General features: G+C 46.6%; 1 protein-coding gene across 2 annotated transcripts; it reads left to right on the forward strand.

Moving 5' to 3' along the window:
• The first annotated feature begins 31,677 nt into the window (after positions 1 to 31,677).
• On the forward strand, positions 31,678 to 54,443 carry SLC50A1 (solute carrier family 50 member 1). Of its 2 annotated transcripts, none has more exons than XM_068252525.1 (6): positions 31,678 to 31,696; positions 37,625 to 37,702; positions 45,394 to 45,517; positions 45,607 to 45,768; positions 48,384 to 48,503; positions 52,603 to 54,443. In XM_068252525.1, the coding sequence occupies exons 2-6, from the start codon at positions 37,641 to 37,643 to the stop codon at positions 52,699 to 52,701; spliced, it is 567 nt and encodes a 188-aa protein (XP_068108626.1). In that variant the 5' UTR covers positions 31,678 to 31,696; positions 37,625 to 37,640; the 3' UTR covers positions 52,702 to 54,443. The 2 variants fall into 2 exon arrangements, with proteins under 2 accessions (XP_068108626.1, XP_068108625.1); XM_068252524.1 differs by lacking the exon at positions 31,678 to 31,696 and adding an exon at positions 31,789 to 31,967.
• Positions 54,444 to 64,814: the final 10,371 nt, after the last annotated feature.

The following is a 64,814-nucleotide window of genomic DNA, read 5'->3' on the forward strand; positions in this document are numbered from 1 at the left end:
GAAGAGATGGACTAGTCCAAAACCTGTCACTTCTGTCAGATTTCTACTACCTACTGTAAGTGACAGCAACATAGGAGAAAAGTAATTTATGGCTCATTTTACTCTGGACAAAATGTACTTCCGATCTGTATATGTTTGCACAGATTTTAAATTTTACAATTTTTCGCCATAGTGCCCCTTTAAGTTGGGTCTTAAACATCTTAACTACACCTCCTCCCATATAACAAACGCCACCTGTAGTTTATGTAATATTCGCTTGCACACTATTTTGGCAGTTGTATTCAGAAACTGCCATTTAGTAAGTACTTCTGAAAATACAGGAAACCTGAGAAACCCTCACAGAACTATCCTTTTGCTGACAACCTGGAATTACTAAGGAAAAACAATTCTTACCATCAGTGTGGTGGTTTTTTAGTTACACGCCTATTTGTTTGCACCAGGGTTGATGGACGGATTTTTTAAGTCATTGCGCAAAACTACTGAAATATACACTCACCTAAAGGATTATTAGAAACACCATACTAATATGGTGTTTGTCCCCCTTTCGCCTTCAGACCAGCCTTAATTCTACATGGCATTGACTCAACAAGGTGCTGAAAGCATTCTTTAGAAATGTTGGCCCATATTAATAGGATAGCATCTTGCAGTTGATGGAGATTTGTGGGATGCACATCCAGGGCATGAAGCTTCCGTTCCATCACATCCCAAAGATGCTCTATTGGGTTGAGATCTGGTGACTGTGGGGGCCATTTTAGTACAGTAAACTCATTGTCATGTTCAAGAAACTAATTTTAAATGATTCAAGCTTTGTGACGGTGCATTATTATGCATGGTGGTCATGAAAGGATGGACATGGTCAGAAACAATTCTCAGGTAGCCTGTGGCATTTAAACGATGCCCAATTGGCACTAAGGGGCCTCTAAAGTGTGCCAAGAAAACATCCCTCACACCATTACACCACCAGCCTGCACAGTGGTAACAAGGCATGATGGATCCATGTTCTCATTCTGTTTACACCAAATTCTGACTCTATGGAGACTCCTCAGACCAGGCAACATTTTTCCAGCCTTCAACTGTCCAATTTTGTTGAGCATGTGCAAATTGTAGCCTCTTTTTCCTATTTGTAGTGGAGATGAGTGGTACCCGGTGGGGTCTTCTGCTGTTGTAGCCTATGCGCCTCAAGGTTGTGCGTGTTGTGGCTTCACAAATGCTTTGCTGCATACCTTGGTTGTAACAAGTGGTTATTTCAGTCAGCGTTGCTCTTCTATCAGCTTGAATCAGTCGGCCTATTCTCCTCTGACCTCTAGCATCAACAATGCATTTTCGCCCACAGGACTGCCACATACTGGATATTTTTCCCTTTTCACACCATTCTTTGTAAACCCTAGAAATGGTTGTGCGTGAAAATCCCACTAACTGAGCAGATTGTGAAATACTCAGACCGGCCCATCTGGCACCAACAACCATGCCATGCTCAAAATTGCTTAAATCACCTTTCATTCCCATTCTGACATTCAGCTTAAGGGTTCCATACATTTGCCGACCAACCAACCAATCGACCATCCAATTTGATTATTATAATCGAACTGGATGAAAATTGGTGCTGCCAAGTGCATGCCCGACCAAAAAAAAGCGACCAATTTTCGGGACAGAAATTGGTCACACGGTCGATCGCGCATGCTGGAAAATTTCAGGCCGAGGTTGGTTGGGTGCGCAGCAGTACGGCGGCCGAATTGCGAACGAGCGACGAGACGAAACCCCCGCAATGTATAAATGTATGTAGTGTGTGTGCATTTATACATTACCTGTATGGTGTTGGCCTCCACACTGTTTCCATCCATCTCGCCGAGTTCCGCATACATGCCGGCGGCGCTCTGACGTCACGAAGGCACATAGCAGCTGACGTCAGACACTATGTGCCGCTAGCGTATATGTGGCTTACCCGGCGAGATGGACGGATGGACCCGGCGAGCTGCTACAGGACAGGTAATGTATAAATGCACTACACAACATACATTTATACATTTTGGGGGCAGTGGCCAGGTGGACACGGCGGCTCAGCCGATTCCCTGATGATTTCATGCAGAAATTTCGGACGGGAATCGGCCTGTAGTGTATGGGCAAATTCGATTAGAGACAAATTTATCTCTAATCAGATTCGATTAGAGATAAATTTGTTTCTTGGTCGAATCTGCCCATAATCGTTCTAAAGTATGGGCGCCTTTAGAGTTCAGGAGATTGTCTTGACAAGGACCACACCCCTAAATGCATTGCAGCAACTGCCATGTGATTGGTTGATTAGATAATTGCTTTAATGAGAATTTAAACAGGTGTTCCTAATAATCTTTTAGGTGAGTGTATTTCCTTTCAAATTTCATGGTAAGGCTGATAAAAACTGATTGTTGTGTATAAAGCTGCAGTGATGTGACGGATATTAGACTACATTCCTGCTTATATCTTATCCACCACTGCACGGGGGTATACGAGGTAAACTCTTTTGTAGGACATCCAAGGTAAAGAGTCTATACTGTATGCAGCTTTACTTACCTGAAGTTTCTCCCAGCCCCTAGAAGTCTGTGTCCCTCGCTGCAGTCCAGTAGTGAATCGGGTCGGTGGCTTCTGTGCATGTTCGGGCACACACCGTTTACGATCCCGCTGCCAGGAACGTCCTGCGCATGTGCAGTGCTACTACCTACCCACGAGGGGGATATGTAGCCGAACTCTGTCGCCCAAGGGATCGTAGACCGATCCTTGCAGGGCAAAAGCGCAGCCACTAAGCTGTACCTACATGTCATTAGCCTCTGGCTGACTAGCATCTGTTGCTCTGCAGGGAGGCAGAGGTAGGAAGTGAAGCGAGCAATGGAGTGGCCCATAATCCCAGTGAAGAGATGCCAACTTGTACCTTTAATGACTGACACATATGAATTATTCAGGGCTTGTGGGAGATGGTGGCGGTAGATGCAGATTAGGCACTGGTTATGTGTTAGTAGTCCCAGAACTTGCAAAATTTAGATGTGTTGTCAGAGGGACGGCACCGCCGGGCCCATAGTCCCAGTGGTCTGAGGGACAACACCGCCGGGCCCATAATTCCAGTGGGCTGAGGGATGGCACCGCCGGGCCCATAATCCCAGTGGCCTGAGGGACAACACCGCCGGGCCCATAATCCCAGTGGGCTAAGGGATGGCACCCCCAGGCCCATAATCCCAGTGGGCTGAGGGATGGCACCGCCAGGCCCATAGTCCCAGTGGTCTAAGGGACAACACCGCCAGCCCATAGCCTCAGTGGTCTGAGGGACAGCACCGCCAGGCACATAATCCCAGTGGTCTGAGGGACGGCACTGCCGGGCCCACAATACCAGTGGTCTGAGGGAGGCACCGCCGGGCCCATAATCCCAGTGGTCTGAGGGCACCGCTGGGCCCACAATACCAGTGGTCTGAGGTACGGCACCGCCAGGCCCATAGTCCCAGTGTTCTGAGGGATAGCACCTCCAACAACAACAACAACAAATAACATTTGTAAAGCGCTTTTCTCCCATGGGACTCAAAGCGCATAAGCATGGCTCCGACCATCAGGGTACAGAGGAAGAATTTTATAAGTCTGGAAATGCCAGGCTAAACAGGTGGCTTTTTAGTCTGGATTTGAATAGCTCCAGGGATGGTGCTGTCTTTACTGGGTGTGGCAGGGAGTTCCAAAGAGTAGGGGCAGCATGACAGAAGGCTCTATCTCCAGATTTTTTGAGGTGCACTCTGGGAGTGACCAAGTTTATGGAACTTGCTGATCTGAGGTTGTGAGAGGTGTGGTGCAGCTTCAGCAGGTCCTTCATGTATCCAGGGCCCAGATTGTGCAGGGATTTGAATGTCAGCAGTCCAATCTTGAAGAGTATTCTCCATTCTACTGGTAGCCAGTGCAGTGAGCGAAGGATCGGTGTAATGTGACAGTGGCGAGGCTGGTTTGTTAGCAATCTGGCAGCAGCATTCTGCACTAATTGCAGGCGACGCAGGTCCTTTTTGGGGAGGCCAGCATAAAGGGCATTGCAGTAGTCCAGCCGTGATGTGATGAAGGCGTGGACTAGGGTTGGAAGATCCTCTGGGGGAATCAGATGTTTAATCTTTGCAATGTCAGATGAAAGAAGGAAGATTTAACTACAGATGAAATTTGGTTTCTGAAACTCAATTCCCCATCGATTAGTACGCCAAGGCTGCGCACAAGGTTGGAGCTGTTTATGTCTGAATTCCCAATTCTGATTGGTGTTGCTTTAGGATAGAGCTGTTTTGATGGCGAGTGCTGGCTTTGGACAAACAGGACCTCAGTTTTGGCAGCATTCAGTTTCAACCAGTTATCATTCATCCATGCCTGTAGCTCAGCTAAGCAAGAGTTTATTTTTGGGGTAGGGTCTGTTCCACCAGGTTTGAAGGACAGGTATAGCTGTGTGTCATCGGCGTAGCAGTGGTACGTCAGGCCATGACGTAGGATAAGTGTACCGAGTGGCAATCCCAACCTCCAGGCCATAATGCCAATGATCTGAGGGACGGCATCGCCGGGCCCATAATCCCAGTGGTCAGAGGGACAGCACCGACGGGTTTATAATCCCAGTGGTCTGAGGGACGGCATCGCCGGGCCTATAATCCCAGTGGTCTGAGGGATGGCACCGCCGGGCCCATAATCCCAGTGGTCAGAGGGACAGCACCGACGGGTTTATAATCCCAGTGGTCTGAGGGATGGCACCGCCGGGCCCATAATCCCAGTGGCCTGAGGGATGGCACCGCCGGGCCCATAATCCCAGTGGCTCGAGGGATGGCACCGCCGGGCTCATAATCCCAATGGTCAGAGGGATAGCACCGCCGGCTTTATAATCCCAGTGGTCTGAGGGATGGCACCGCCGGGCCCATAATCCCAGTGGCCTGAGGGACGGCACCAGCGGGCCTATTATCCCAGTGGTCTGAAGAACGGCACCGCCGAGCCCACAATCCCAGATGCTATACTCGTCTGTTGTGGGAAATTTCAGAATTTTATCAGCACAGGGTACATCTGCGTTATCCGAGGGGCCGCGTCCTGCTGGCAGATATTTGCACAACAGCTTACTCCGGGCAAACGTCACCACAATGCGAAGTATTTCAAGGCCTCTCCGGCTGTGAGAACTTCTACAAACACTGGAGCCGGCTCAGGCCAGGTGCGATAACTTCACACAGCACGTATGTGAGAATGTACTGAGCTCCTCACAAGGGGGCTTCTGTGGTGACTAAAAGAATAAAGATCCATCCTGCAGAAATACTCAGGAGTTCCGCAAAGTATGATCACTGACTGGTCAGAAGCAGTATATGCTGCTTTTCATTCTAATGAGAAACAACTATCTATAATGAATTTATAATCTCATATGCTATAGATTAGAACAAAGCAGGAGAGAAATTTGCCTTCTTAAAACAGAAGGTATTTGTGATTATTCAGAATGGAGTGAGCATATAGGTGCGTACACACGCACTACTGTAACGAACGTCAGACCCTCCCGCTGGGCGAGCGTTCTGCCGACAGTAGAGCATGTGTCGGTCTGTCGGCAGACTGATAAGGCCGACAGACTGTACACACGCTCTACTATCGCTGGAACGCCCGCCCAGCGGGAGGGTCTGACGGACCCGTCGTTCGTTACAGTAGTGTGTGTGTATGCACCTTAACATGTCTCCCACAATGTCCTCAAATCTTGTAGGGTTAACAAACAAATTACCTCATGTAGGGTAATTTACCTCATGAGGTAATGACATTTAGCAATTCTGGTAGGTTTGAGTCATGCTTTACCTTATGAGGTAAATTATGAGGTAATTCACGAGGTCATTTACAGAAAATAGCTATTCTCACAGAAATTAGGGGGCATGTTAGCACATAATTTACAGATCAGTTTAAGACCTGCCTGTACCTGGAGGTAAAGTCAATTTGTATGCATTTTGCAGTTTTTAGTGGAGTTCCTATTGCTGTTTTAGTGGAGTTCCTATTCAGGCTGTGTAATAGAAAAGAATAGTAGAAATAAAACTCCAAATATTTAAAGGGATACTGTAGGGGGTCGGGGGAAAATGAGCTGAACTTACCCGGGGCTTCTAATGGTCCCCCGCAGACATCCTGTGTTGGCGCAGCCACTCACCGATGCTCCGGCCCCGCCTCCAGTTCACTTCTGGAATTTCTGACTTTAAAGTCTGAAAACCACTGCGCCTGCGTTGCCGTGTCCTCGCTCCCGCTGATGTCACCAGGAGTGTACTGCGCAGACACACACCATACTGGGCCTGCACTGTGCGCTCTTGATGACATCAGCGGGATCGAGGATACGGCAACGCAGGCGCAGTGGTTTTCAGACTTTAAAGTCTGAAATTCCAGAAGTGAACCGGAGGCGGGGCCGAAACATCGGTGAGTGGCTGCACGGGCACAGGATGTCTGCGGGGGACCATTAGAAGCCCCGGGTAAGTTCAACTCATTTTCCCCCGACCCCGCCTACAGTATCCCTTTAATGGATTTTTTTTTATAAGGGATGTCTATAAATATACTTTTTATAGGTTGCCTCATAATCAAATACACCATCCCCCCCAAAAAAAAAAATCTTCCAAAGACTATCCTAACTTATGGAAGACAATTAAAGACTACTACTATTTATTTACTGCTTGATTACTACTGACACTGAAATACCTCATGTTTTACCTCACTTTATGCATTTACCTTGTTTTACCTCATGTTCGGAAATGGAGAAAAAAAAAAAACTTTCAGAATTGCTAAAATAAATAAATAAATAAAACAGGAGGAAAATAGCTCATGAGGTATTTTGCCTACAAAAAAAATATTTACCTTACATAGCTACCAGAATTGAGGCCAATGCATCACTGCTGCGAGGTGTTCCACAGTGCATCACTTTCTGTTTTGTGTAACATTTTAGTAAGGGGGCTTTTTGGACCATTGTAGCCCCTCACACACTCCTAGGTGTTCTGGTTCACCATGAGCTTGCTGGGTAATCTGTAAAAGAACCAAGGCAGGAGCCAATCTGGTACAGTATGTACGATATCTGGATAATTAAATGCGAGATGATGTTTTTAGATGCAAAATTCGCAGTTTGCCCCCGCATGCGATTCGGGCAGGAAAACGCAGCCTATTGAAATCGATAGGCTGCCCTAGCCACGGCCATATGGATCGGGGATCTCCACTGAAGAATGATCGTTTCCCGATGCATCTAGCCAAACCTGCAAGCTTCGTTGACTACCGCAGAAACAAACAATTGTGTAAACGATTGTTTACACGATCGTGGCAAATTACAATGAAATTCAATGGGAATCGGAACGATTCTCTGCAATATGATTCAACATGGCAGTAGTTTTTTTTAAAAAAGGATGATCGCCGTGGGTGGCCTGTGTTGTGAACAATGTCTAATGAATTTTCGCTTAACGGTGTTACGCGAAAAAATGTTTAGCGCATAAAAAAAAAAAAAAAAAAAACCCCGCCCAAAAAATAGTGCTGTGGGTATGGACATTTTTTCAACCAATCTTGCACCAAGTGACCTTTTCTTGTTCCCAGAATTTAAAAATGTCATTCTTGAAGTGAAAGAGGGGTTTAAGGCACAATCTGCAGAATTGTACAGTACGGTATTCGGAGACTCAAGAAACGCTGGTAAAAAATGTGTAAATCTGGAAGGTGTACAGCGGAGAGAAATGGCGGCACATCCTAAACCAGGCCACATCTGATTGACTACCAACTAAGGTGTGCAGAGCCTCTTATAGGCAGACTGCACCCCTTGCATTCAAATCAGATGCTACAACTTTACAATAATGGGGGATGTTAGCTTCCAAAACAATTTGCATGCAAAATATCACCACAGTGAGGTCATCCTATTGGAAGGGACCCTAACCTCCAATTAAAGGAGAACTGTAATGAGAGGTGTATGGAGGCTGCCATATTTATTTCCATTTAAGCAATACCAGTTACCTGGCTATCCTGCTGATCCTCTGGCTTTAATACTTTTAGCCATAGTCCCTGAACAAGCATGCAGCAGATCAGGTTTTTCTGATAATTTTGACAGATATGACAAGATTAGCTGCATGCTTGTTTCTGGTGTGATTCAGACACTTCTTCAGCCAAATAGATCAGCAGGGCTGCTAGGCAACTGGTATTGCTTAAAAGGAAATAAATATGGCAGCCACCATATATCTCTAACTACAGTTCTCCTTTAAATTGACATGCAAGTATATGTATAACCCAGGAACAGTTAGAAATGAAGTATAACTTACATTTTTGTAGGCAGCAGAGACAACAAATCTACATTTGTAGATTTGCTGACTACAAATCTGGGAGGTGATTGCATAGAGAAGAGTTAACAACTACAAATCATAACAGATACTCTGGTAATTTTTTTTAAAGGTGATAATTAATACATTACAACACCCCCTCTTATATATTTTGTTAACCAATCTAAAGATGCAATGCAAAACCCTTCTTCAGACAGGAAGAGGTGCTTTCACAGAGAAGCAGACTGCATCTTTCACACTATTCCTATTTGTTTTCTTTCCCTGGAGACTGATAATCACACCTACGCATTTTTCTTGCGCATCACATTAGTAGTAGTGAACTTTAATAGCACAGCTCTGACAGCCCCGCCACAAACCACAGCACAGCAAAGTGACACAAATGCTGTGGCTGCCGCTGCTTTCTTCATGATGAGAAAGAAACCCTGTCATGCTAGAAGACTGGCGGTCCCTCAAACACCTCATAGAGACGATGCTACCAGCTGTGTGTAAGGGAGGGAAAAGTGCACTCAGAGATGCTGGAGGTTTATCATTGCACAGTCAGGATGGGGCTTACGCGTTTCACACAAACACGTCACATGTAAGTACAAAGAATGATTTGTGTGTGCGAATCGCGTAGTTCTCTTCCCTATGTAATCTTGCACCGACTAAACCATGGAAAACCTTCACAGCCACAGAGCTGGATAGTGTACTGGTTAAAGGATACCCGAGGTGACGTGTGACATGATGAGATAGACATGGGTATGTACAGTGCCTAGCACACAAATAACTAGGCTGTGCTCCTTTCTTTCTGTCTCTGCCTGAAAGAGTTAAATATCAGGTATGTAAGTGGCTGACTCAGTCCTGACTCAGACAGGAAGTGACAACAGTGTGACCCTCACTGATAAGAAATCCCCTTTTTTTTCTCTTTCTTGCTCTCAGAAGCCATTTTCTGCTAGGAAAGTGTTTTAGAGTTGGAATTTCTTATCAGTGATGGTCACACTGTAGTCACTTCCTGTCTGAGTCAGGACTGAGTCAGCCACTTACATACCTGATATTTAACTCTTTCAGGCAGAGAAAGAAAAAAAGAACACAGCATAGTTATTTGTGTGCTAGGCACTGTACATACGCATGTCTATCATCATGTCACATGCCACTTCGGGTATCCTTCAAGGGCTCTGCCTCTGACACAGATTAACTGGGTTTGAATCTCAGCTCTGCCTGTTCAGTAAGGCAGCACCTATTCAGTAAAGAGACCTTGGGCAAGACTCCCTAACATTGCTACTGCCTACTCAGTGCCATTTAGTGGATACAGCTCTGTTGCTTGGAGTCCTCCAGGAGAAAAGTGCAACATAAATGTTATTTGTCTTGTCACAGTCTCTGCCATCTTCTCCTCACAGCTGTGGACCCCAGACCACTCAGTAGTCAGATGTCTGAGCAGCTTGTGTGTGGGGACTGTCTGTAGAATGCAGAAGGCCTAATTATCCCAGAGAGGTGTGGAAACAATCAATATAGGCTACACAAAGGTGACACTACATAACAGTGCCTGTGGAATGGCTCATAGGGAGGTCACAGCAGGGTGCCAACACCCAGACAATGGCATGAGTGTGATGTCCCTGCAGTGCCCCTTATCACCACCCTGCTAAATGCATTACATGACGCCTCAGATGGTCCACACCAGGGGACAGCAGGTCAACCTGGAAGAGACATCTCTGCCTCCTGCATGGCTAAGGACCTGTGTGAGAAGCTTCTGATGTAAGCTGGCTTTCTCCATCACTTAAAGGGAACCTAAAGTGAACATAAAAAAACGAGTTTCACTTACCTGGGGCTTCTACCAGCCCCCTGCAGCCATTCAGTGCCCACGTCGTCACGGAACCATTCTCCGGTTTGTCGCAGCGACTACGTTTAGAATTCGATGACAAAGCCAGTTGCCAGCCACTACGCTTGCACTGCCCTGGCCGCACACATCTTTGATCACGCTCCCGCCTCATACTAAGCATGCGCACTACGCTCCCGGTGACGAGAGCGTGATTGAGTAAGTGCACAGCCAAGGCATCGCAGACGCAGGCTGGCGACTGGCTCTGTCGCCAAAACCAGACTCAGGTAAATTTATTTCCAGTGACGTCCCTCGATGATGAGTGCTCCCTGATCCATTTCCCTACGGGCAGGTACATGCGACGGATGCAAATAGGAAGTCAATCGATTGTGGTACTTTGCGCTAAGTCTTTGAGGATCTTAAAGATTTGCCATGATGGTTGTTATCACCATTCGCGTAATCACGCCCCTGTACCCACGTCTTCGTCGCAGAAACAATTGCTTGTCACTCAAATCGCCAGTCATTGGAAAATTCACGAGGTGGGTACAGGTCTTTAGGCCCTATACACACTTGCGATTAATCGACTAGTCATTGCAGTCACGCTTTTGTGTTGTGGTTTTGCAGCAATTGTACTGTGATTACACTTTGCGTTCCCAGTCGGGTAACAGGAGTCGGATCATGATGGCTCAGGAAATACTACATACAGCTCATTTGCGATTTACCAAATCACAAGCGCTGCACGGAGAATGGTCCCAAAAGGATACATCGAACACGCTTTGCTGATCAGATCCAGTGAAGCATGTAGTCATTTAAAAAGTAGGCTTCACCCTTACTCTTAACGCGCAGAATCCGACCTTCCTGCATTTTTCCAGAAAAATGTACGCAATCAAAGCCTGTGCTCACTAGTCTGGCAACCATGCTCGCTTATTCCACTTCGATTACCACCATCATGCAAATACTCAGGTGTCCCCCGGTTGCACCGCTGTCAACTCCTCCACCCGGTCCTGAGAAACAGATTGGTCGCTGGCAGAAGCATGGGGATCTCCATTGGGCTGCAAAGACCAATAAGAATCCTCAGAACCAGGGAGGAACAGGGAGGATTCACACTGCTTCATGCTGGACCAATGAAAATCTTCCCTGTTGCTAGGTAGAATTAGTCTATAGTAATCCTATGGCGAGCCCCATGCTCCTACCAACCTCTAGATGTTTACCGGCTTCAGGAGGGAGAGCCAGTAGGGGAGAGCAGAAATTACGCTTATGCCTAATTACACATTGTAATTCGCATTTACCGGTACTTATCGTAATTTCAGGGAAAAGCGTTATTAATTTTGTATGTAATTGTAAGCATTCGTAATTACATATAATTTCGTGCTGTCTTTGGCAGTGAATAGCAAAACCCCCATACATGCTTTTGCTACCAAAAATTAATACATACAGGATCTACTCAAAAAATTAGCATATTGTGATAAAGTTCATTATTTTCTGTAATGTACTGATAAACATTAGACTTTCATATATTTTAGATTCATTACACACAACTGAAGTAGTTCAAAGCCTTTTATTGTTTTAATATTGATGATTTTGGCATACAGCTCATGAAAACCCCAAATTCCTATCTCAAAAAATTAGCATATTTAATCCGACCAATAAAAAGAAAAGTGTTTTTAAAACAAAAAAAGTCAACCTCCAAATAATTATGTTCAGTTATGCACTCAATACTTGGTCGGGAATCCTTTTGCAGAAATGACTGCTTCAATGCGGCGTGGCATGGAGGCAATCAGCCTGTGGCACTGCTCAGGTGTTATGGAGGCCCAGGATGCTTCGATAATGGCCTTAAAGAAAACCTGAACTGAAAATTAAAAGTCAAAATAAACATACACAAGTCATACTTGCCTCCTGTGTAGTCTACTCCTCGGTCTATTTTTCCTCTCCTGCGTCCTGTTTGTCCACTGTGATCAATGGAATTCTCCGTCCTCCATTTTGAAAATGGCTATTACCCCATAACAGCTTCCTGGTCAGCACACAGTTAAACTGTAACATCATCCACTTGAGCCATAGAGAAACATGGACACATCAGTTCTCCTCTCAGCTGTAACTGACAGCTGCTGATATATAACTGACAGCAACTGATATATTTCAGTTCTGACAAAATGTTGTCAGAACTGGAAGGGATCATTGTCAGAAGAAAATGGTGAGCTTATGAGAGGAACTGAGGGTAAGGTAACTATGTAATGTTCATTTGAAGTTACCTCATGTGTTTATTTTAAATAATTTTACTCAGTACAGGTTCTCTTTAAGCTCATCCAGAGTGTTGGGTCTTGCATCTCTCAACTTTCTCTTCACAATATCCCACAGATTCTCTATGGGGTTCAGGTCAGGAGAGTTGGCAGCCCAATTGAGCACAATAATACCGTGGTCAGTTAACCATTTACCAGTGGTTTTGGCACTGTGAGCAGGTGCCAGGTCGTGCTGAAAAATGAAATCTTCATCTCCATAAAGCTTTTCAGCAGATGGAAGCATGAACCCACTTTTGAAGCAGAAACAGCGGCAGAAGCGCCTGACCTGGGCTACAGAGAAGCAGCACTGGACTGTTGCTCAGTGGTCCAAAGTACTTTTTTCGGATGAAAGCAACTTTTACATGTCATTCGGAAATCAAGGTGCCAGAGTCTGGAAGAAGACTGAGGAGAGGGAAATGCCAAAATGCCTGAAGTCCAGTGTCAAGTACCCACAGTCAGTGATGGTCTGGGGTGCCATGTCAGCTGCTAGTGTTGGTCCACTGTGTTTTATCAAGGGCAGGGTCAATGCAGCTAGCTATCAGGAGATTTTGGAGCACTTCATGCTTCCATCTGCTGAAAAGCTTTATGGAGATGAAAATTTCATTTTTTAGCACGGACTGGCACCTGCTCACAGTGCCAAAACCACTGGTAAATGGTTTACTGACCATGGTATTACTGTGCTCAATTGGCCTGCCAACTCTCCTGACCTGAACCCCATAGAGAATCTGTGGGATATTGTGAAGAGAAAGTTGAGAGACGCAAGACCCAACACTCTGGATGAGCTTAAAGAGACTCCGTAACAAAAATTGCATCCTGTTTTTTATCATCCTACAAGTTCCAAAAGCTATTCTAATGTGTTCTGGCTTACTGCAGCACGTTCTACTATCACCATCTCTGTAATAAATCAACTTATCTCTCTCTTGTCAGACTTGTCAGGCCTGTGTCTGGAAGGCTGCCAAGTTCTTCAGTGTTGTGGTTCTGCTATGAACTCCCCCATCCAGGCCCCTCTCTGCACACTGCCTGTGTGATATTTAGATTAGTGCAGCTTCTCTCTGTTCTATTATCTTTTACAAGCTGGCTAAATCCTCCTCTGAGCTGGCTGGGCTTTCACATACTGAGGAATTACATACAGGCACAGCTGTCTGCACTCTGCAGGAAGAAATAGCCTGACACTTCAGTGGAAGATAGCTGCAGGGGGAAAGAAACACACAAATGATCTCTTGAGATTCAAAAGGAAGGGTGTATACAGCCTGCTTGTGTATGGATGTATTTTCTATGTGTGGACATACTGTACATCAATCTACTTCCTGTTTTGGTGGCCATTTTGTTTGTTTATAAACAAACTTTTAAAAACTGTTTTTAACCACTTTTAATGCGGCGAGGAGCGGCGAAATTGTGACAGAGGGTAATAGGAGATGTCCCCTAACGCACTGGTATGTTTACTTTTGTGCGATTTTAACAATACAGATTCTCTTTAAGGCCGCTATTGAAGCATCCTGGGCCTCCATAACACCTGAGCAGTGACACGGGCTGATTGCCTCCATGCCACGCCGCATTGAAGCAGTCATTTCTGCAAAAGGATTCCCGACCAAGTATTGAGTGCATAACTGAACATAATTATTTGAAGGTTGACTTTTTTTTGTTTTAAAAACACTTTTCTTTTATTGGTCGGATGAACTATGCTAATTTTTTGAGATAGGAATTTTGGGTTTTCTTGAGCTGTATGCCAAAATCATCAATATTAAAACAATAAAAGGCTTGAACTACTTCAGTTGTGTGTATTTGAATCTAAAATATATGAAAGTCTAATGTTTATCAGTACATTACAGAAAATAATGAACTTTATCACAATATGCTAATTTTTTGAGAAGATCCTGTATATTAAGGAGAATTGCGGGTACAAGTCCAAAATATAATTTTTCAAAAAGGCCTTATAGTTTTTGAGAAAAATCGATTTTAAAAAATACAAAGTTAAATGGTTTTTACACTGTCATTTTTCTGAGTTTAAAAAAACATTTTTGTTTGCATTTTTAAAATCGATTTTCTCAAAAATAACAAGGCCTTTTTGAGAAATGTTTTTGCCCTATACACACTATTCTCCGTAAAGCGGACCCAAACCAAACATTTTTTTAAATCAAAATATTTAGTTGCACCACTCTGACACATGCAAAGATAAATAAACACTCCTTCAAGCCTATGAGCATTTCAGTGCATGCTTTTCACCCTTCTCTTTTCATAACTAGGGTTATATTGGGGCACCCATTAGCAATTCCTCCTTTGCCGGACACCTCCTACTCTACCAGACTGACGGATTCTGTCCCGGCAAAATGAAAGGAAGGGAGGGGTTCCTCCAATAAATGTAAAATATTTTATATTTGTCATCATGCAACTGAAAAAAAGCTGCTATTTATTATTATAATTTAGAAAATAGATTTTATTTCTGAAACCTTGCATTTTTAATTTGGGTCCACTTTAACCTTCTTGCCGGTTATCCCGAGCTCAGCTCGGGGTAACCTGCGCAGAAGGATTTCCCTGGCCCAGCTGGGCCAATTTTCACAAATTTTTTTTACTGCACGCAGCTAGCAAAGTGCTAGCATATCCCGCTCGCCGCCGATTCGCCGCAGCGCCGCCCTTCCCCCCTCCAGACCCCTTGCGCAGCCTGGCCAATCAGTGCCAGGCAGCGCTTAGGGGTGGATCGGGATTCCCTCTGACGTCCCGACGTCCGTGACATCATCCCGCCCTGTCGCCATGGCGACGGGGGAAGCCCTGCAGGAAATCCCATTCTGAACGGGAGTTCCTTCTTACTCTGATCGCCGGAGGTGATCGGAGTGGGTGAGGGGATGCCGCTTGTCAGCGGCTATCATGTAGCAAGCCCTGGGCTTGCTACATGATTTAAAAAAAAAAAAAAAGTGCTGCGCCGCCCCCTTGCCGTCAGAATTGGAACGGCAAGGGGGCTAAAGAGACTCTGTAACAAAATTTTCATCTTTATTTCTTCTATTTTTTATGTTCCTATGCCTGTTCTAATGTGGTCTGTCTTCCTGCAACCTTTCCTAGTTGCACAGTGGCTGCATTATCTCTGTTGTATAATCTAATCTTCTTTCCTCTGACGGGTTTGTCGGGCTGAGGCAGTCAGGCTGGAATGTGCTGTGCTGCTTGTGATTGGATAGAAGCTATACACACCCTCTCCATGCCCCCTGCAAGCTCTGTATGACTCACACACTCTGCTTATGTGAGCCTATCACAAGCTTTTAGCAGCCATGTCTTTTGTTTGTATACACTGCCTAAAACTGGCAATTACAAGCCAGGATTGCAGCAGAGAGTGGCAGAAACAGCACAGAGGGGCCCAAAAGAACATAATGAATAGAATGGTATGCTTTTTATTGTAAGAATTTTAGAGTACAGATTCTCTTTAACATATGTAGCAATTTTGGTAGCAATAGGATGTGTGGGGGTTTTGCTATTCACTGCCAAAGTCGGCACGAAATTATGTGTAAATTACGCATAAATGCATGCGTAATTACGAATGCTTACAAAAAATCAATTGAACTACGAATTTGTAATTATGTATAGGCGTAATTGCAAAAATTTACGTGAAATTACACGTAATTGAAATGAACTGATTACTATCATCGTGGAACCAGGAGACACGCAAGTATCGGTGATTGAAGCGGATGGACAGAGGGGCGACGAGCGCAGTGGATGAAAAACAGGCAGCGTGGATGTGTGAAGGAGCAAAGCTACCTTCCCATATTGCATTCTCTTAGATTTGATTCAAACAGGATCTTCAACTGAGAAATCTAATGATCACATTATTGAAGCGAAATCGAGCCAATGTGTGGCATACTTACAATTTATGAAACACAGATTCTCGATTTAGCCATCGCTTGAAGTTTAGATCGAAAAAATAACCTTTTAGTGGCCAAAATAATGTATGACCAGCCTATATTAACCCGGAAGTGGGCCAGAAAAAATGAATACTCACCTATGTAGAGGGAAGGATCTGGTTCCCACAGAGCCTTTCCAGCCCTCTCTCTGCCCTTTTTCCACTGCTGTCCCCAGATTGAAATTATTTGATTATAAGGATGAATATGTCTTCGGCCCTCCACAGACAGCCTTTGGAAATACTTCCGAAGGCGAGCAGGTACGTACTGCGCATGTGCAAGTCTGGCCTTGTGTGTGGGCAGTACGGATGCACCCATCTTCTGAACCACTCAGGGACACAAGTGATTCCGTAGCCTTCCGAGGAGTCCCAATGGTGCATAATTTAGAAGGGGCACAGCGCTGGATTGAGTGGATGGAGAGAGGAATGGGAAGACTCAATGGGATCCAGAGCCTTCCCTGTACATAGGTAAGTATATAACCTGAAGAGAGTTTCTTCGGGATTGCCTCAAGCAGCCACCTCATCTACCAAAGCTCCCTGCAAAAGAGGATGGGCTATGGACTCTTTGCTGCTGGTGACCTCCAGGTCATTGCCCTTGGAATTGTCCCAGCAGTGATAGGGAAAACAGATGACTTCATGATGTGGAGAGGAACTGGACAGGAGGCTTCCAGATGTGTAGCTCAATCACTAGTGAAGCTGGGGTCAGAAACAGGCCACACATACCTGGCAATCTATTTCAGGCAAAGCATGGCACCTTCCATAAGATGGCGTGGTCTCAATGCATTGTGGGTGTGGTCAAGTTATAGACAAGTTTTAAAAGTACATGCAGCAGTTACATTTTGTAGCCACCATTGTGATAAACCATACATGCTGTACCCATAAAATACACCCACGACCGGATTTATGCTTTTTGTGCCCTTAGGCCAAGTGTGTTTGGGTCTCCTTCCATATGCAGCAGTGCCCCTCCCATTCTATATACAGCCCCTTCTTCCATCCATTTACTATAGCTCCTTTCTTTCACATACAACGCCCTTGGGCATCATCTCCCTTTTTCATGTGTTGCTCTCCATTTACAGCCTCCTCTTTTATGTGTAGCAACCACTAGGTGCCTCCTTGGACTGCAGCCGCCCATGGCCTGGGCCTTTGTAGCCTTTCCAGAAAGCCAGCCTTGAATACACCTCATACCTATAAAATGTCTTTGGGCCCATTCACACTAGAGCGTTTTGCCACGATTTAGGCAAAACGCTCAAACGCTAGCACTTTTTAAAAGCGCTAGTGTAATAAAACCCTATGGGCCCGTTCTCACTTGGCCGACTTGCGATAAACGCCGCAGATCGCCCAAAATCATGACACGCAAACGCGTAGCCTGCACCTTTTTCAGGCGATTTCCCGGCGATCGCGTTTCAGTGCTATAGAAGCGCTAAACGCGATCGCTGAGAAATCGCCGTAGTGTCCAGTGATTTTTCCACGTGAAATCGCTGAAAAATCACTCCCGCAAAACGCCAGAAAACATTGCCGGCGTTTTGCGTTTCTAAGTGTGAATGGGCACTTAGTGTTTTAAAGTAAGAATCACTGGTCCTTTAAACCCCCCAAAAAAATTGGATTGTAAAAGTTTAAACAGAATAAAAAGGCGTACACACATTATACGAGAGCCAGCAGAATGCGGAGAATATAGCGTGGTGTGTACCTGCCGCAGCTGCATGCAGGCTCCAGTAGCTCAACAGGCTCTGCGCTCAACCATGACTTCTTCTGGGCCATTCTGGGTTCCTGATTGGTGGAAGAAGCTGGAGTTAGTATGTTCACTATGAATCCATATAAAACAAGGCTCTACTGGTACATGATCCACAACAGTAGGGAAACATGCCGTGATCATCTAGTGCAGGGCTTTTCAACCTGTGGTACGTGTACCACCAGTGGTACTTTGCTGTTGGCCAGGTGGTACACACCAGGTTTGTCTGCCACTTGTCATCATCCCATCTTGCCTCCACAAAGTTCAGCTCTCCTCGTTCGCTCCCCGCTGTGCTGCCCTGCGGCATACTTCAGACCTCAGATCAGTGGTGAAGAGACAGCCAGGCAATCGGTGCACAGTGACAGTCGGGTTACTGCGGATCTGAGGTCTGAACTATTCTGCAGGGTAGCACAGCGAGGACCTCGGGGGCTAAAGAGGCTTCCACCTTCCTTCACAGTAGAGAGGATCCAGCAAAAGGATGCCCAAAGATCTCCTTGTCAGCATACCCGCATACGCCGTAGCAGCTCTCCGCTTTGATTTTGGTGGAAATAGCCGAGCATGATCGGGTCCGCTCTACTGCGCAGGCTCACGGGTGGTACTTCTAAATTTTCAGGTGGTAAAAGTGGTACAATTAGTGAAAAGATTGAAAAGCCCTGATCTAGAGCATACATGTCAAACTCCGGCCCGTGGGCCAAATCTGTCCGTCTGAGCCATCAGATTTGGCCCTCAGGTGGTTTTCCCACTTATATTTGGCCCACTCTAGACCACCAGAGAAGCTATATTGGAGGGTAAGCCCTAGATCACCAGGGAAGCAATATGGGGAGGAAAAAGGATTAGATACCAGGGTTCTGTATAGGGGAAGGAGGACCACTAAACATCAGGGAACTGTATAGGGGGCAGGAGGAGGGCCACTAGACACCAGGGAATCGTCTACAGTAATGGAGGAGGGGCTATTAGACACCAGGGAACTTTATTAGGGAGATAGGTGGACACTAGACATTGAATTTGGCCTGCGACTTGGACTCAATTTCGGCCCACTTAGTATTTGAGTTTGACATCCCCGATCTAGAGCCTTATTATCATTATTTAGCATTTATATAGTGCCAACATCTTTTACAGTATATAGTCATGTCACTGACAGCCTCTCAGAGCGGCACACAAACTAATCAGTACCGTAGCCATATATCCATCCTAGCCTAGGGACAATTTAGGGGGAAGCTAATTAACTTATCTGTATGTTTATTTTTTTGGGGGATGTGAGAGGAAACCGGAGTGCCCGGAAGAAACCCACGCAGACACGGGGAGAACATACAAACTCCTTGCAGATGTTGACCTGGCTGGGATTCAAAACGGGGTCCCAGTGATGCAAGGTGAAAGTGCTGCCCACTATGCCACCGTGCTGCCCAGTGCCTGTAAATAATACACTTATAATGCCATGGAAAGCACACTTTTCATACAAATCCGTTGTATGCAGTGCAGTCATTAATCCCTCCTGGTCCCCAAGTGCAGCCATTAACTTTGCTGGGTAGACTTATACTTGAGTGTAATGATCTGGGGGCGATTTCCACAGTCAGCGCACACCAAGTGCGCTGAAGCAGATGGGAATCCCCACAATCACAGAAGTAGAGTACACAGTATATGCAAATACATTTGTAGAGGGGAATTCCAACCAGCAGGTGGAGCTGTGGAGTACAGAGGAACAAGACCCCTGTACAGCCACAGATGCCAGATTGAAATTGCACAACGTGAAGCAGCACAGGGCAATATAAACAAGGTAGCAACTCAATAGAGAGCAAGAACAGAGACAGACTGTATGAATGTCTACCAATGTAGTCGCCACCAGGCGACGGTAGACATATAACAACAGAACAGACCAGAGTGAGAAAGCCAATCGCAAGAGAGGCAATTGCTATCAGAAACACAAGACTGAGCAAAGACAGAGCATGAATAGAGTAAAGGAAGACACAGCAAATAACTACAATCTGAACGCCAAGGGAAATAACAAATGAACTAACTAAACGCGGTGACCGCACGTTACGCGCAACAGTGACAAGCGCGTTAATAGCACGGTCACCGCACGAGAAGCGCAACAGTAACAAACATACCAACTCTAACAAATAAACACGGAAAACAAAGACAAACAGATAGCGGGAATGCTTGCTAATCGGTTGCCGAACACCAGACAACAGCAAGCGTTCGTTCCAGACAAAACAGACTGATGGAGTAACCAGTAGCAACCGCTGCCAAGGTTATACTCCAAGACACAGACAAGGAAGATCCACCACCTCTCGAAATGGCTGAACGATTCACTATCAGCCCCCGCTGCAATCGCAAAGACAGGACAAGACAAGACTAGGCAGTACAAATAATACACAAAACTGACTGCACTAGTAGGAGTGCAAAGTGCACTCCCCAAGAATTAACTACACTAGGATATTTTAGCAACAAGATACAGAGACTGAGGCTCTAAGGTCAGTCTCACAAAACAGAACCTATGACGAGCAAGGAATTCTGGGAGGAAGTGACATTTATACTGAAAACCTTCAAGGGAAGCAGAAATGCAAATTGCAAGATAAGTGGATGCAAATCAGTCACCACAGCAGCAAGCCTCCCGAATCTTGCAAGCTGACAAAAAGGCCTCTTTTCCCTGGACTGAACTATGCAGCCTGCATAGGAAACCAACAAACTGTCCAGAGAATCAAGGCCAGCAGAGCGGATTCTGACATTGAGTCAATGAAAACTTACTTAAGAGGGTTGAATATTGTAGTGGACTTATACACAGAGTCGACTTGTATTGGAGTATATACTGTATGGTACGTCCATCGAGTTCAGACAGAAACTCTCAGTAATGAACATTCCGTACAGATCATCTGGCAGAAATAAAGATGTCATCACCAGTGATGCATTTATGATTTTAGAATGTTAATCAGGGAGAGGAAGGATTTTACAGTGGGCCATCACTGACTAAATCATTTATAAATGACTATTGTAAAAATAAGCAATTTTATTCATTGTGTGCTTATGTCCTTTGAGAGCTCACTGACGCTTCTACACCAGCAGGTAATCTTTGTCCTGAGTTGTATACAGATCACCCCGCTGGTCGCCTCTGCACAGTGTGTACTTATGTGGCGTGTCATTTAGCAATCAGATTGCTGAAGTGTCACAAAGGGACAGATTTCGGCTGCAAACACCTCAAGGCCACTTCAATGTTGTCTCCCGGAGAAACAGGTCTGGGTGGCTGTTAGCTTCTCAGCATGCTGTGTGAAATAAATAATGCATAAAGTTGAAAAGAAGAAAAAGCTGTATGCTGACTTGTGAAGCTGTGATAACTACAAAAAGAAAAGAGGTGCCTTCCCACAGATAACTGATGGAGTACAGCTGTATTTTCAGCAAGCCCATCTTCCACAAGGATGAGTGAAACACACACTATATTAAAGAGAAACTCTGACCAAGAATTGAACTTTATCCACCCCCTTTTACATGAGAAATATTTTCCTTTTCACAAACAGACCATCAGGGGGCGCTGTATGGCTGATATTGTGGTGAAACCCCTCCCACAAGAAACTCTTGAGTACTACTCCTGGCAGTTTCCTGTCTGGGAACCTTGGTGCATTGTGGGAAATAGCTGTTTCAAACTGCCAAAAAAACATGCAGCAGCTACATCACCTGCCAACAGTAAAAATGTCACCATGTGATAAATGTCAGAATGTAAATCAGGGAGAGTAAAGATTTTACAATGGGCAAACACTGACTAAATCATTTATACATAATTATTGTAAAAATGAAGCACTTTTTTTTATTACATTATTTTCACTGGAGTCCTCTTTAAGCAGGGCAGTTTCTGGCCTATTTGGTGCCAAGGCAACCTGTGTCGCCCCCCGCACCACCCCAATCCTTGTCCATGTTATTCTCCTTATTCCACCTGTAGAAGCAACTCCACTGTGAACCAAGTTCAATCCTGACAGGTGATGTACATTTGGCTGAAGTTAAGCATCTTTACAAATCATCTGGTGGGTACTAGAGGCGTGGCAGAGTAGCATTCCTTTTCTATTGGCCCAGCCCAGTGCTAGGTAATGATGGAAAGGAGGAAGGGAGACTGGGCCACTGGGATGCAATGTTAGTAGAGGGACCGGGCATAGTGAGTATTCCAGCAGCAGCCCTAAGAGCCAAAGTTCCTCCAGGCGACAGCCTGGTATGCCTTTTATTAAAAACGACCCTGTTAAATAGCATAAGACTGTTCACAAAGGGACGTAGATAGGGACGCCGCGTCCATGGAGGAAAAAGGGGCGTTTGCCCCATGGTCCCAGAGCCTGAAGGGACCCCCAAGGTGTCTTGCCCTCCTCCTGAGGAAGAGAAGTCCAGTTATGATATTGCATGGGGGGGGGGGGGGAGCCTGGCAGCCAGCTTGGGAGCCCAGAGTGGTGAATTTGTTGTGGGGGGGGGGGGGGCTGTGCTATGGGGGCCCCACCGGCTACTGCAGGCTCTGGATACAGACCTCTTCTGCCTTGAGGATTCCATAAAAAAAAAAAAACACAAGGTGCACCCTGGCAGACATTTTAAGTAGGGATGAGCTAAAAGTTCGCCAGTTATTGCGCATCGAAATTTGCATTTTCGTCCGACTCATAAAAATATAATGGATTTTTTGTAATATTTTGTAATAATAAGATGATTGCTTAAAGGGTACCTGAGCCAAGTAAAATTATTACATACTAGTAGACCTAAGCCCGTTTCAAAACAGGCTCTAGGTCTGTTCCCACCGCATGTCAGCATGTGTGCGCCCAACAAGATTTTGTCAGAAAATAAAATATATTAGTTGCTGTCAGTTGTAACTGAAAGGACAACTGATGAGCAAGGTAATGTCCATGTTTCCCTATGGCTCAGGTGGGCGATATTACAGTTTATCAGTGTGCTGACCAGGAAGCCAGAATTCCATTGATCACAGAGAACAAACAGGATGCAGGAGAGGAGAAAGAGATTGATAAATAGACTACACTAGAGGTACGTATGATGTGTGTATGTTTATTATGACTTTTAATTTCCAGTTCAGATTTGCTTTAAAGGGAAGATTTTGGAAAAAGGCAGTATTTCCGCAGTTCAATGCTCCAGACCACATGAGCGTGATCACAGGCACAGAAGATGTTGACCTGGCAAGGTCAGCATCTTCAACAGAAGGGATCCCGGGACACCGGAACTGCGGCTAGGGACAGACAGGCTGCCAGGGGCTGGAGGAAGCCCAGGTACGTAGATCTTGCTTACTTTTCTCGGATCCTCCCTTTAAAAGAGAGATCGAATTTCATCCATATTATAAGCCGAAATACCCTTTCCTCCGAGAGATCTTCACCTTTTCTCAAATAGATAAAACGGGGGGGGGGTTGCACTTCTACTTGCTTAAAGAGGAACGAAATTGGTGAATAGAGGCGCCAAAACAGGATAAGATGAGTTAAAAACCGTTTAAAAGGAGGAGGTGGGTGGAACCACTACCCTCACTAAAAATGACCAGGCTAAAAACAAGCCATAGATGATACAAAAAAATTATTTATTAATCTCCAAAATACAGTGCTCAGGGAGGGGTGTATCCCCAATTTCTTTCTATAGAGAGCGACTTTTTATACCTGAGTGGGGTCAGGTAAAAATTCTCCCCACCTGCCGTTACAGTGGTCGCCTTTGTGGTGACCCACACTTGTGAGTATATTCTCATTTACATTTTTTCCCATATTGTTTGAACATACTACACCAGATTTGGCTCTCGGTTCTTTTTCTTGTTTTTCAAGCACAATGCTTAAAGAGGAACTCCATTTTCACTGGAGTTCCTCTTTAAGCAAGTAGAAGTGCAACCAATAGTGGAACAGATGTGTGTATTATCTCTGGTCCATTTAAACACAGTGAATCACGTGCTTCAGAAACCCCACCAGTACATTGCTTTAGAAAAGGACTCATATAAAGATGCAATCTCAAAATTACAAAAAATTCCTTATGGAAAAAACTTTATTGAAACATATACAAAAAGGTGTATCCAAAAATAGAAAATATAAGAACACAGTTCTTTAATATCAAGTGGTGGGTCCTCATGGAGCCAAAGACACAACAGCGATATCTAATTTAACTTGGTGGATAATTGCAGTTTAACGGGTATTAATTTTCAAGGCAACGACACATGTTCGTTTCGGGCTATGTGAATATATATATGCCCTTCATCAGGCCAAGATACCCAGTTCTATAAAGAAACAACAACATCACATTAGAAATCGCAAAATACATAAAAAATGATCTAAAGAAGATCACAAAAAGGAGAATCCACCACCGAAAAGGATTATGGCGTCTGCACCAGGCTCAATCCAAAAGCCTTATATGCCTAGAGGGTTAGAATAGATGTCTTTGTGTCAATAAAGTTTTTTCCATAAGGAATTTTTTGTAATTTTGAGATTGCATCTTTATATGAGTCCTTTTCTAAAGCAATGTACTAGTCACGGTGGGCAAGGTGGATTGCCCCTAAAGAGGACTGTGTTTTGATCCTTCACAACATAAAGGATCTTACCCAAAAATATTTTTTCAGAAACCCCACCCACACCTTGACAGTTTCCTGTCTGTGCACTCTGGGAAATAAGTGTTTCAAATGTTTACAACTGCCAAACAAGCAATATCTCCCTCTGTTCATATATATTATCCTATCACATTGTTAGTGGGTGTGTTTATCGATAATGGCAGCTGGTGCTGTCTGATTTATTTATTTTTTCATGTCTGCCAGTAGTAAAGATGATGACCTGCACGCTCACAGCAGATCAAGCAACACGAAAAAAAAAATTACACAGGGAATATCAATCATTTCTTGATCCATATTGTATGTTTTAACGTCTTACTTGGCAATGTATTGATTTTATTTTCCACCTACTATTTTATATCGGTAAGGCACAAGCCCTAACCACCGAGCCACAGGCTGCCCAGTTAGGCTGGCTACTCACTCACATAGCCATGGCAAGGAGTCAGCAGCCATTGAGTGTGCACAGGTTTGCACGGCGCACAGGCGAGCAGCTGGAAATCAGCTTTTGTTGCTGCGCTGCTTCTTGCATCACTCCGCAGTTATCAGCTGCTTTCACCTCTTGTGCACTCAGCAAACACCCCCCCAATAAAAATCACAGAGGCATTGTGCAGGCACAGTTCTGCTGTTTGAGCAGCATTCCCTTGTTTTATGGCAATTTTCCAACATTCACAACCCTGTTCACTCTCTGAAAACATGTTTGAGGGAAAACCTGCGGTGCGAGAAACACAAAGGGCTGTGATCTGCATTCCTGGCTGTCCTGCTGGTACGCTGTCTCTTAAAGAGGACCTGAACTCAGAACTTCCTCTCTGCTCTGAGAGATACTCAACAGCATAATAACCTTTAAAGATAAACATTTCTTTGTTACAGTTGATATAAATCCTGCAAAATATCTGCAGTGTGTCTACTTCATACTTTTATGGAAGCAGACCAGTTGTTAACATCCTGTGTGTACAAATTTGCTGCTTTGCCCAGGCAGAAAAGATTCCTGAGCTGACAATGCTAAGAGATCAAATTGCAGTGGTGACTAGTCACAGAGGGGGATTTAGACAGGCTATACCCTCTAACATACAGGGTGCATTTCTCTATGGTTTCCTTCTGTCCTGTGCAAGAGTTCAGGTCCACTTTAAGGTGGCTTTACATCTATCTATTTTGCGGCCCGCTCGATCATTTGATTTGATAATTTTAATAAATTGGATGAAAAGTGGTGCTGCAACAAGCGATTCAATCGATTTTAGGCTGAAATCGGTCAAATGTATCAAGTGAGCATGCTGGGAAATCTCGGGCCGGCACATTTAAGTGAGTGCAGCAGTAACGGTGTGTAGGCAATAGGCATAGGCTTACGAGTAGTCACGAGTTCCAAAGGACTCGAATACGTGATTTAAATGAGGCCTAATTGCCTCAGCTATGCGGCTGGGATACAAGGGGTTATTTACCCATAAGTCCGTCGTCCTCCCTGCGCTCCAAACAGCTTGCACGCGTCCTATTGGATGCATTGCAAGACTCACTACACGCACTTCCTCCATCAAGCCGGAAGGAGGAAGTGCACGGTGGTGAGTCTTGCAACACGTCCAATAGGACGCGTGCAAGCTGTTTGGAGCGCAGGGAGGAAGACGGACTTATGGGTAAATAACCCCTTGTCACCCAGCCACACAGCTGAGGCAATTAAGCCTCATTTAAATCACGTAATTGAGTCCTTAGGGACTCGTGACTGCTCATGAGCCCATGCCTGAAGGTGTGCAATATCACAGCAACCAACTAACGCAACAGAACCGCTGGCTGAATATGCAAATCATCTCTTTGTTGTCCCTGATAGCTAAACACGCCTCCAGATCCGCTGGAATGCAGTGATGTGTGGCTCTGTAAGGTTAACAAGCGGACACATCATTGCGTTCCAGCGGTTCTGGAGTTGTGTTTAGCTATCAGGGGCGACAAAGAGATGATTTGCATATTCAGTAATGATGCATTGTGGGGCACCTCAAAGCTCACTCCAACCCAGGCATGGCAAACGCGGCCCTCCAGCTGTTACGAAACTACAAGTCCCACAATGCATTGCAGGAGTCTGACAGCCACAGTCATGACTCATAAAGGCAAATGCATTGTGGGGCTTGTAGTTCCGTAACAGCTGGAGGGCCGAGTTTACCCATGCCTGCTCCAACCTGAATAATCACAAATACCTTCTGTTTTAAGAAGGCAGACTTCTGTTTTACTTACTGACAGCACCCTGCAGAACATCAGTGAGGCTGCAAACTTGGCTTGGATGCTTTCATAAATGTTACCATCATCATCTTAGTCACTCTGGACCACAGTGAGAGTTGTTGATAAGTTAGTGCAGCACGGTGGCATAGTGGTTAGCACTCTTGCCTTGCAGCGCTGGGTCCCCGGTTCAAATCCCAGCCAGGTCAACATCTGCAAGGAGTTTGTATGTTATCCCTGTGCCTGAGTGGGTTTCCTCCAGGTACTCTGGTTTCCTCCCACACCCCAAAAACATACAGATAAGTTAATTGGCTTCCCTCTAAATTGACCCTAGACTACGATACATACACTACATTAGACAAATGTCTATAGTAGGGATTAGACAGTGAGCCCCTCTGAGGGGCAGTTAGTGACAAGACAATCTACGCTGTATAGCGCTGCTTAATATGTTGGTAGTATATAAATAAAATAAGTGGATGTGCCAGGCGACAACTCGGTCAAGAAGTGCTTTTTACGCAACAAAATGCAATTCTGCTTGTGGAAATGCTTTGCATTCACAAGCATTTTTATGCATTTCTTCCGTGATTTGTTTTTCTACAGTGCTTGTCAAATGATGGAAACTCTAGCTGATAAACTGAGACCTGAAAAAATGCATTCAAACCTGTATTGGAAATGTATATACTTTGTTTTCTTAATTACCCATGCAGGCTGTTCTTGGTTTATTTTAGGTGCCTGCACACTTATTCCTGCCATTTTCAGCTGCATTTTTTAGTATTTGTAAGTCTGCGTTTTGCAAATGTTTGCATCTAAAGCTGGTTTTCCCCATTATGCCAATCCATGCATTTTTCTGTGCGATTATCTGCATGGGTGTAAAGTGCGACTGAAAAAACTGACAGCATGCTGCATAATGATAGTGGAGGATACAGTGAGGTGGCAGCAGAGGTGGTAATGGGGAAACATAGAGTGAGGGGGTAGTAGTAGTGAGGGGGTAGTAGTGGTGATGGTGGTAGTAGTAGCGATAGTGTTGATAGATTTGGCAGTAGTGGTGACAGAGGTGGTAATGGTGAAGGATATAGTGAGGTGGTGGTAGTAGTAGTATTGGTGACGGCGGTAGTAGTAGTAGTACTACTACTACTGGTGATGGTGGTGGTAGTAGTAGCGATAGTGTGGAAGGGGGTGGCAGTAGAGGAGGAGGTAGTAATGATTGTGGTGAATGATGATGACCGTGAGCAAATATGTTGAGGGGGAGGTAGTAATGGTGGAGGATAGTTAGATGGTAGTAGAGGTGATGGTGGTGGTAGTAGTGTGGTGATAGATGTGTCAGTAGTGGTGACAGAGGTGGCAATGGTGGTGTTGGAGGATACAGTTAGGTGGTAGTATTGATGGTGGAGTGATGAGGTGACAGCAGAGGTGGTAATGGTGGTGACACAGTGAGGTGGTGATGGTATTAGTGATAGTGTGGATAGATGATGGTGGTGTTAGTGGTGTTAGTGTGGTTATATGAGGCAGTAGTGGTGACAGAGGTGGTAATTGTGGTGACAGAGTGAAGTGAGGAAGGTGAATGGTGACGATGGAGAGAGAATATGCTGAGGTGGAGGGTAGCATGAGGTGGTGGTGGTAGTAGTAGTAATGGTGATGTTGGTAGTAGTAGAGGTGATGGTGGTAGTAGTAGAGGCAGTGGTGGTGGTAGTAGTAGTATATTAGTAGTAGTGATGTTAGTGGTAGTAGTAGTAGTAGTGATAGCGGCAGTAGAAGTGATAGTGTGGATAAATGGTGGTGGTAGTAGTGAGTAATGTGTGGATAGATGAGGCAGTAATGGTGAATGAGGTGGCAGATGGTGGTGGTAGAGTGAGGTGAAGAAGGTGAATGATGAGGATGGGGACAAGATATGCTGAGGTGGAGGTAGTGATGGTGGTGGTAGTAGAGTAGAGATGATGGCGGTGGTCAGGGCTGTGGAGTCGGTACAAAAATCTTCCGACTCCAACTCCGACTCCTCAGTTTATGAAACCACGACTCCAACTCCGACTCCGGGTACCCAAAATGGGGGCCATTTGGGTACCCGGAATCGGAGTTGGAGTCGTGGTTTCTGACTCCTCGACTCCGACTCCTTAGTCTAATACTTAACAGGGCTGTGGATTTTGTACAAAAATCATCCGACCCCCGACTCCGACTCCTCAGTTTATGAAATCAATGACTCCGACTCCAGGTCCCCTAAATTGCCCCGACTCTGACTCCACAGCCCTGGTGGTGGTATTAGTAGCAAAGGTGATGGTGGTGGTAGTAGTGTGTGGCTAGATGTGGCAGTGGTGGTGAGTGAGGTAGCAGCAGAGATAGTGATGGTGAGTGAGGTGCAGGTGACGATGGAGAGAGGATATGCTGAGGTGGAGACAGAGATGGATGAGGTGATATTGGTAGTAGTAGTAGTAGTAGTGTGTGGCTAGATGTGGCAGCAGAGATAGTGATGGTGAGTGAGGTGTATGTGACGATGGAAAGAGGATATGCTGAGGTAGAGGTGATAGTGTGGATGGATGATGATGATGGTGGTGGTAGTAGTAGTAGTGTGTGGCTAGATGAGGCAGTGGTGGTGAGTGAGGTGGCAGCAGAGATACTGATGGTGAGGGAGGTGAAGGTGAATATGGAGATAGGATATGCTGAGGTGGAGGTGGATTTAGTGGAGGTGGTGGTGGTAGTAGTGATAGTGTGGATGGATGATGATGGTGGTGGTAGTAGTGTGTGGATAAATGTGGCAGTAGTCATGAGTGAGGTGGCAGCAGAGATGGTGATGGTGAGTGAGGTGAAGGTGAATGGTGGCGATGGAGAGGATATGCTGAGGTGATGGTGATAGAAATGTGTGGATAAACAAAGCAGAGAGGTGGTAATGGTGGAGGATAGAGTGAAGAAGGTGAATGATGACAGTGGAGAGAGAATATGCTGAGGTGAAGATGGTGACAGAGATGGAGGAGGTGAAGGTGGTGGTAGTAGTGTGTGGCTAGATGTGGCAGTAGTGGTGAGTGAGGTGGAAGCAGAGATGGAGGAGGCGATGGTGGAATTAGTATGTGTGTGGCTAGATGTGGTGGTGGTAGTGGTGAGTGAGGTGGAAGCAGAGATGGTGGTGGTGAGTGGTGGCGATGGAGAGAGGATATGCTGAGGTGGAGGATAGTGTGAGGTGGTAGCAGCATGTGGATAGATGAGGCAGTAGTGGTGGAGGATAGAGTGATATGCTGAGGTGGTGACAGAGATGGAGGGGATGATGGTGGTATTAGTATTAGTGTGTAGCTAGATGTGGCAGTAGTGGTGAGTGAGGTGGAAGCAGAGATGGTGGTGGTGAGTGGTGGCTATGGAGAGAGGATATGCTGAGGTGGAGAGAGACAGAGCAGTGCTTTTCAGCGCTGCTAGATTTGGGCGCAGCCGGCGCCTCCATAGACTACAATAGGAATCACTCCTATTGAAGCGCTCAGTGAGTAACGTCGGCTCCGTCAGAAGACGGAGCCGAAGTTGCTTAAAAACATAATAATTCGGCCTCCAGCAATCGCTGGAAGCCGAATTATTTCATTCCCCCACTATCCATGTCGGCCTGGAGGGGGAATAGTAATTAAATCGGCCGGGACTTGTGCAGAAGCAGGAACAGCTATATACCGCTGTATCCTGTGCCCAAGTCAACCGGCGCCGATTTCAAATGTACTCGGAGAGAGAATATGCAGAGGTGGAGGATAGTGTGAGGTGGTAGTAGCATGTGGATAGATGAGGCAGTAGTGGTGGAGGATAGAGCGATATGCTGAGGTGGTGACAGAGATGGAGGGGATGATGGTGGTATTAGTGTATGGCTAGATGTGGCAGTGGTGGTGAGTGAGGTGGCAGCAGAAGGTGAATGGTGGTGATGAAGAGGATATGCTAAGGTGGAGGATAGTGTGAGGTGGTAGCAGAGATGGTGAGTGAGGTGCTGCTGAGGTGGAGGTGGTGACAGAGATGGAGGAGATGAAGGTGGTATTAGTAGTATGTGTGTGGCTAGATGTGGTGGTGGTGAGTGAGGTGGCAGCAGAGGTGGTGGTGGTGAGTGGTGGCGATGCAGAGAGGATATGCTGAGGTGGAGGATAGTGTGAGGTGGTATCAGTATGTGGATAGATGAGGCAGTAGTGGTGGAGGATAAAGTGATATGCTGAGGTGGAGGTGGTGACAGAGATGGAGGAGGTGATGGTGGGGGTGGTAGTAGTAGTAGCAGTAGTAGCGTGGTGATGATGTGTGAGGTGAATGGTGACCATGGAGAGAGGCTATGCTGAGGTGGAGGTGGTGACAGAGATGGAGGAGGCGATGGTGGAATTAGTATGTGTGTGGCTAGATGTGGCGGTGAGTGAGGTGGCAGCAGAGATGGTGGTGGTGAGTGGTGACCATGGAGAGAGGATATGCTGAGGTGGAGGATAGTGTGAGGTGGTAGCAGCATGTGGATAGATGAGGCAGTAGTGGTGGAGGATAAAGTGATATGCTGAGGTGGTGACAGAGATGGAGGAGGTGATGGTGGGGACTGGGGGTGGTGGTAGTAGTAGTAGTGGTGGTGTGTGAGGTGAATGGTGACCATGGAGATAGGATATGCTGAGGTGGAGGTGGTGACACTGAGATGGAGGAGGTGATGGTGGGGGTGGTAGTAGTAGTAGTAGTATTATGTGTGAATGGTGACCATGGAGAGAGGATATGCTGAGGTGGAGGTGGTGACACTGAGATGGAGGAGGTGATGGTGGGGGTGGTAGTAGTAGTATGTGTGAATGGTGACCATGGAGAGAGGATATGCTGAGGTAGGTGGAGGTGGTGACACTGAGATGGAGGAGGTGATGGTGGGGGTGGTAGTAGTAGTGGTGTGTGAGGTGAATGGTGACCATGGAGAGAGGATATGCTGAGGTGGAGGTGGTGACACTGAGATGGAGGAGGAGGTGATGGTGGGGGTGGTAGTAGTAGTAGTATGTGTGAATGGTGACCATGGAGAGAGGATATGCTGAGGTGGAGGTGGTGACACTGAGATGGAGGAGGTGATGGTGGGGGTGGTAGTAGTAGTAGTAGTAGTATGTGTGAATGGTGACCATGGAGAGAGGATATGCTGAGGTGGAGGTGGTGACAGAGATGGAGGCGGGCCGGTGAGGGATGAGGTGGAAGGGGAAGTTGTGGGGCCTCAGTCCGGCCTCCTCCATCTTCCTCCCGGTAGCAGCGCTGTGCGGTGTCCCCTCCCGCTACGATGGAAATGATGTCGCTCCTCTCCGCCGCCTGCATTATCCTCACCGTCTTCATGTTCTCCAGCGGCCTGTGAGTGCTGCCCCTCCCCCGCTGCGGCCTGCTCATCCCCGGCCTGGAGTACCGCCGCTGCCAGGCCTCTTCCCGCCACCCCCCGTGCGGCTTACCCCGCCGCCAACCCCGGGCTGGAGCACCGCCCCCTGGCCCTTCTATGCACACTGTGCCTGGGAGCTGCGGGATGCTCACCCTCACCTGTGCCCCCTCCACCTCCCTGGGCTCCCCTCACCAGTGCCCCCTCCACCTCCCAGGGCTCCCCACACCCCCTTCACTGCACTTCTACTATCACCTCTGCATCATTATTATGTTTTAATAACTGTGTTATAACTACAGTATATTCTTACTCTTTTAGCACTTTTATAATAATTCACCAAGGACACATTAATATTATTGTTATCATTATTATAGATTAACCGATTATAGCAGCGAAACCCTCACGTCCCTCCAGTGGGTTCACAGTGGGCAGGAACGCCAGGGAACAGGAAATTCGCGCTAAACACGTTATCCCTGCATTGCGTCGCATACAGTGAAGTATACAGTCAATGAAAAATATGCTTCACTGACCTTTAACACATGTTTCTTGCGTTAACGTACTGCATGCAATGCGTTGAGATGTCGCACGCTGTTCCACCACACTGTGAACGTCGCATAGGTAATACATAGCAGTGCACAAAGCCGCGTTACAATGCGCCTGTTACGCCGTCGCAGCACCCCTGTAACACACCAATGTGAATGTTGCCCAGAGCCCCTTTGTCATTAGAGTTGAGATTTTAAATCAAAATTACCTGTTTGTTTTTTTTCACCTTTTTTAATGTATACACTAGTTACTGGAATTGGCGGAGCCAAAACTTTATGGATCCTTTCAAACTGATGGTGTCGCAGCGCTGTTGAGAAGTCACACATCGTGTGTTAAGTGTTTAATGCAACCATACAGTGAAGCATACTGGACAATCTAAGTATGCTTCACTGCCACTAAAAAGGAGCATGATGTCTGGTAAACGCAGTGCATGCGGCCCCACTTCACTCAATGTGAAATAGAAATATCATTTAACCGCGTTGGGATTGGGATGATTCTGTCCGTTGCGACGAAACGGGGCTAATCGTCGTCTGTGAGCAACTGACTGATTGAAAGCTTGATTAATGGATCATTTCATTTAGGAACCCGATTAGGCTCGTGTTAAAATTTGAACAACTATGGGAAATTACATATGGCCATACCAATGCAATCTCAATATCACTCCATTATCATATTTCCTTTAGTAATATAGCCATTGCTTTATTATTACTGCACCTTTATTTTATGCTGCTGTAGGGGCTTTTTTCCATTGTATGTGCTCCGATCTGATTTTTGGAGCAGAAACCATTTGCTGATTGCCAGGACACTTGCTCTGGTTATCACTTCCCACTGCTTGTGTTGCAATGCAATTCAAATTAATGTCAAATTGCAATGGACTGCTTGCTGTATTTTTGGTGCGATTGACATTTAGCGCAATTGAACTGGAGTTTATAGTACCCCTGAACTGAGAGGCCTATGGAGACTGCCATATTTATTTCCTTTTACCCAACATCAGTTGCCTGGCTGTCCTGCTGATCGCTATAGCTGCAGTAGTGTTTGAATCACACGCCTGAAACAAGAATGTCACTAATCCAGTCAGACTTCTATCAGAAACATCTGATCTGCATGCTGGCTCAGGGTCTATGGCTGACAGTGTTGGAGGTAGAGGATCCGCAGCACAGCCAGGTAATGTGCATTGTTTGATGCAACACTATCCGAATGGTCGGTACAGCAGAGTCCCGGTATCCGCCACCAGCGTGGGTCGCCGGATGCATGTGCTTGCCGGTTGCTTGACTAACCAGCTGAAAAAGCACAAACCTGCCCTCCAAGTACTCGCCGAGCCTCCAGCGATGTCTCGTGGTCTCCCTGCAGCTCCTAGTGGTTTTCCGGCATCCTCCGTGTACGTAAGTCGGTGTGTCACCTGACTTACATTGGGTCAGGTGACACGCTGGCTTACGGTCACGGAACCGCAAAGCCGCTAGGAGGCCGCTAGCAGCCGCAGGGGGACTACGAGACATCGCTGGAGGCTCGGTGAGTATTTCAAAACTCCTCCAAACCCCCAAAATGAAAAGGTCCCCGTTTTCTCCTCAGGCATGCTAGTTAGTTGAGACTTCTGGTTGCCTAAATTCAGAATAACAGGGACTGTATAATGCTGGGTACACACAATGCGTTTTTTTCTGCTCGATCGTTTTTTCCGCTCAATTCTTATCTTACGCTAGTTTTTCTTATCTTTTTTCATTCACTACTATGAGAAATCGAACGGTAAAACGATAGAGAGTAATATCGGACATGACAGAATTTATCAATCAAACGCATCTATCGAACGCAAAAATGAAACGCGTGTACCCAGCATTAGGGAGAATATTATGCCTGGTACACACCATGCAATTTCCCATCAGATAGATAGACTGAATCAATTATTTCCCACAGGTCCAATCTGATTTACTTTCATTTTTCTGATCGATTTTGTATAGAAGTGATCCGAAAATCTTATCAGAAAAACGATCTGAAATCAGATGGGACCTGTTGGAAATAATCAATTCGACGCGGCTATCTGACGTGCCGTGCAGCTGGCAGGGACACAGGAGGACACAGGGTTATGAAATGGGATTCCCCTTCCTCTCATTATCACCTACCGTATATACTCGCATACAAGCCGAATTTTTGACCCCCAAAAAGTGGGTCAAAAGTTGGGGGGTCGGCTTGTATGCGAGTCATGTGGTAGTGGGCACTATACTAGCTATACTGGGCACTATACTAGCCATACTGGGCACTATACTAGCCACACTGGGCACTATACTAGTTATACTGGGACACACTATGGGAATAAGGCGGCCAGCATTTCCTACCCCCGGCTTATATGGAGGTCAATCATTTTTTACTGTTTTTTTAGGTAAGGGGGGGTCAGCTTATATGCGAGTATATACGGTATTTGCCATTCATGTCAACGTGATATATTTGCACACTAGTTTAGTTTAGGGGACCCAGCAGGAAACCTCATAGGGAAGCTCCACTAACCTGATTAAGTGGACAGCACCCTCTTGAAATGCTAGGTTTTAAATCAGCCTTTCTCAACCTTTTTAGCCTGGAGGAACCCTGCAAATAATTTTTGAATCTTGAGGAACCCCTGCATATATTTTGCAGGAGGCTTTAAAAGTAGGTTTGGCTGATTATTTCACTACTCCCTATTACACTGCCCCTTATTATAATGTCTCCTTATTGTAGTGCTTTTTTTATTAATGTGCTCATTATTATTCTGACCTTCAATTTAGTGCTTCCTTTTACAATACCACCTATTATAATGTGCTTTATTGTGCTTTGCTCATGATGGGGGAAAATGTCAAGGACTCCTGCAGAGTACCACAGGAACTCTAGTTGAGATAAAAAAAAAATAGATAGAGATAGCTAGATATAGATATATAGATAGATATATACAGTATATACTAGTGACCTAAGCCCGTTTAAAAAGAGGCTCTAGGTCTGTCACCGCCGTTCAGTCGGCCTGTCCTGCTTCCTGTCCCAACAGCTGTCAGTGCAGGACATGCGCAGTAGCGCAAAAGCACTGACACAGGGACAGGACGCAGGATATATCTGTGACAATAACAGTGTAGTTTCCTTATTGCCATTCCTCTCGCCTTGTTATTCCTATAATAATATTGTATTATTATTATCATCATCTGATAACAGCAGAATCTCCCATCACTGCTATGTTACCTCAGCACCAGTCCTATATCATATCATCGCCATATTCCTATTGGAAGCTATTTTGGTCCAGTTTCTGGTCTCCTCCTTTGTTGTACTTTGTACTTGTTCCGTATATAGTTGCAGGTTTGTCACTTGTACTCTCTGTTTTTGTTTGATTGTACAGAGCTGATATTATGTTTGGCGCTTTTTAAATAAAAGTTAAAGGGATACTGTAGGGGGTCGGGGGAAAATGAGCTGAACTTACCCGGGGCTTCTAATGGTCCCCCGCAGACATCCTGTGTTGGCGCAGCAACTCACCGATGCTCCGGCCCCGCCTCCAGTTCACTTCTGGAATTTCTGACTTGAAAGTCAGAAAACGACTGCGCCTGCGTTGCCGTGTCCTCGCTCCCGCTGATGTCACCAGGAGCGTACTGCACAGGCACAGACCATACTGGGCCTGCGCTGTGCGCTCTTGATGACATCAGCGGGAGCGAGGACAAGGCAACGCAGGCGCAGTGGTTTTCAGACTTTAAAGTCTGAAATTCCAGAAGTGAACCGGAGGCGGGGCCGGAGCATCGATGAGTGGCTGCGCCAACACAGGATGTCTGCGGGGGACCATTAGAAGCCCCGGGTAAGTTCAACTCATTTTCCCCCGACCCCCTACAGTATCCCTTTATTATGTGACAATAGCAATGCGATCTCTAGACTCCAACCCATCAATTACTACTCCATTACCATTGCTATAATCACATTACAATCTCGCTATTATTTTTCTTATTATGTCATCCACAAATAACCATCCCTTCAGTATCTCCTGATCACTTCCTCTATATAATCATCATTATTATTACTCACTACTAATGTAACAATGCCATGACACTGCTCAATACTCTTAGCCAGACAGACAGTGCCGTGACAGAGGAACTTTAACCCAGGATTGAAGTTCATCTTTCATCCAAATCAGTAGCCAGTACCCCCTTTCCCAGGAGAAATCTTTAGCTTTTTTTGCAATAGATCATCGGGGGGTCTCTATGGCTGATATTGTGGTGAAACCCCTCCCACAGTGTGATGTCATGACCATGGTCTCTGAACCTTGTTGCATTGTGGGAAATAATGGCTTTTTTCAACTGCCAGGCAAGCAGTATCTCCCTCTGTGCATAGAACTCTCTGTAATGAACATTCTGCACAGATGACCTGGCAGAACTAAAATGTCACTACCAGTGATACATTTCAGAATGTAAATCAGGGAGAGGAAAGATTTTACAATGACCAAACACTGACTGAGTAATCTATAGATGGATATTGTAAACAATAAGCAATTTTATTAAATATGTTATTTTTTACTACAGTTCCTCTTTAAAGTGTACCTCAGTGTCCTCCCAATCTGTGCTGCTGTCACCCCTGTTAACCTCCCTAGCATTCTGCGGGGGGGGGGGGGGGGGGGGGGGCGCGGCGCTATGCAACCGACCCTGTCAGCGCACTCTGCTGCAGCAGCATATAAATGACGATTTATGCAATGGGGGCGGAGCATCGAAACCACAAATGCACTGGCCAGGTATAAAACTGGCCTCAATCTTCCCTGCTCACTGCATTTATCCTAGAGCACCGACATATTCTGAGGCTCTGTATCCTTGGCGAATGAACTTGTGGTTATTACAGTACAGGGATGCGCACACTACAGAACTGAGTGTTCAGAACAATCCATCTGTCCTATATCTATCATTGCCACACATAGAAAGATGCTGTAATGATGTATCCTGTGGCTGTCGCTGCGTTCTGTAGAACTATCTCTGTCAGCTCCGCAGGAATAAATAGCACAGCAGACTCTGTACAGTACTGAGGTGTTACTCATGTCATTACTGATAAGACATAATGATCGCTGTTACTCATAGCAATGCTAGGATCTGACCCATCTTCTCCTTTGTCTGGTCAGGTCTGATCTGCGGCTGATGGTCTCCAAGAAAAGTGTTGACAACATCCAGTTCCTGCCATTCCTCACTACAGATCTGAAGTAGGTTTGAGGTCCCTGAAGCACTATCATGTGTTGGGTGAGTCTGTGAGCTTGCCTGCACCCCAATATCTGCGAGAAAGAGTGAGCTTGCCTGCACCCCAATATCTGAGAGAATGAGGAGTGAGACTGCCTGCACCCCAATATCTGAGAGAATGAGGAGTGAGACTGCCTGAACGCCAATATCTGAGAGAATGAGGAGTGAGCTTGCCTTCACCCCAATATCTGCGAGAATGAGTGAGACTGCCTGCACCCCAATATCTGCGAGAATGAGGAGTGAGACTGCCTGCACGCCAATATCTGCGAGAATGAGTGAGACTGCCTGCACCCCAATATCTGCGAGAATGAGGAGTGAGACTGCCTGCACCCCAATATCTGCGAGAATGAGGAGTGAGACTGCCTGCACGCCAATATCTGCGAGAATGAGGAGTGAGACTGCCTGCACGCCAATATCTGCGAGAATGAGTGAGACTGCCTGCACCCCAGTATCTGCGAGAATGAGGAGTGAGACTGCCTGCACCCCAATATCTGCGAGAATGAGGAGTGAGACTGCCTGCACCCCAATATCTGCGAGAATGAGGAGTGAGACTGCCTGCACCCCAATATCTGCGAGAATGAGGAGTGAGAATGCCTGCACCCCAATATCTGTGAGAATGAGAAGTGAGACTGCCTGCACCCCAATATCTGTGAGAATGAGGAGTGAGAATGCCTGCACCCCAATATCTGTGAGAATGAGAAGTGAGACTGCCTGCACCCCAATATCTGCGAGAATGAGGAGTGAGACTGCCTGCACCCCAATATCTGCGAGAATGAGGAGTGAGACTGCCTGCACGCCAATATCTGCGAAAATGAGGAGACTGCCTGCACCCCAATATCTGCGAGAATGAGTGAGACTGCCTGCACCCCAATATCTGCGAGAATGAGTGAGACTGCCTGCACCCCAGTATCTGCGAGAATGAGGAGTGAGACTGCCTGTACCCCATATCTGCAAGAACCCCTGGGGAAGACAATTTACACTGGGGGGTGTCAGAGACCCATTTTGGATAGATTTCATCATGCTGGAATATATCAGCAATTGGTCTGCAGTATATGGGAAGCCCTTCTGCATGTAATTGGATGGAGCATGGTCTTGTTTTTTTTTTTTTTTTCCATGGCATGTTAACTTTATTGGTATAAACGTACTAAGTACAGTGGCCCAGGAGGATTGGCAATCACGCTGTTAACAATACAGTAATATAATGTGCAGAGGTAAAGACAGCATATTGAGCAAAGAGTAAACAGAGAGCAATCAAAAATGGATTTCCAAAAATATACATTAATGTGCAGCGTATGGAACAGGTCCAGTGACAAGAGGCAATCAAAAGAAAAATACCGGAACATGAGCTTGAGAATGGCTTGTGGTGTACTGATCCAGCCAGAGGTATCTGTAAATCCTAGATTTATAATAAAAGATATGAGATAAAAGATAAGTGTAATGATTGAATAGGAATTGAGGATTCTGGTGAGAGTAAAGGTGGCCATACACTCGTTAGATCAGCAGCAGATAGATCATCAGATAGATTTCTGATCTATCTGATGTGTTTAGGAACATTTTTTTTTTACTAGGAACAGTTTTCCAATAGATTTCAGTATGAAATCTATTGAAAGTCCATCTGATGGCATTTTTTTGCCATCAGATTTCCATTAGGTCCAATGCAAAATGATAAACAATCTCAACGGATCGACCTACATTTTCCAGCATGTCAGATCAATCAAAATCGTCCGCAAATCGATTGATCAATCAATCGATTTGCGATCGATCGATTTCAATTGATCGATCGGCCGCTACTCAGCTCAGTGTATGGGCCCCTTAAGATTGCAGGGGTGCTGATTGATAGGAGGTGTGGATTTCAGTAAAGAGAAATTTTAGTAAAGAGAAATTATAATGGTACTGATGGGATAGAAGTGAAGGATTCTGAGTAGAAAGTGGTTGGTAGAAGTTATAGGATTGGAGTGAAGGATTCTGGGTAAGGATTGTGTATGTTGGTAGTGATAGAATTAGAGTGAAGGATTCTGGGTAGAGAATGTACAGTGGCAGTGATAGGATTAGAGTGAAAGATTCTGGGTAGGGATAGTGTATGGTGGTAGTGATAGGATTGGAGTGAAGGATTCTCGATATAGAGTGTATGGTGGAAGTTACAGAATTAGATTGCAGGATTCTGAGTAAAGAGTATATAGTTGTAGTGATATCCGCCGAGTGGATCAGTCAAAAACAGTCTTATCAGTCTGCCGATAGCTTATACTAACTTGCAACTGTCGGCAGTACAAACGCACCGCGGGAGGGTCTGATGGACCCGTCGTTTGAAAAAGTATGGCGTGTGTACACGCCTAGGATAGGGAAGTGGGTGTGTGTGGTCAGGGGTGAGCCTGGGGTGCCTGGCACCTAGGTGCAAGATTTTTTCTGGCGCCTATGGGAGTGGTTAAATTAACCACGCCCAACCACATAACCACACCCATGTCCTGCCTAATCACACCCACACCTTCCACCTCTTTACGCATGCATGTGATACTCCATTCTTACCCCTCTTCCATGGGCTTGCTCCTGGCTGGCTTTGGCTGCCTGCGAGTCTGCTAGTCTCTGGACTGACTCAGGCTGAGAGGCTCTGCGAGTGCGACGCAGTCACACACTGCGTACTTCTGGCTGCCTGCGGCCACCCTACTTTCGCTCGCTGCTGGCACCTCCCCCCACCAAGCCCAAGCGTGAGGTGGGCTGCCTGTATCTTTCCCGTTGCGCCGCCAGCCAGTGTTGCCAACCTTTCACGTTATTTTTTTACTGACAAATACCTAAAAATTTACTGAGAAAAGATTTTTTACTGACAAAATTTTCACACTAAATGCACATAAGAGACAGCGTTTCACCAGTAAATGCACGTAATGTCAGACAGCCTTTCATCAGTAAATGCACATGAGAGACAGCTTTTCCCCAGTAAATGCACATAATAGGAGACCGCTTTTCCCTAGTAAATGCACATAAGAGACTGCTTTTCCCCAGTAAATGCACATAATAAGAGACCGCTTTTCACCAGTAAATGCACATAAAAAGACCGCTTTTCACCAGTAAATGCACATAAAAAGAGACCGCTTTTCACCAGCAAATGCACATAAGAGACAGCTTTTCACCAGTAAATGCACATAATGACAAACAGCCAGTGTCCCCAGTATATGTAGCCAGCCTGGACCCCCTTTAGTTAGCGAGTGACAGGGAGCCCCTTTAGTTAGCGAGTGACAGGGAGCCCCTTTAGTGAGCGAGTGACAGGGAGCCCCTTTAGTGAGCGAGTGACAGGGAGCCCCTTTAGTGAGCGAGTGACAGGGAGCCCCTTTAGGTAGTGAGTGACAGGGAGCCCAGTTAGTGAGTGACAGGGAGCCCCATTAGTGAGTGAGTGACAGGGAGACCCGTTAGTGAGTGAGTGACAGGGAGACCCGTTAGTGAGTGAGTGACAGGGAGACCCGTTAGTGAGTGAGTGACAGGGAGACCCGTTAGTGAGTGAGTGACAGGGAGCCCCATTAGTGAGTGAGTGACAGGGAGCCCCATTAGTGAGTGAGTGACAGGGAGCCCCATTAGTGAGTGACAGGGAGCCCCATTAGTGAGTGACAGGGAGCCCCATTAGTGAGTGACAGGGAGCCCCATTAGTGAGTGAGTGACAGGGAGCGCCATTAGTGAGTGAGTGACAGGGAGCGCCATTGGTGAGCGAGTGACAGGGAGCGCCATTAGTGAGCGAGTGACAGGGAGCGCCATTAGTGAGCGAGTGACAGGGAGCGCCATTAGTGAGCGAGTGACAGGGAGCGCCATTAGTGAGCGAGTGACAGGGAGCGCCATTAGTGAGCGAGTGACAGGGAGCGCCATTAGTGAGCGAGTGACAGGGAGCGCCATTAGTGAGCGAGTGACAGGGAGCGCCATTAGTGAGCGAGTGACAGGGAGCCCCCCTCTAGCCGTGACAGGGAGACCCGTTAGTGAGTGACAGGGAGCGCCATTAGTGAGTGACAGGGAGCGCCATTAGTGAGTGAGTGACAGGGAGCCCCCCTCTAGCCGTGACAGGGAGACCCGTTAGTGAATGACAGGGAGCCCCATTAGTGAGTGACAGGGAGCGCCATTAGTGAGTGAGTGACAGGGAGCGCCATTAGTGAGTGAGTGACAGGGAGCGCCAGCAGTGAGCGAGTGACAGGGAGCCCCCCTCTAGCCGTGACAGGGAGACCCGTTAGTGAGTGACAGGGAGCCCCATTGGTGAGCGAGTGACAGGGAGCCCCCCTCTAGCCGCCGCCGCTCCCCCCTTACCTGGCAGTCAGTCAGTCAGCCAGCACTCAGCAGACCTCAAGATCAGCGGCGACCCGACCAGTAAGTGCGGGCGCCGGACGCACCCGCTCTATATGCGGAAGTGATGTCACTTCCGCATATCAGTGCGGGCGCTGGGTCCTAGCGCCCGCACTATTGGTCGCCGCCTGATCGAGGTCTGACGCAGCGGCGGCGGCTACAGGGAGGGAGGAAGGGAGGGAGAGAGCGGCGGCCAGATGGGGTGAGCGGAGGCTGGGCGGCGCCTGCAATGCACCCGCCCAGGCTCGGCCCTGTGTGTGGTGGCAGTGATAAGAAAGTTGTGAAGGATACTGGGTAGGGAGTAAACAGTGGCAGTGATAGGATAGGCATGAAGGATTCTGGGTAGAGTGTATATGGTGGACTGAAGAAGTAAAACATTTTTTTTAAAGTATACGGTGGCAGTGATAGGATCAGAGTGAAAGATTCTGGGTAGAGGGTGTATGGTGGCAGTGATATGAGTGAAGGATTCTTGGTAGAGAGTGTAGGGTGGTAGTGATAGGAGTGATGGTTCTGGGTAGAAAGTGTATTGTGGCAGTGATAGGAGTGAAGGGTTCTGGGCAGAGAGTGTATGGTGGCAGTGATAGAATAGATGTGAAGGATTCTGGGTAGAGTGCATTGTGGCAGTGATAGGATGAGAGTGAAGGATTCTGGGTAGAGAGTGTCTGGTGGCAATGATAGAATAGGAGTGCAGGATTCTGGGTAAAGAATGTATGGTGGCAGTGATAGGAGTGAAGGATTCTGGGTAGAGAGTGTCTGGTGGCAGTGATAGGAGTGAAGGATTCTGGGTAGAGAATGTATGGTGGCAGTTATAGGATTGCAGCGCAGGACTCTGGTTGGAGAGTGTATTGTAGCATTGATAGGAGTAAAGGATTTTGGGTAGAGTGTATGGTGGCAATTATAGTAGTGAAGGATTTTGGATAGAGGGTGTATGGTGGCATTGATAGGATAGGTGTGAAGGATTCTGGGTAGAGAATGTATGGTGGCAGTTATAGGATTGCAGCGCAGGACTCTGGGTAGAGAGTGTATGGTGGCAGTGATGAGAGTGAAGGATTCTGGGTAGAGAGTGTATGGTGGCAGTTATAGTAGTGAAGGATTCTGGGTAGAGAGTGTCTGGTGGCAGTGAAAGGATAGGTGTTTTGGATTCTGGGTAGAGAGTGTCTGGTGGCAGTGGTAGGAGTGAAGGATTCTGGGTAGAGAATGTATGGTAGCAGTTATAGGTTTGGAGCGTAGGACTCTGGTTGGAGAGTGTATTGTAGCATTGATAGGAGTGAAGGATTCTGGGTAGAGTGTATGGTGGCAATTATAGTAGTGAAGGATTTTGGATAGAGGGTGTATGGTGGCATTGATAGGATAGGTGTGAAGGATTCTGGGTAGAGAATGTATGGTGGCAGTTATAGGATTGCAGCGCAGGACTCTGGGTAGAGAGTGTTTGGTGGCAGTGATAAGAGTGAAGGATTCTGGGTAGAGAGTGTATGGTGGCAGTTATAGTAGTGAAGGATTCTGGGTAGAGAGTGTCTGGTGGCAGTGAAAGGATAGGTGTTTTGGATTCTGGGTAGAGAGTGTCTGGTGGCAGTGGTAGGAGTGAAGGATTCTGGGTAGAGAATGTATGGTAGCAGTTATAGGTTTGGAGCGTAGGACTCTGGTTGGAGAGTGTATTGTAGCATTGATAGGAGTGAAGGATTCTGGGTAGAGTGTATGGTGGCAATTATAGTAGTGAAGGATTTTGGATAGAGGGTGTATGGTGGCATTGATAGGATAGGTGTGAAGGATTTTGGGTAGAGAGTGTCTGGTGGCAGTGATAGGATAGGAGTAAAGGATTCTGGGTAGAAAATGTATGGTGGCAGTTATAGGATTGCAGCGCAGGACTCTGGGTAGAGAGTGTATGGTGGCAGTGATAAGAGTGAAGGATTCTGGGTAGAGAGTGTATGGTGGCAGTTATAGTAGTGAAGGATTCTGGGTAGAGAGTGTCTGGTGGCAGTGAAAGGATAGGTGTTTTGGATTCTGGGTAGAGAGTGTATGGTGGTAGTGATAGGAGTGAAAGATTCTGAGTAGAGAGTGTCTGATAGGAGTGAAGGATTCTGGGTAGAGAGTGTATGGTGGCAGTTATAGTAGTGAAGGATTCTGGGTAGAGAGTGTCTGGTGGCAGTGAAAGGATAGGTGTTTTGGATTCTGGGTAGAGAGTGTATGGTGGTAGTGATAGGAGTGAAAGATTCTGAGTAGAGAGTGTCTGATAGGAGTGAAGGATTCTGGGTAGAGAGTGTATGGTGGCATTGATAGAATAGATGTGAAGGATTCTGGGTAGAGTGCATTGTGGCAGTGATAGGATCAGAATGAAGGATTCTGGGTAGAGAATGTCTGGTGGCAGTGATAGGCGTCAGTGGTGCTCGGATACCCCTTAATCACGGATCCGCATGCAGCCGTTATTATTGGAGCCGCATCAACCCGTGATCGCGTCCCGTATAATTTGCCGCAACCGGCTCTACCCGTATTTCCCCGTGTTTAGTAATATAAAAATCCGCACTGACGTGTCGTGACCCGTAATTTTTCCATGCATATCGCCATGGCCCCATGCGTAGAAATGTACGTGTTAACTGCTGAGATTGCGCATGCGTATCGGTAGACCACACGTACAAAAAATCCACATGTACTAATTGCGCATGCGTAACTGCGGCTTGTACATGTAAAAACGTACGTGTTCTCATGCGTGCTGGGCATGCGTACAACTGTCTGGAAGCAGACATAAGTGACACTAGCAGCACAGTACACTCTGAACTACACTCACTAACTGACAGTATAATCACTGGCTAGCTAAATGCAAGTACTATCAGTAGTATGAGATCACTGAAATGAGCAAAAACGCTGGATTTTTACACCAAAATGCCCTTGCTTGTGACAGAAATGGCCTGGAGATACTCTCTCAGACCACAGTCTCTTGCAAGGACGGAGTTTCTGTAAATGGCCGCTGGTTATATACAGGAGGGGAGGGCATAGCCTCCCCTCCTGTGATTGGTTGCTCTAGCCTGCGTCAGGGGCCTCTGATTGGCCCAGTGACATGTTTTGGGAAAAATCCGCATCACGGCCGCGATTACGGGTCGTGATCCGTATTTTTGTACGCATGCCGTGATCCGGATTTGATGCGATGCCGTGATCCATGCGGATCACGGCCTTTATGATGCGTAAAAATGGCCGTGAATCACGCGTACCCGTGATCACGACCATTCGTGATAGCACCACTGGTAGGTGTGGAGGATTCTGGGTAGAGACTCTGCAGGGTGGCAGTGGTAGGAATGAAGGGTTCTGATAAAGAAGATATGCTGATTAACATGAGCTTATGTCTGTCGCACAGTAACCTGGGCTGGTTCTATTATGGGTATCTGAAGTCGGATGCAACGCTGATGACGGTGAACACCATCGGTGCCGCCCTGCAGACGTTGTACATGGTTGCCTACATCTTCTACTCCACCGAAAAGGTACAGCAGCTTATGACATCCATTATGTTCCCATTTTCCAAATGTTCTTTATATATTATTATGTACACTCACCACTCTGTCCTCCACAGCGCCAGCCTGTCTCGCGTGTCATTGCCACACTAGTGATCCTGGTTTTAGCCTTCTTCTACTTTTCTCAACTGGTCCCCGACATGAATGACCGCCTGAACCAGCTGGGTCTGTTCTGCAGTGTCTTCACCATCAGCATGTACTTGTCTCCGCTGGCTGACTTGGTAACTGTCCTTCCTCACCACAACCACAGTTCTGTATAGAAGAAGTAGCAATAGAGGATGCAGAGGCTGCTATACCATGGCCAGGGCTGGATTTACCATAAGGCACTATAGGCTCGTGCCAACAGGCGCCTAATGATGGGAAGGCGACTCACTCCCCTCCCCTAGTGTCTGTCTCCCACCTTTTCTGTGCAGAGTCCCTAGTGGAGTGTAAATGAGAGCTTACTCATCCAGGTCTCGGCATTCCACTGACGAGATCTCCCTTCAGTCTGGGGCACATCTAGCTACCGAATACTTGGGGGCACCTCTAGCTATTTAAAGAGACTGTATTAAAAAAAAAGTTCTCATGGGGGGTACTTACCTCAGGAGGGGGAAGCCTCAGGGTCCCAATGAGGCTTCCCTCATCCCTGTAGCTGCAGGGAATCCAGCACTGGCTCCCCCGAATCCTCCCGCAATCCTCCCCCGACAAGCCTGACAAGGCTTGGTTTATTTACCTCGCCAGGATCCAGCGCAGTAGCGGCTCTTTGGGCTAGGCGGAAATAGCCGAGCCCAATCGTATCCGCTCTACTGCACAGGCGCAAAAGGACTTGTGCCTGCGGATCGATTGGGTTTGGCTATTTCCGCTTTAACCCGAAGGAAGAGCAACACAGGATCGCAGAAGGTAAATATTTACACCTCCGCACTCCGGGGGGCTGCAGTAGGTGATTGCGGGACACCGGAGGACTGGGAGAGCCTTGTTAGGATCCAGAGGCTTCACCCCTCCCAAGGTAAGTACCCTCCAGGGGAAGTTTTTCTTAATATAGAGTCTCTTTAATACTGAGGATAGCTCTGGCTACCTAGTACTAAGGGGCACCTGTAGCTACCCTTGATGGGCAGGTGAACTAAGGGAGAAGTGACGGCTGGGCCAGCCACTGTACTTGTAGGTTCATGGAGGGTGACGTCAAGGGTGCAAGGACATCTTTGCCCATAGACTCCTGTGAAGTAAATCCAGGTCTGACCAGGGCCCCTGGACCTACTTTAATTTGAATGGCTCAGTTCTAATCTGCAGGCAGTTTGCATGCAGGGCAATATTATTGTCATCCAGTTGACCATCACTAACATTGAGATATCTGAGTTGCCATTTCGGCATACCAAGGTGGGCGGCAACACACTAAGATGGGCGGGAACACTGTGGGAGGAGATCTCATTACTGTACTGGAGTACAGAAATGAGTCGAGAAGACACCATGTGACTCAGCTTATTAGACTCCGCCTATAATTGCTCTATAGCACACATGTCAAACTCTGGCCTGCAGTGCCATCAGATCTGGCCCGCCAGTGATTTCCCCATTTTGCATTATATTTGGCCCACAAACACCTGAATGCTAAGCCAATATGGCTAATCGCTGAAAGTATAAAGCCACATGGTGAAGGGAGAGGAGCAACCAGACACCAGGGAACTGTATAAGGGCTGGAACCCACAAGAGCGTTTTTTTGAGCATTTTGGCAGCGCTGCGATACGCTAGCGGTTTGCCAAAACGCTCAGCTGATGTTAATGGATGGGGCAACTTCCACAGGAGCGTTTGCGTTTCCCAGAAACGCAAACGCAGGACCTGCAGCATTTTGGGAGCGTTAGCGCTTCAATGTAAAGTATTGAAACGCCAGCAGAAACGCTCAGCAAAACCTAAACTGAGCGGTTTTGCTAGCGTTTTGCGGTTCAGCACACTGTAACAAATTTAAAAATAATTCACAGGACCAATCAGGATAAAAACGCAAAACGCTACACAACCGCTGAGGAAAAAAATACACTGTTGCAAAACGCGACCGAAAACGCGCATGAATCTGCTTGCAAACCGCTCAGACAAAACGCTAGCGGTTGCGTTTTGCGTTTGCGGATTTCAGTGGGTTCCAGGCCTAAGGGAGAAAGGGGGACCACTGGAATCTAGGAAACGGTATAGGAGAGGGAGGAGGACACGGCATCAGGAAACTGTATAAGGGAGGTAGGGGGACCATTGGACACCAGGGAACTGTATAAGAGGGGGTAACAGGACACTAGGGGACTGTATAAAGGGGACCACTAGACACCAGGAAACTGTATAGTGGAGGCAGGGGAACCATTAAACACCAGGGAACTGTATAGGGGAGGGAGGGGGATCACGACACCAGGTAACTATATAGTAGAGGGAGGGGGCCACCAGACACCAGGGAACTGTATAAGGGAAGGAGGTGGCCACTAGACACCAGGGAACTGTATAAAGGAGGGGGTGGCCACTAGACATCAAGGTTGGTCCGTGAACTGGTCCTAGTTTTCAGTTTCAGCCCTCTGAGTATTTGAATTTGACACCCATACTATGTTTTTTTGTGGACTGATCCTTGAAGCTTACTACCCTCTAAGCTCAGCAGTTAAGAAATGTAGGGGGATGGTCAGTTGAGATGCTAATAATTATTCATTGATGATGATTGTATGCAGCGTGGAAATGGACGGATCAAATGCAGCTGATGTGTAATTTGCATAACCTTTGCATCAACTCTATATTATTAGCATGTCATTGACCATCCCTAGGTGTGAGCCATGTTGGGTACATGACTAGTAAGGTTTATCACTTGTGTAATAGTAATATTGAATCTGGTCCTCCACAGGCCCAGATCATCCGAACCAAATCTACAAAGTGCCTTTCCTTACCGCTGACGATCACCACTTTCCTGGCCTCCACTTCCTGGGTGCTGTACGGCCTGCAACTCAATGACGCCTACATCATGGTGAGTGCGTACTGCTACTGACGTCAGTAATACAGCCCAACGTCATGGAAAACAATTCATATTCATCTTGGACCGCGTGGGACAGAGTCGAAAACTCTCTTAACCCCCTTTGGCGGTATGATTCTTCTGGATTTTAGGGTCTAAAAGCAGTACAGTTTTTTTGCCTGCTATCAGACCCTAAAACCTGGAAAAAAATCATGCTGCTAGGGAGTTCTGCAGCAGCCCCAGCAATCACTCACCTCCCTGAGCTCCTGCGCTGCAGTTTTCCCTCCGTCCTCTGGGTGGCACTGTAACCCTAAAGTGAGTTTGCCGGCTGTCGTCATGATGACAGACTGTGATCTCCCCAGGGGAAGCAGAGCCTTGGAGGAGCGGAAGAAGGATGGCGGCCGACAACGGGATGCCCCGGGAGGTGAGTTGAAACGCCTGTCGCACGCATTGCTCTGCATAGAGCCTCCGGCCGCTCAAGGTTACTGCTCTGAGCTGCGGTTTTACACCCGACCGTAGTTTGGGGCTACCGCCAAGAAGGTTAAAGTGTACCCGAGCTGAGCATATATAAAAGTTTTATACATACCGGAGTTACACATAGAGGGCGCACTTCTTTTGCACAGACTAGCAGCGACTGGAGGAAGTTACATTACCAAAGACCCGGTACCTAAGAGGGAGAAGACTGAGGATGGCAGCATGGGAGCGATCCGTGCGCATGGAGCTGGAGGAAGCCCCAGGTATGTATAAAACTTTGATATACCTGTATGCTAAGCTCCGGTTTCCTTTAAAGCGGATCCAAGATGGAAAAGTAACTATAACAAGAAACTTGTCTATATATCTTATCTAAAGTTTAATTTATTTACACAGCAAATCTAGCTGCAAACAGCTTCAAAAGTTTATGATTATTTATTGCTGTGATACAATGACAGCAGCCATGTTCTGTTTGTCACACTACCCTGTGGCAAGCTGATAGCATCTCCAGCACTCAGCCTGTGGAAAATGTCACTCCCCCCTCCTCCTCTCTCCTCCCCTCTGCAATCTCTGGCTAGTAACCTCCTCCTCCTGCCCAGACTGAGCTCCCATAAGCCCTAGCTACAGTGCCAAGGCACTCTGAAGCTGTGGGCGAGGCTTGTTTAGTTTATAGGGAATTAGAGTATTAAAGAGACTCTGTAACAAAAATGTCATCCTTTTTTCTACTATCCTACACGTTCCTAAACCTATTCTAATGTGCTCTAGCTTACTGCAGCACTTTCTACTATCACCGTCTCTGTAATAAATCAACTTATCTCTCTGGATTTGTCGCCCTGTGTCTGGAAGGCTGCCAACTCTTCAGGGTTGTTGATCTGTTATGCACAGCCCCCTCTATGCACACTCCCGTGTGTGTTATTTAGATTAGGTAGCCACTCTGCTCTCTTGTCAGTGAGAGAAGCTGGATAGAGGTGCGTACACGCACTACCGGCGGCAACGACGGGTCCGCCGGACCCTCCTGCTGGGCGGTCATAAACCGACAGTAGTCCGTGTGTACGCACTGTCGGCGGACTGATAAGGCTGTTTATGAGCTGGGCGGATCGTTCATAAACAGCCTTATCAGTCCGCCGACAGCGAGTACACATGCACTACTGTCGGCTAAAAGACCGCCCAGCGGGAGGGTCCGGCGGACCTGTCGTTGCCGCTGGTAGTGTGTGTGTACGCACCTTAAATCTTCCTCTGTTAGGCTGTGAAAGGAGCTGGCTGTCACATGCTGAGGAATTACAGACACCGCAGAGCTGTCTGCAGGAAGAAACAATCAGCCTTCACTCTTCAGTGGACGATAGCTGCAGGGGATAGAAGGTAAATACATAAATGATCTCTTGTGATTCAAAAGGAAGGCTGTATACAGCCTGCTTGTGTATGGATGTATTTTCTATGTGTGTACATCAACCTACTTCCTGTTTTGGTGGCCATTTTGTTTGTTTATAAACAAACTTTTTAAAACTGTTTTTGACTACTTTTAATGCGGCGGGGAGCGGCGAAATTGTGACTGAGGGGAATAGGAGATGTCCCCTAACGCACTGGTATGTTTACTTTTGTGCGATTTTTAACAATACAGATTCTCTTCAAAACAAAGCAAAAAAAGTATTTGGATTGAGGAATGCCCTATATAAACTATATAAAAGGAACACAATTATGCAAGAAGTAAAAGTTTATCTCGAATCCACTTTAAAGTAAACCTGAGGGTTACAAGAAATTTATACATACCTGGGACTTCCTCCAGGCCCCTTCAGGCTTATTGCACACTACATGCAATTCAGATTTTTTTATATGATCCGGTTTTTGATTCAGAGCAGCATGCGGTACTTTTTTTTTTTTAATGGGAATCAAAAATCGGATCATCTAAAAAAATCGGAATTGAATGCAGTGAGCAAGAGGCCTCAGGCTGATCGGTGCCTCTCTGTCCTGTTCTGCCTACTGGATACTGCCTACAGGCAATCCAAAAGTTAAAATCACTTTTACTTTTCTTGTTCATAAATGATCATTCCACAGTTTACCTGACTCTTATTTGGTACACAAAACATTTGGTACACAAAAAGGAAGTTGCAGGGAATGCTCAGTTGTCCTTTTTTTCTTCTCTACTTTCCCCTCAGACTTAACTAATGCAGCCTGATTGGCTGAAGCCTCTTTCCCTCCTGTTTCCCCCTCCCACACCTCTGTTCTTCTCTGATTGGCCAATATTTCTCATGCTGAGACAATGCACTTTCTATAGTGGAGGGCGGGCAATGCATACACAATCAGGCAGAGGAGCGTAAGGGAGGAAATGACATCAGGATTGGCTTCGAAATAGCCACACTTAAAGTGAACCAGAGACGAAGCACTCTCATGTATTTCACCATATATATCAGTGGGAACATTAGATAAATCACCTACCCTGCTCTGTTTCATCCTTCACTGCTCAACTTGCTTGTTAACAGCCCTGATAAAATCCCCGACTGAGCATTCAGTCTGGCTTTGCTCAGGAATCATTCTAGCTGAGTCTGTCTTCTCTGATGTCTTTTCAAGCCCAAGCCTGCCCCCTTCTGGCTCTGCTTTACTGTTCTGTATGCTGCAGCATCACAGAGAGCTGTGATGAAATGGGGGGTGCTGCTAATGTAAGGGTATATTGAAAAACATTTTTATCGATATTTGTTGGTCATAAGAGGTTTTTAGAAATGGTGATTTCATTTTGCACAAAGCCCACTAAATAATATGCCTTTCTGATGAACTGTGTTTTGTGTGGAGTGTTAGTAAAAAAAACACAGTGAAAATACCAGTGAAAATACCAGGTATAGTATTTATTTTGTAAAATCTATCGGGGATATGTTTGTTTTGTGCCAAAGCGTTCATCTCTGGTTACCTTTAAAATGGGTAATGCTAAGAAGGATTTTCTCTTTTTTTTACTGAAAAAAAATGGCTAAAATCAAAACGTGGAAGTGCAATACATATGTTATGTAAGTAGAGCAAGTATTTATCTACTTATATATGTGGTTTTTTTCTGAGATATTATGGCTGACAGCTCCTCTTTAAAGCAGTAGGATCAGCCATAGTTTGTCAGGAAAAAAACACATATATAAATAGATAAATACTTGATCTACTTACATAACACATGTATTGTACTGTCCACGTTTTGATTTCAGTAAATGTTATATAGTAAATGATGAGAATTCTATTCCTGGTGGGGGCCATGTCTTTTGCCCACAGTTTGAGGCTAACTCGTGATGTCATTTCTGCCCTTTACTTTTTTTTTTCTTGTCTCCTCCAATCACTGAGTCACCTCAGCCTTGCTTGTAAACACAAGTGAGCAGGGGATCATGTTTCAGATAAGCAGCTGGCAGGGAAATAAAGGGAAGAGGAGGAATATATTATAGATAAAAAGAACCCCCAGCATGCAATTCTTTGGCACCGACTACTAAAGAGCCAGTGCTCCTAAGGTATATGATAACTCCAAATCATAACAGCAGAAAAAGTTTTAAATGCAGGATTAGCATTCTTATAACTTAATACAGTCAGACCAGTTGCTGTTGAAATTTGATTTTTATGGTGACACTTCCGCTTTAAGAGGACCTGTATATCCTATTCACAGTTTCTATTCTTTCTGCAGGTTCCCAACTTGCCGGGTATAGTGACCAGCCTGGTGCGGATCTGGTTGTTCTGGCGCTACTCACAGGACCAGCCCTCCTACAGCCTTCTGCAAACCTAACCTGATCCCGGGCCATACCCGCTACACCAAGTGCCTGAGCCTGACTATGCTGCTTTCCACATAGGGATAGTAATGATATCTTTGCACTTTATCTAGCTTCCCCCTGGGGTAGCCGGTCATTTATCCAGCCTGAGCCATCTCCAGGCGGCTGGCTATTTGTCTGGCTTCCTTCAGGGTAGCTGGTTATTCGTCCAGCTCCAGCCCCCCTCTGGGGGAGTTACTTTTCCTCAGCACTCTGTTCTGGTACTTGGATACGTTCTTGAGGTTGTGGGATTTGCACTTATAATAATTTTCTAAGGTGGCAAAAGGGGACCTGTCAGGGCACATATCATCAGAGCGTTGGCCGTTCACTCGCACATAGGGGAGAGCAGCTGAGTCAGCAGTTGGCATTGCCCCTGCCCTGAGCCGGTCAGCATTTAACTTGTGGCTGAGTCAGGAGAGGCCTCAGCAGCTACACAAACAGAGGCAGAGCCCCTCTCCTGCCAGGAAACACGCGGTGAGTGTGGAGCTCGCTGTCATCACAAGAGCATTGTGTGCTGCTCTCCGGGGACAGACAGCCCTTTGTAACCGGCCCAGATGAGTGGAACATGGAACAGCCCTCCCATCACATGAGAGACAAGAGCCCGCTATGTGCATACCACATAACACAGAGAACTCCTACACACGCTAGACTGTGCTGGCGGGAACTGCACTGTGTGCTTCTCCCACGCCATGTCGACACTCTGCCACGCCCAGCAGAGCAGCATCCCTGGCAGCCATTTTGTTCAGGGTTAGGTTTTGTAGAGATACATTTTATTCAGGCTGCTTCAATGATCAGTACAGTAATATTTCCCACCTTTTCTGACAGACAAGTTTGAGGCCTGTTTTTGAAAAGAGAAACTTTATTCACATTTCCCCCTAAAACATCACATCAGGCCTGAAGCCCACAAGAGCTATTTCAGCTGTGCCTTGGAATCGCCGGCGGTTCCGAAAGCGATATAAATAAAGTTAATGGAGGGGATTCCACGGGAGCGATTGCAACATTTGTTTTTACAAAGAATGGGAATGGCTTCGTTGTGGTCGTTCAAAAGCGATTTTGGAGCAATTTTACTAAAATAAATAAAAAATGCAAATTGCAATCGCTATACAGTCACTACTATAGCATTAAAAAGCGCTTTAATATCACCCATAATCGTACCGGAAAACACAGCAAACAAATGCTACACAAAGCGAAATTACTACTTGCGGTGGGCCCCAGGCCACATAGACCTATTTACCCCCCCACCACCTCTTCCAGCAGCCATGTTGTTCAGGATAGAATTTTGAAAAGAGATCTTTATTTATGCAACATTTTTTCTTCCTGAAACATCATATTACACTAATATTACCCATCTATACTGGTAGCCATGTTGTCCAGGACTGCCAAAAAGGAAACCTTGATTCACATTTCTCCTGTGTGAAATGCCATATTATCGGTACATTAATATTACCTACACAATCCGGCAACCGTGTTGGGGTCAAATTTTAAAAGCATTAGTACACTAAAGTTGATGGTTACACCCGGCAAACGGCTGATTCTCTGGAGGGTTGGCCTTTCTGCATAAGCCTGCACACAACGTATTAATAAATGCTTCACCTGGTCCACACACTCGTCTGTTTGGCTGTAAAGGTCTAAATGCGAGACGTGCAGCAAGTATACACAGTGTAGAGCACTACTAAAGGACATATAGCACATAAAGAAATAACTGTGCACCTGTCTCCTTAAGACCTTTTATTCAGTTACACAGCCACGAATACAACAGCTTGACAAGAAGTAGAGATGCATCAAACCTTGGTGACAGAGGGTTGTTGGTGAGCTGGGAAGGGTGACCAGGGGACGAACAGGACGGCACTGTCCGTCCCCTGGTCACCCTTCCCAGCTCACCAGACACCCTCCATCAACAAGGTTTGATGCATCTTTACTTCTTGTCAAGCTGTTGTATTCGTGGCTGTGTAACTGAATAAAAGGTCTTAAGGAGACAGGTGCACAGTTATTTCTTTATGTGCTATATATCAAATTTTAAAAGGCAAATCAAGGTTCCTGAAATGATTTGAGATGTAATTTTACATACCTACACTGGCAGCCATGCTCGGGGCCAAGTTTGAAAAAAAAAAAACTTTATTCAAACTTGCACATTCAAGAAATTTAACGTTATATCATTACATGTTAAACGGAGTTAAATATTACGGCCAATTCACACAGTAAGGCCCAGTGCACACCAAAAACCGCAGATCCGCAAAACGCTAGAGGTTTTTGAAGCAGATTTTCATAGGGATTCTAAGCATGTTTAGAGAGGTTTTCTAAACATGCCTAGCGTTTTTTGGAGTGTTTTTGTAGCAGATTTTATATTTTGTTACACTAAAGCTGTTACTGAACAGCTTCTGTAACAAAAACGCTTGGAAAACCGCCCTGATCTAGCGTTTTTAAGAGCAGTTTTCCACTTTCCTATACTTTACATTGAGGCAGAAACGCATCTGCAAACCGCAAAAATGCTGCAGGAGCCACGTTTGCGGTTTGCTAAAAACATCAATACGCTGAAGTGCACCACCCCATTGAGATACATTAGCCAAGCGTTTTCACAGGCGGCAGCGGTTTTGAAAACACTACCAAAAACGCTTGGTGTGCACCTTTGCAAATAGGATTGCCTGCCGCGTGTTTCCTGGCAGGAGAGGGGCTCTGCCTCCTGGGTGCAAATTAGTAGCCACCATTCCTGTGTGATAGGAGACGCTTGTTCCACGCTCTACAGATAACCTAATTTCTTTCAGGAACTGCTCCCCCCCCCCCCCCCCATTGGCCAAAATGTATTGGGGAAGGGAGGGGGGGTGGAGTTTCAAGTACCTGACTGGAGTTTGTGTTTCTCCAGGCAATGGGTGAACTGCTTTCTCCTGATTGCCGAATATCCACCGACAGAGTGGCCAGTGCCTACACTAAGGTGACAGGTACCCTTTGGAGCTGTACAGATGGCTGCCGCCTACATTGATTATTCTCACTATCAGGTGCTGGGGAAATTTTGGTTTACAGGGGATATTTCTGGGTGTGGGGTAACTTTACTGATGTCAATATCACCCAAGTGCCCAATCTTTGTATTGTATTTTTATAATAAATCTAAAGTTCTGTGTTCCACACGCCTGTAGTCATGTTGAAGTGTCACACATAGTGTTCTGATTGGCTGTCAGGTCGCAGTCTGCCCCGTGATGCTGGAAATACACGGTTAGATTCTGAGCCATTTAGATGGCTCGATAGATAATTTCCGGCACGTACGATCTCCCGCCCGATCGTTTCTGCGCTCGATTCTGCACGGGAAACAATGGAAAAAGATCAAGAGAATTGAGCGGAAGATAAGAGAATCGAGCGCGGAAAACGATCGAGCACGGAATCGAGCGCCAGAATCTTACCGTGTATTCCCAGCATGCTGCTGTCTGTGTACATGTAGAGTGAGTGTGTATGTGCGCATCATTTCTTTTAGATCTCCCATTAGACCATTACCTGTGGATCAGTGTTAGAAATGTCACATTTTATGCAGCTTGGAAATGGGCCAATAAAATGCACTTCCTGGTGAATTTTGATTGGCCCAATTCCAAGCTGCAAACTCGTCACTGTTACCAGCTCCGTGTATTACGAGCACTAACCTGCACAATCTAGTCATAATATTCAAAATCTCTTGGCCCTCACACTACATGGAGGTGGTAAAATCGGCCAATCAAAATTGGTTGTGTACCTGCACCCTTACTGGGTTTTACAGCTGGCTATTGCAGGGTGATGCTCCGCCCCATCACACCGCAACACAAACAACTTCACTGAGAGTGCACTGACAGGGTCATGCATAGCCCTGCCCCCCGCGGGACATACTCCCTGCTGGATAGGAAGTATGTCACTGGGATTACTGGGTTCCTCCGCCGTTCCGCAGATGCGCGCCGCACTGCCGCCACCAACATTTTTAAGTCCCTGCGTCGCCCATTGACTTACACTACTTCTGCAGCCACTGCATCACCGTGGAAGTCTGACTGTCACTTGATGTTGACTTTCCAGTGGCTCGGTGGCCAGAGTCCAGGTGGTAAGTGTCTTTGGCCTCATTGCCTTGTATTGTCTTTGTGTTATCCTGAGGTAAAACAGGGTAACGCAATGCACACATTTGCAAGGCATTTGTAAAAGGTGTCGCAAGGGCGGAGCAGTGCTTTTCAGCGCTGCTAGATTTAGGCGCAGCCAGCGCCGCCATAGACTGTAATAGGAATCAGTCTATAGCGGCGCTCAGTGAGTAACGTCAGTGCCGTCAGACGACGGAGCCGAGGTTGCTTAAAAATCATAATAATTTCATTCTCCCACTATCCATGACGGCCTGGAGGGGGAATAGTAATTAGTTCGGCCCGGACTTGTGCAGAAGCAGGATCAGCCATATATCGGCTGTATCCTGCGCCCAACTCTACCGGCGCCGAATTCAAATGTACTCCTCAAGGGTACCTGAAGTCTTACAAAAGAAAGTTAGATACTTACCTGGGTAGAGGAAAGCCTGTAGTGTATGTGTTGTTCGGCCGCTGGTGAGTTGGGCGCAGGACGAGCCAAATGACGGCTCTCCCTGCTGCCGCTTAACTCCCCGGCAGCGTTAAATACTATTCCCCCTCTGAGTTGTTGCAACTCAGATGGAGATGTTATTCAGGGTCTGGCGATCTAGCACTAGTGCTATGACAGCGCCATGCACCAAACTTACCTGCTTTGGGCCTCTGGATGGTCCATAGGCTTCCAAACTCTCTATGCCCCACCGCTGGGACCCGCTAAACGATAATTGACAGTAATATTGAATACTACCCGTCCCGCGTCGTAGCATACGCCGCATCTTCTATCTATCTAATAGAGTACGTGCCTCAACCTTGAAGCAAGAAGAATAAAGGTGGGTACACACATCAGATAAAAGTCTTTGGAAAAATGAAAGATCACAGACCAATTTTACCCCCTTCCATGTAGTATCAGAGCCACACCTACACAGTCTATTCTATTGAGCTGCACTCCCCATTAGATAGAAATATTTGCAAGATGCTGCACACAAAGTTGCTGTACACATTCAAAAGATCATTATCTGCAAAAGATCCGTTCCTGCAAAAGATCAGTACCTACAAAATACATTCATAGTCTATATTTCCATGCGGATTATTGTGGACATTTTTCCGCATAAGGGCATAAGCATCCGCATACAATGAATTTTCGATGCTGGTCGAAAACACAAATATTTCTGAAGATTTTCGTGAAAATTCGCCAAAAAACGAAAACAGGATTTTCGATGCGAAAATGACTTAGGCGAAAATTCGCAAGCAACACTGCTACATGCTACATTAGCACTATCCAGGAGCGCCACAGGGAGGATTCCCAATGCCCCCTTTTTATACAACCGGAGGGACCGCGGGAACCACAGCGGCACCCCGGAGGGGGAGGCTAGGTGCCGCAGGCGACCCCCCCCCCCCCCCCCCCAAGCGTGGCCAGCGCCAGGGAGAGCCGTCTGCACCCACCTCCCAATATTAAAAACAGGCACTTACCTTAACGTCCATTGCGTTCTGCTACATGCGCATTAATTTTCTCATGGAAAGCATTTTTTGCAGTTTGTATCCTTTTGGAGGCAGGTGGTGGATGGCTTGCTCCGGTGGTGTGAGCCCTGGAGTGAGTTGTCTGCACCTGTCCTCCCCCCCCCCCCCCCCCCCCCCTCTGGAGTGCTGTATGTAAGCCAGCCCTGAGCTCTAAAGCTCGGGGTGACCCATGCTTCACTCCTTTCTCATGTGGTGCCCCCAAGTTAATGCGCATGTAGCAGAACGCAATGGACGTTAAGGTAAGTGCCTGTTTTTAATATTGGGAGGTGGGTGTGGACGGCTCTCCCCGACGCTGGCCACGCTTGGGGGGGGGGGGGGTCGCCTGCGCCTCCCCCTCCGGGGTGTCGCTGTGGTTCCCAGGCAGTGAGAGAGCCTGGGACCCTGTGGTCCCCCCGGTTGTATAAAAGGGGGGCATTGGGAATCCTCCCCGTGGCGCTCCTGGATAGTGCTAATGTAGCATGTAGCAGTGTTGCTTGCGAATTTTCGCCTCGAAAATCCCGTTTTCGTTTTTTTTGCCAATTTTCACGAAAATCTTCAGAAATATTTGCGTTTTCGACCAGCATCGAAAATTCATTGTATGCGGATGCTTATGCCCTTATGCGGAAAAATGTCCACAATAATCCGCATGGAAATTCAATCTATGCGAACGTTTATACGGAAAAATGCCCGCAATAATGCACAAGAAACTTCTCTGAATGCGGGCGCTAATGCCCTTATGTGGAAAATGTCCGCAATCATACGCAAGTAATGCGAAAATGACTGGCCTTAGGCGAAAATTAACGTGAAAAAATTAGATGGAAAATTTGCCTGTCAAAACGAAATTAGGCGAAAATTCGGTAATAATTTATCGAAACAAATTTTTGCATTTTCGCTCATCACTGGCATGTAGCAGGGCGACCGCTTTGCAGTATTGGTTTTTTGACCCTGCATAGTTTGGCATGCAAAAGCAAATGCATATTTGCATGAGCATTGCCTCATGAATAGCCAATTAGGCCAGATTTGCAAAGCCAGACTTGCTAGGGTAGGCCTCTTTTCCACGGACAGTTGATAGGCAGTAACATGCCTCTCAAACTCTTAAAACTGCTCACTACTGCCTGGTAACAGCTTGCTGCTGCCTGGAAACTGCTTGTTGCTGCCTGGTATCTGCTCACTGCTGCCTGGTAACTGCTTGCTGCTGCCTGGTAACTGCTCGCTGCTGCCTGGTAACTGCTTGCTGCTGCCTGGTAACTGCTTGCTGCTGCCTGGTAACTGCTTGCTGCTGCCTGGTAACTGCTTGCTGCTGCCTGGTAACTGCTTGCTGCTGCCTGGTAACTGCTTGCTGAGCACACAGCTCAACAGTCCATGGAAAAGAAGCCTAAAACTTGGTGATTGAGCATGCATACATTTTCTCATGCAAAGTACTTCTTCTTCTTGCTCGAAGGTTGAGGCACTTACTCTATTATATATATAGATTGCTTGCGGACCTGTTCCCCTCAGTGTATGAGTCAGGCCGTACTGCAAAGGTGCAAAACACATCCTGCACAGTAGCATGCAGAGGCTCGTGGATGGGTTTTTTCATCGTGCTATCGAGTACTGAGCAAATGCAAACCCACTGGCACCCGCTCAGTGCGGTCACGCTCGTACACAAAGGGGAGTGCGGACGTAAAAATGAAGAGGATCCCAGCTGGCAGTGGAGGGGTCTAGGAGGAACATAGAAGCCACTGGATCCTTTTTTTTTTTTACCAGGTTCTAGGTTTGCTTTGAAGAGATGCTGATCCTCCTTTTTCTTTTTTTTTTCTATCAAATAGCTTTATTGAAAGCATAAAGTAAAACAATACATGAAAGTTAGAGCTTAACGTCAAACAAAAGCATAATACAACTTAAGTAAACCTCACACATTTTCGGCACAGCTCAAATTAATTGATGGGGCTGGATCAGGAAAGATGTAGTTCATGGAATATACAGCCTGGTACACACTTTCAATTATGCTTGGCCAACAGGTATTGAGTACTATGAGCAGATTACACAGGTAAACCCTTATGCTACATGGAGGTGGTAACATTGGTCACTGATTGGCCAGTCATAATTGAAAGTGTGTACCATGCTTTACACATATCTCCATTACTCAGTCCATCCTAAACACTGCCAAGATATGACCCTCAAGGACTGGTGTTCAAAAACTGTGCTTAAAAGTGAGAAGAATATGGATGCTGCCATATTTATTTATTTTTAAAAAAAATACCAGTTGCCTGGCAGCCCTGTTGGTCTATTTGGCTGTAGTAGGGTCTGAATCACACCAGGAACAAGCATGCAGCTAATCTTGTCAGATATGACAATGTCAGAAACACCTGATCTACTGCATGCATATTCAGGGTATATGGCTACAAAAATTAGACGTAGAGGAACAGCAGGCAACTGGTATTGCTTAAAAGGAGATAAATATTGCAGCCTCCATATCTCTCTCCCTTCAGTTGTCCTTTAAGGCTACTTTCACACCAAGACGTTGCGTTTTAGGGGACGTTCTGGTTGCATAACGTGCCCCTAACGCAACACCTGGTGCTCTTGGATGTGGACGTCAGAGTGAGCCGCGTTGTGCAGCTTACTCTGGCGTCCTGTGATGCGTACTCTTGGACGCATGCGGCATCACGTGGTCCCGCCAGCCAATCGCCGCACAGAGCGGTGCTCCAGGAAGTAAACACTGCACGTCACACCGTGCAGTGAATATTAATTAGCCATGTTCCTGGCCGCGGAGGAGGAGGGGAGACCTCCTCCTCCAACACCACTGAGCATGTGTGCACAGTCTAACGCGGCTTAGCCGTGCATAATGCACAGCATGCAGCACTTTCAACTTACGTGCTGCGTTACAATGTAACACAACGTAGGCACTGTGAACAGCCCATTGATTAATCATTGCTGTGAGTTGGGATGCGTTACAGGCTGCACTAACGTGCGCCTGTAACGTCTTACTGTTAAAGCAGCACAGGCATGGGCAAACTCGGCCCTCCAGCTGTTATGGAACTACAAGTCCCACAATGCATTTGCCTTTGAGTCATGATTGTGGCTGTCACTCCTGCAATGCATTGTGGGACTTGTAGTTCCTTAACAGCTGGAGGGCCAAGTTTGCCCATGCCTGCTTTAGCATCTGCAGCGGCTGGTACCAGAAGGCAGCTTCAGAGATCCTTTGGAGTCCACGCCTCAACAGATCCGAGCTGTTTTGGTGACACAAGGTATTAGGCAGGTAAATTTTGTGTTTTGTTGGTTGAACACTGCATGTTGGCTGAGTGTTGTTTTATGCAGAATAATCAATGTGTATAAAATTTGGGGCGGAGGTCAGACACTGCTGCTGACAGCACAGGTAACAGGTTTCCAGGTGAACTGGGGCAGGTGAAGAGTTTGGGGCTGGTGCTGGCTCTCCTTGCGTGGGAAGCAGGGATTGCAGCACAGGAAGTGACGGGCAGATTAACGGATGCATGTTCCTGCTTGTAGAGTGACGGAGGAGTTCTGGATTTCTGCAGCTACTGCCAAGTCCCAGAGGATCCTGGGAAATAAGCTGGTAATCCCTTGTCATGCTTTTAGTTTTATGTAAAGTGAATCTGGAGGGGGGCCAATTCCATCCTGAAGTGAGAGGGATATGGAGGCGGCCATATTTATTTCCTTGTAAACAATACCAGTTGCCTGGCAGTCCTGCTGATCATTGAGGCCCCTTTTACACTTGCATTGGATTTCCATGTTTTGTTACCGTTTTACCTCAGGGTAACTCAACGGCAATGCAAGGCAATGGAGCCCAGCACACCTAGGGTCATGTCGGAACTGCCCGATCAGCCGCCGAGCCGTCGTACAGCGCATCACTGTCTGATTACCGCGGCGACACAAGAATTTTAAACATTGGCAGCGCGCATGTGCGGAAAGAAGGGAATATGGCAGGGAAACCTGGGAATCCTAGTGACATACTTCCTGTGTGTGGGGAGGGAACTATACATGTGACCCTGTCGACACACTCTGCCGAAGGGTCATATGATTAAAATGTTTGCGGTGCAATGCGATGGGGGCAGGGCATCGCACTGCGAATGCACAGGCCAGGTGTAAAACCGGCCTCTTGCATCAGTAGTGTCTGTAGCTCACACTTGGAAAAAAAACATGCAGCTAATCCAGTCAGACATCTAATCTGGATTTGTTCGGGGTCTATGGCTAAAAGTATTGAGGCAGAGGATCAGCAGGACAGCCAGGCAATCTGCATTGTTTAAAAAGTAAATAAACAAGGCAGTAGTGATGCTCGGATGTGCCTCATCCACGAATTCGGAAATCCGCGTGGTTGCAAAAAAAAATCCGCATTCGGCCCCGCCGCATGCGGATTTTCGTCCGCGTCCATGCAACCACGCGGATTTTTTCCCGTGAATGGCGTAATCACGCGCGGATTCACGCCCGGAGGCGGATTTTCTTTTAACGTTAATAACAAAGCCCCCATACATGCTACAGTCCCCCAAATAGCATGGATTATCGAGGTGATAAGGGGCAACATAACTTCAACATAAAAAATTCCCCCCAAAAATTTTTTTCTAGAGAAAATGGATTTTAAAGTGAAATCAACACTTTAAATGGGGCTATTAATTGGTAATAAGTGGTTTTAAAAAGGGATATACGCGTTAAGCAGTCAAAGAGGTGAAGGCGAGTTCCAATGGCACTTGGCGGCGAAGGTACCGCTGGAGGAGGATGAGTGGCTGACGGCAAAAAGGCTCCAGAGAGGTTTTTGTAAATTTTTTTTTGTTTTTTTTGCAGCAATTAGCAATGACATCGCAGCAGAGTTGTCAGTGGACACGGGCAGTGTGAACGCAGAGTGCAGTGGTGGTAGCGACTGAGTCAGGAGAAGGACTATGCGGGCGGTCAGTTCAGCAGCACAGAAGGACCACAAGAACATACTGGTGGTAGTAGTAGCAGCACAGCGTCATAGTGCTGGCCAAAAAATTAAATGCACCCGGTGACCCGGGCAGTGTGAACGCAGAGTGTAGTAGCGACTGAGTCAGGAGGACAAAGCGGGCGGTCAGTTCAGCAGCAGCAGCACAGTAGTAGTAGCCAGGGCCGGATTTCTACTTTTTACCGCCCAAGGCCCACTGTCACCAGCCGCCCTCCCCTAACTAATCTGACCAACATCATCTCAACCAACCCCACCCCTCAACTTACACACACTTGTCCCCCAAACATATAGCCTTAAAGTGAACAACACCATAGTAGATCCTCCTGGGGCCCACTGTTCCATTGCTGGGTCCCTCTGAGCATATTCAGACCCCACCACTGCTGCTTGGCGCCCTCTTCTTCCTCGAGGCTGCACTTCCCTTTGTGTATAAGCCTAATTGTACTGGTCATGCACTAGTATGGTCTGCACATTCCCAGTAGCACAAAGCTACTTGTGCATGGCCTTTTCCTCTTTGCACAAGCTGCTTTGTGCTACTGGGAATGTACTTGCACATGCCCAGTACAGTTATGCGTGTACACACAGGGAAGGAAGAGGGTCTTGGGCAGCAGTATGACTGCCTCCCCTTAGTATAGGCAACCAAATTACCCCCTCCCACCCCTGCATTAGGGGATGGGAGGACCAGAACTGGGGGCCACAGTGTGGGTTAAAAGACCAGGATGGAATGGGGGCATACTTGGGAAGGGTGTGTAAATAGGATTTGCATGTGCAGTCAGAGTGCCAAACTTACAGAGCTGCCAGTGGGGGAATGAAGGGGGCCCAGAGAATGCTGTGGGACCACACAAACTACGGGGAGCTGGAAGAAGCCCCAGGTAACTAAAAGTGTATAGTTTTAAAATGACCCCGAGATTAATAATAATAATAAAATGTATACATACTCGGGGCTTCCTCCAGCCCCATCCATTCGGATCACTTCCACGCCACCGTCCTCCGCCTCCTTATTCTCCCGTTAGCAGCCCTGACAGCTTGGCAAATTGGGGTGCTCTGTGCGCACCCTGCCATGCTTCTGTGGCCGGAAGCTCTCTGAGCCTGCGCAGTACTACTGCGAGATGGGGCTGGGCACATGGAGCCACACAGCACATGCGCTGACTGGCCAAACTTATGGGCTGCTAATGGGAGAACAAGAAGGTAGGTGAAAATGGTATGGGAGCGATCGGTGTGGAGGGGGCTGGAGGAAGCCCCAGGTATGTATAAATCTTTTATTAGTATTTGTCTTAGGATCACTTAAAGCACAGCTCAGGTGTGATTAAAAGAATTAAAAAAACCTGACAATTCCAAAAAAATGTGATCTAAGCAAAAACAAAACAGGATTTACACATACGTCTTCCAGTGGCACAGGGAAGGATACTGCTTCTGGCCCCTCAGTTCCTTTAGACTCCTCTCCATCTACACTTAAAGGACACATTCAGGCTAAAATCAAAATCTAAATCCACTTACCTGGGGCTTCCTCCAGCCCCTGGCAGCTGTCCTGTGCCCTCACCGCAGCTCCAGTGGCTCCCGGTGTCCGCTGCAGAAGCTGACCTTACCAGATCGGCTTCTTTTGCGCTCCACGGCGTGGGTCACATGGTCTAGC

The sequence above is a fragment of the Hyperolius riggenbachi genome, chromosome 9 (assembly GCF_040937935.1).
Source record: "Hyperolius riggenbachi isolate aHypRig1 chromosome 9, aHypRig1.pri, whole genome shotgun sequence".
Taxonomy (NCBI): Eukaryota; Metazoa; Chordata; class Amphibia; order Anura; family Hyperoliidae; genus Hyperolius; species Hyperolius riggenbachi.

Excerpts from the sequence above, each read along its gene's own strand:
- SLC50A1 (XM_068252524.1), top strand. The coding sequence starts at position 31,900 with ATGGAAATGATGTCGCTCCTCTCCGCCGCCTGCATTATCCTCACCGTC. Across the intron at positions 45,769-48,383 it reads TGTCTCCGCTGGCTGACTTG|GCCCAGATCATCCGAACCAA; the intron begins GTAACTGTCCTT and ends GGTCCTCCACAG. Across the intron at positions 48,504-52,602 it reads TCAATGACGCCTACATCATG|GTTCCCAACTTGCCGGGTAT; the intron begins GTGAGTGCGTAC and ends TTCTTTCTGCAG.